The sequence below is a fragment of the Lepus europaeus genome, chromosome 15 (genome assembly GCF_033115175.1).
Source record: "Lepus europaeus isolate LE1 chromosome 15, mLepTim1.pri, whole genome shotgun sequence".
NCBI lineage: Eukaryota > Metazoa > Chordata > Mammalia > Lagomorpha > Leporidae > Lepus > Lepus europaeus.
Genome location: NC_084841.1, coordinates 83566405 through 83638493, shown reverse-complemented (window position 1 = coordinate 83638493; position 72089 = coordinate 83566405).

The window sequence follows — 72089 nt, the reverse complement described above, 5'->3', positions numbered from 1 at the left end:
TGGGTAAAATGGTCTTTTTTCCCATTCAATTATTAGTTATAGTGTTGCCTATATTCCTGCTACACTAATCTTTTTACTTTTTAAATTTCTTATTTGGTGAAGTATTAAGCTTTTTGTACTGTAATATAAATTTAAAACATGTTATCTCAAAAAATAAAAAAAATCACAGAAAGAAAAGGAGAAGGAAGGAGGGTGGAACGTAGATTATGAGATGGAGGGAGGGAGAGAATAACATTATATCCTTAGAATTGTATCTACAAATAACACTGAATCTGTTTAAAAGCCAATTCAAATTTTAAAAATTAAAAAAAAGAATCCCCAAGTTTGTATTTGTAAAACTTCTCTTTTTTTTATAGATTTACTTATTTATTTGAAAGGCAGAATAACAGAGATGAAGAGACAAAGAAATCTATCCACTGGTTCACTCCCCAAATGGCCTCAATGGCTGGGGCTGGACCAGACCAAAGCCGGAAGCCAGGAACTCCACCCTGGTTTTCCATATGGGTGGCAGTAGCCCAAGTACTTGGGCCATCTTATGCTACTTTTCTAAGAACATTGGTAGGGGGCTGGATCAGAAGCAGGGTGGCTAGGATTTGAACCGGCACATGTATGGGATGCTTGAATTGCAGTAGTGATGGCATGGTCAGGCTTGCTGAGAAGCACAGATTGCTACACCAGTGTACAGCCCTCTTCTATTGCCATCGTGGACACACTCACGTGTCCCATGTGCAAACATCAGTATGTCCTTCTAGCCTGCAAGAACACACCTTCAATGTGCAGTAACGCGATCACAGGATCTGCCTCTACCACATCCAGGTCCATAGGTTGATCCACACGTCCCTCCTTCAAACTTCCCTGGATCTGATTTTGTTCCCCTAGGGTCCATAAGCTAGAAATTTACTGAGGCAGGAATCTGAGAAGTCTGCATTTTAATAAATAATTTAATAATATAATTAATATATTTTAATTAATTTAATAAACAAAAATATTTGTTTATTTGAAAGACAGAGTAAGAGAGAGATGGCAAGGCAGAGAGAGAAATCATCTATCCACTGGTTCATCCCCCAAAATGGCTGCCACAGCCAGGGCTGGACAAGGCTGAAGCCCAGAGTGCAGGTTTCCCACATGAGTGGCATGAACTCAACTGTCTGAGTCATCATCTGCTGCTTCCCAGGTGCATCAACAGGAACTGGATTACAGGTTGGGCAGCCAGGACTTGAATCAGGCACTTGGATATGCCATGTGAGTGTCCCAAGTGGCATATATATATATATATATATATATATATATATATATCCTGCTCTGCCACAATACTCCCACTCCCCCAGTTCCCTATTGCTCCATACAACATTAATAACCAAGTTTCTGCTCACAGCTACAGGCAGTGGATGATTTCTTTCTTTGTAGTGTTAATTGAGGTCAAATGTTGTAGCCATCTAGTTTGGGCTAGTACTTTGCACTTCAGTTTAATACCAATATACTGAAGAATTAACAAAGGAAAGTGTATAACCAATTAGTCTTAAAATTATCAGATAAAGAAAATGTGGCATATGTTTACAAAGGAATATTATCTAGCTATGAAAAGAAAGGAATTCTGACATTTATAACAAAATGGAAGGAACTAGAGACAGTTATGTTGAGTGAAATGAGCTAAACACAGAAAGACAAGCACCTAATCTTATATTAGTGATTATTAGAGAGTAGAAAGCATGGAAGAGGAGGGAATAGGGGGAGGTTAGCTATACAGTACCAAAACACAGTCAAATAGAAGTGAAACATTCTAATATTCCACAGAACAGTGGGGGTGAGTATAGTTCATAGTACTGCATTATAAACTGTGTAAAGAACTAAAAAAGTGGAGCTAGTAGGCTTCAAATACAAAGAAAAGATAAGGGAAGGTAAAGGCTGGTTGCCTGGTTTGATTAGTTTATGCTGTGTATACGTGTTGCGGTATTGCGTAAGACCTTATAAAAATATACGAGAAAGAAAGAGAGAGAGAGAGAGAGAAGGAAGGAAGGAAGGAAGGAAGGAAGGAAGGAAGGAAGGAAGGAAGGAAGGAAAGGAGGGAGGGAGGGAAGGGGGAGCGAGGGAGGGAAATAATTTTAGAATTGTGTCTATGAACTATTCTCTTTGTATTACTATCAATATCACATTAACATGAGAATTATGTTGTATAAATTATCAGGCATTTGCTGTGACTCTGAGAATCTAATGTATAAATCAATTACTTAAAAATAATAAATATTAAAAATTGAAAAAAAATTTAAAAATAAAATATTTAGTGAGATGAGGGAAGGGTAGCTAGTAGCTGGACACGTATATATAAAACAATTGAGTTCATGATTCTATAAGAGACAAGTAGCTATAAAAATGTGCTGTATACCATTCTGCTTTCATATGTATTTATATTTCATAATTAAATATTTTTCAAAAATTACCACTACTACTTTTGGCAAGCATGTGGTGGAATTACTATATTCATATGCATTCATGGAAAAATATCAGTCTTAGCAATTGGTACAAAAAGACCTTTGTAGGGGCCAGTGTTGTGGTGTAGTAAGTTAAGCTTCTGCCTGTGACGTTACATCTCCTATGAGTATGGTTTTGAGTCCCAGCTGCTCTGCTTCTGATCCAGCTCCCTGCTGATGTGCCTAGGAAAGTAGAAGATGACTCAAGGACTTGGGCCCTGGCCACCCATGTGTGAGATCTAGATAGAGTTTTTGGTACCTGGCTTCCACTCAGCCCAGGCCTAGACATTGTAGTCATTTGGGAAATGAACTAGTGGTTGGAAAACCTTTTTCTCTTTCTTTACCTATCTCTGTAATTTTGCCTTTCAATTAAATAAATAAATCTGTTAAAAAGGAATTTCTTTGTAGGGAAAGACTTATTCTGCAGAAAAATAGCAATCATTTAAATAAAATGGTTTATGCCTAGTGATAGGGTCACTTACCTTTTTTTCTTTTTTTTTTAACTTTTATTTAATGAATATGAATTTCCAATGTACAGCTTATGGATTACAATGGCTTCCCCCTCCCATAACTTCCCTCCCACCCGCAACCCTCCCCTTTCCTGCTCTCCCCTTCCATTCACATCAAGATTCATTTTCAATTCTCTTTATATACAGAAGATCAATTTAGTATATATTAAGCAAAGATTTCAACAGTTTGCACCCACATAGAAACACAAAGTGAAACATACTGTTTGAGTACTAGTTATAGCATTAAATCACAATGGACAGCACATTAAGGACAGAGATCCCACATGAGGAGCAAGTGCACAGTGACTCCTGTTGTTGACCCAACAAATTGACACTCTAGTTTATGGTGCCAGTATCCACCCTAGCCTCTCGTCATGGGTTGCCAAGGCTATGGAAGGATTCCAAGTTCACCGACTCTGATCATATTTAGACAAGGTCATAAAAGACAGAGTGAGGATAGTAACCAATGATCCTAAGAGTGGCATTTACCAGGTTTGAACAATTATACAGCATTAAGTGGGGAAGAGGATCATCAGTACACACAGGTTGGGAGTAGAGCCATTGGTGGTAGAGTAGAGGTTATGATTACAAAGGAATGAGGCCCAAGTGCACTAGACAGGGCCTAGAACAAAGGACAGAGTCATTATTAGAGGAGCTAAGAAAGGTGCTGTTTAAGCTACAATTAAGTTTTCTGATTGAGAGGCAAATAGAACCTGATAGAAGGGGCTTGAAAATAATCTGTTGGGCTTTAGGCCTTGTAAGTTAAGAGGCCCAGACCTATCTATCTCTTCACATGGGGTACATCCTAAGGGAGGTGTGAACCTCCTGGGGGAAGGCACTCTGTTGACTTTCATTACTTAGCTGGCCTGGGAGGAGAGCTAGCCAGGTAAAGGCAGGTGGCATCTCTAACAAGAAATTTACAGTTCTGCCTGCAATGTTGCTGACCCTACTTGGCCGTCCCCTCAGCTGCAGTGGTCACTTTGGAAGCTGGGCTGAGTGAAGGGCTTTTCAGCTTAGAGCCAATAAGATCTGTGGCTCTGACCTGAGCATCCTTCGACTCCAAGGCAGGTCCATTTCCAGTGATCCAACTCTTGGCATAGCTGCCAGGGCTCTTCACAAGTTGACTTCTGCTGAAGCCCAGGCTTACCACATTGAAAGCCACTGCAGTAGACTGGCCTGGTGGGTCTCTTTGAGGGCAGATCACTGTACAGATCAGCCATTGGTTAACTGAGGTTCCTAAAAACAAAAAGCAATTCAAATAAATTGGCAATCTACAAAAAGAGTTAAAGATTTCAAAAGCTATTATTAAAATTGCTATATTGGTCTATTATGTTATGTTATATGTGTGTACATATTGTATGTCCACATGGGAAAATTTTATTAAGAATTTTATTTTAATTGGCTTATAGATAAGATTGTCCATAAATTTAAGCTGCTAAAATTAATCAAAGATACATTTTAATTCATGTGACCTGAATCTCTGCATCATATGTTTTATACTTGTTGGTAGAAGCTAAAAACATTTTATATGGTTGTGCTTAAGTTTACTGGTTAAACAAACTACACCATGTTAGATATTTAAGAGGTGTTTCCAAATACATGATTCTCAAAATTATAGAAGGCATTGGACCTTCTGGTAAATGTTTTCTTAAGTTGTTATCTAATGGTTGAAACGGTTTGCTAAGTATTCATGTAATATTGCTATTGTCAGCAAGCGATCTAGGACTTGCTCCCTCATTTCTCTATTCTAAGCCCAACTTGTTCTTTCATTTCTCTATTCTCCTCAAGAAACTAATTCTATTATGAACGAATCTGTAGGACGCACAATTTAATCTTTAGACCTTATAAAAGAGATGGCTAACATTTTTCTGTAATAGCATAGCCAAAATAAGAGCTTAAATTATAATCTCATAGCTAGATTTACTTCACCATCAGCGAAGTAAACAGTAAGCAGAAAAAAACCTCCCTTTCAGACCAAAGGGAAAGAAAGTTTTAAAGTGAGAATATAATTTTCCTCATGGGCATTGCCTACCTTAGAAAAACTACTACAGAACATGCCTGTGACTACAGACTTGTAGTTCAGGCCACTGAAGATTAGAGATGGGACTTGGGCACTCCCTTGACTTGCATCCTCTGGTCTGTGTTAACAAAAACCACGGTCACTTATTTTTTTCACTTTTGCTTGGAAGGCAGAGAGGGAGGAGGGGGAGGGGGAGGAGGATGAGGGGGGAGGGAGAGGAGGATGAGGGGGAGGGAGAGGAGGATGGGGGAGGGGGAGGAGGAGGGGAAGAAGGAGGGGGAGGAGAGGGAGGAAAGAAGAAGAGATTCTTCATCCACTTTTTCACTTCCTAAAAGTCCACAACAGGTAGGGTGGGCTCAGGTGGAAGCCAAGAGCCTAGATCTCAATCCAAGTATCCCATACGGGAGCAGAGACTCACGTATTTGAGCCATGATTTGCTGCCCCTCAGAATGCAGATTAGCAGGAAGTTGGATCCAAAGCAGAGCAGGTGGGACAAAGCCTGGAACTCTGATATTCGATGCAAGGTTCCCAAGCAGGCTCAGAACCGCTGCACCAGGGTCACTGCTTTCTGTCACCACAAACCTATAATAAAACTCTAAAAATGTTCCAAAACATGTACGGTATTTCCTGTTTTCTAAGATTTATGATGAATGGACTCAATTTTGAAATTAGGTTAGGGAGGTAGTAAAATATACTCAGGCAGGGCAGAAGAGGATGGTAGCTTCCAGAAAGATTAGAGAGTGTGTCGGGTGGTCTCAAAGATGGACGCCAGGGATTCCTTCTTCCTGTGTGTGTGCACTTGCCTCTGGAACATGGAGACAGGCAGTTCCTTTTCCTTCTTGAATTTACCCTGGCCTATCATTTGCTTGGCTAACTGGAGAGAACTGACCCTCTACCAAAGCTAGTTCTAGCCTCTGAGATGTGTGGTAACTTCTGCTGTCTTTGTGAGAGAAAGCCAGCCACATAGTAAGAAATCTAAATCACTGAGAGTACCATAGTATAAGAAAGCCCAAGCTAAGCGGGTGGAGAGGCCACAGAGGGCACAAACACCTGGACCAGCTCTCCGCCATTTGAGTAATACCCCAGGAAGTCCTACATACTATGAAGCAGAGATAAGATGTCCCAGAGATAAGATGTCTGAAGTCCTAACGCATAGAAATAGGATAAAATAAAATAATTGCATCCTAAGCTACTATTTTTAGGTATAAGTTTCTATTAAAAATAGGTAATTGAATGTCTGGAAACAAGAAATGATAATAATGGTACATGTGTTAGAATTTTATGACTCCTATTTGAGTGATGGTAGTGAAAACAACATAGCAAAGGCTTTTGAAGTAACACTACATGACAAATTGGTAAGCAAAATGATGTATACACTCTGATTAAAATCAGATAGGGACTTCTGTATAAAAATAATGGAAAGAGAAATAGGAACATTCTATCAGTGACCTAATAATTCTCAGTAAGGTGACATCGACTCAGTGTAATAAATACATAATAATATGAAAAATATTTTTATTCTGTGAATGTGACATTTGAAATACTATGATCACTTCCTTTTTATATATTCAGAGTTTGGCAAATGCTTTGAGATTGTATGTTACTACGATAAGATGTTAAAAAAAAAAAAAAAAACCTGAGTAGGAAAATCAGCAGAAAAAGGATTTGCATTTCCTTTCAGATTCGTGGCTGGAGTGTGTGACATCTATAACATTGAGTCTGGCCAAGGATGGAATTTAACTAAATATTGACTGGAAAGAAGAGAGAAGAGCAACAGTGTGTGTATGTGTTGGAGGAAGAGGTAGGAGGGAATCACAAATTTTAGTCCTAGATTTCAAGGAGAAGTATGTACCTCAAGTATATATATAAGACCATTTTTGAAATTCATTCATAATTTTCTAATAATACGCATTTCTATAAACTTTTTTAAGATCTCATATTTGCACAGATACCAAAAATTTTTTGCACCAAAACAAGCACCCTTCAATCACATTTTCCTCAAGCCTTTGAGGTGCCCTTATACAACATGGCTAATGTATTATTGAGTGTATGTTGATACAAGATATTCTCCTTTTGTGGTGGTATTATCACCAGTATTTTCTTCAAACTTAGTTGGTCAAACTGTAGAGCACTTTTTCCAGAGAAACGACCAAGCAATGGAACTATACCAGAATGAGGTTTAGCCATGAGATTTGCTATTGGTGACAAAATTTGCAGAGAGCCAAATAGTCAGGAAATCAAACTAACCACAGGGATTTGAGTTTATTTTTTGGTTTTATGATGAGATTAGATTTGGACATCTGTTGGAGGTATGGAAGTATGTAACTCCAGAAACAGTTTGACACTGCCAGGATCTCACAGATTTATAATTTTATTAGCTGACAAGTGATAATTGTACAAGGCAGTTTCATTATTGATAGATGTAGGAAGGGACTGTTCTTTGGAGACTAACATAGTGCATAACATTTAATTTTCATTTGATCATTCAAAAACTTCTTTACAAATGACATTTCACCACCATGACTTTTTAATCAAGAATTTATTAGATACGAGTGGTCATCAGGGAGATCTATGTTTATAGCTCGGAAAAAAATATAGTGAAAGTGAAATAAACTCAAGATATGTAAATTAAATAGGTTAAAAACATCCCCAAAGGTAACAAATGTACCACTGTATGAAACTCACATTCATTACACACCTCTTTTGTTTTGTTTATGAACACACGGCCAACATAACTTGGGATCACAGAGAGAACAGAGAATTTAAATGTAGGCTTTTCACTGCTGCTATCTTGGCTCTACCACTTACTTATACCAGCTGTACAAACTTTAGCAATTAGACTTCTCTGAGACTCTGTTTTCTCATTTTGTTGCATAGAAAATATTAACTTTTTCCTATACTTGTCTACAGGGTGGAAAAAAATCCCATGTGAGATTATTAGAATGGGAGGGGACTTCAAAAAGTTCACAGAAAAACAGAACTTAAAGATACGTTCATTTTAGCACCCCAATTTTTGAAATCTATGAATGCTTTTTCATAATATGCATTTTCCATAAACTTCTAGAATCCCCTTTGTAGTCACTAGGAGGAACTGTATACTCTAAACATATGAGAATTGAGATTGTTATTTCCCAGATAATCCCTGCTTATTCTCAGTGCTAATGAAAAAACATTATGGATTCACTCTTGGGTCATTTATGTCCTCAGTGGTCTCAAAAGTTTGCATGGTGCTTCAGGAACATTTGTATAGACATGAATACAAATCCTGTACAAAAGTCTTCTCATAGAGAATCAACATTTGCCCATGCCATATGTACCACATTGGGTTACTATATATTAAAGAGGTCATATCTGGGTTGTGTGAGCAAAATGACCTTCCTAATTCTTTAATAAAAACAACTCTTATTGATCCCGTTGTTGGGCAGGGAGAAAGGAAAAACCACATGGACTGCTACTTAAAATCTAGGCATTACCTATTATTTCTGCTTTTCTTTCTCCATCCCTTTATAACTCCCCCCTCTATGGAATTACATCCTTCATATATTTTATTTTATGTTATTTTATTTTTAAAGCTTTTATTTAATGAATATAAATTTCCAAAGTACAGCTTATGGATTACAATGGCTTCCCCTCCCCATAACTTCCCTCCCACCCGCAACCCTCCCCTTTCCTGCTCCCTCTCCCCTTCCATTCACATCAAGATTCATTTTCAATTCTCTTTATATACAGAAAATCAGTTGAGTATATATAAAGTAAAGATTTCAACAGTTTGCCCTCACATAGCAACACAAAGTGAAAAATACTGTTGGAGTACTAGTTATAACATTAAATCACAGTGAACAGCACATTAATGACAGAGATCCTACATGATATTTTTTTAAAAAAATTGATTAATTTTCTATGTAATTTCCAATTTAATATTTAATATTTTAAACAATAATAAAGGATTATAACTTGTGATACATTCAATGAGTTGAATTGAATTAGTCTTTGGTGTTACAATGTAATCACTATTGTAAGACCCTCAAAGTCTTCTTCCTATCTCCTGTGCTGTCTCTTTTCCTGAAAATAGCTCATAGGATATTTGCATCAAATTTTTTAAACACAAAATAATCAGGAAATAGCACCTTCACCATGAAAATGTTGATATCCTGTCTGCAACCATACCCAGTGAAATATCAAAAATTTTGGTGAAATTTCTATCTAAATTCCCTACAGCAATTTATCCATTTACATCTCAATCACTTATTAACTAATTCAGAAAACATTAACTCAGGAATATGAAAAATGCTTGTGATAAAAGGATTAAGAACAATCCCTGCCATGGAGAAGGTAGTGGTTTTGATAATTTACCTTTAACACGTACTTTTTCTATTTCAGTGAACAGTCCATGTATATGTAGGTCAGGGGTATTTTCAATGTGAGACTCTAAACTCATATAGACTCTGGATTCTAGATTTCACATCTTATCTGGTTCCATGTTGAGCTGTCATTACTATCTGCATGACTTTGAGGGAGTTGGATAATCCCCTATGGTCAATTTTCTCTTTTTAAATACAAGCCACTTTTTATGGCCTTCTTATTTATACATCACAAGCCATGACTCTATTAGAGTTGATATGTATAAGACATTTCTAAATGTGTTGGTTAATGTCTGGCTCCCTCTTAGGATGTAGAAAGCAAGAAAGCCCATTGCTTCCACCCTAACAACAAGACAGAAACATATATCTTTATCAGCGCGGTGCGCCGGCCGCAGTGCGCCTACTGCGGCGGCCATTTGGAGGGTGAACCAACGGCAAAAGGAAGACCTTTCTCTCTGTCTCTCTCACTGTCCACTCTGCCTGTCAAAAAAAAAAAAAAAAAAAAAAAAGAACTTTGCTGAAGCTCATCAAGTTGGTGAGATTGGTTAGCAACCAACTAGCTTGAAATATGAGGAGAGACATTGCTAACGTGTGGGCTCACCAGACAAGAGAACCCCTGGGATTCTCAAGTACAACAGAGCCTCCATCCTCTCACACAGTCCTCTCATCCATTCATAGGTTCTTCTCCACAGATCTCCACTAAATGAGCATGTGGAAGCTTCCAGACAGAGAAGGAGAATGAAGTCAGGCTACTCAGGTTGAAGACCTGATATAGATAGGGCCCTCACTGGGAAAATCCAGAGATCCTGTCCAGATACTTCTTTATGGAACCAGATCCTAGAGCTGTGAGAAAGACAATGACCCTTGTAACTCCAGGATGTGGGTATAAACCATTGCAGCGGAGGGTAGGAGAAAGAAATTATCATCTTCTACTCTCCCTGCACACACTACTGGAGGAGAATCCAGAGTAGATGTGAGGGGGTCAGATCATCAGAGGTATCTTACCTCTGAAGGAAAGGTAGAATTCCTGAGAGAACCTCATGCTAGGTTAGAGAGATGAATGGAACACTCCACACCCACACGCACAAACCCAGCATCCTACCAGTAGGGTAGTAAGCACAGAGTAGCAAGCAACATCAGTGTACCTCTTTGGCAGAGACCCTCTGAGGTATAGGCTTAGTGGGGAAGGCTAATATGATGGTGGAGTGCAAATGAGCAGATGCTCCAACAACCCAGCCTCACCCAGAAGCATGCTTATCCCAGAGAAATCTGAAGTCAGGAATACGCTGAAGGAAATCAAAGCAATGATGAAAGATAAACCCATCTAACCTGGTCAGATGGACTCACACACTAACATGGACAGTCCAGGACAAGAAAGTACGTGTTTTTTATTATAGGCATAAATGCTTTATATGAATAAAACAAAGTATGTTCTATAACAAAATTAAACTGGGAACCAGGAACAAACATAAGCCTGAAATTTGAGAATTAAACAATAATACTTCCACATACACCAGATGAACTAAAGAAGAATTTAGAATACATTGCAAATTGAATGGAAAGGGAAGTATAGCATATCAAAATTTGTTGGAAGGGAACTAACACAGTACTTAGAAATGTAAAGGATTTCTAAGTAAGGATTAAATACTTACTTTAGAAAAGAGCAAAAGTCCAAAATCAAAGCTTCCACATTAATAAACCAGAAAAAGGACAAAATAAGTGTAACAGAAGGAAGAAAATAATAATTCGGGGGGGGGGGGAGAACAAAACAACGGTATTACCAAAAAAAAAAAAAAAAGAGAGAGAGAGAGATCAGTGGAGAAAGAGGTACTTGAAGTCTTAAGGGTAGTAGAATCATTGGATTTTTAGTTAAAATCCCTCCATAAGGAAAATCCCAGTTAGGTTCACTATATGGTTTCACTAAAAAATTCTATCAATCATTTAAGGAAGAATAATACCAATTCAATGAGAAATTTTCCAGAAAATATGAAAGGAGAGAATGCTTTCTTACATATTTTATGTGTGGCATTACCCAAAGCAGAATCAGTAAAAGAAAACAAACTTACAAACCAATATGTCTCGCGAATACACAGGTAAATGTGCTCAACAAAATTCAATCCAGCAATACATCCAAATGTTAACATGTCATGAGCAATCAATGCGATTCCACCATACCCACAGACTGAAGAGGAGGGGAAAGGGGTCGTCTCAATCAATGCAGGAAAATCATTTGACAAAATACAATACCTGTTTATGGTAAAAAGTCTCAGCACATTAGGAGTAGAAGGAAACATTCTCAATGTATTAAAGGATAACCAACAAATAAAACAGCTAACATCACATTTAATATTGAAAGACCATTAAATATGAAAAAGAAGCATAAAGTTGGTCAGCTGATACTATCTGACTTTAAGAGATACTTTAAAACTAAAGTGGTCAAGATAGTGTTATATTGGAGAAAGAATAGAAACATAAATCAATTGTGAAGAAAAGAGATTCCAGAAATAGACTCACATGTATATTGATTTTTGGCACAGTTACAAAGACTATGGAGAATGGATGGTCTTTTCAACAAGTGATGCTGGAACTATTGGACACTAGGAACAAAAATACTTAACCTCAATTTACACGCTACACTCTAAACAAAATTAACTAAAAATAAGCTAAAGACCTAAATGCAAAATCTAAAACCAGAAAACTTCTCAAGGAAGAAAATGAGACTCTCCTTATAAACCTGGGTTAGGCAAATATTTCTTAAATATAATATAATAAGCATGAACCAATATGATGAAATGGACTTTACTAAAATTAAAAACTTTGCCCTTTAAAAGATAATGTTAAGAAAATGAAAAGACAAGGCACAGATGGGAGAATATATTTATAAAACACATATCTGATAAAAAATTTGTGTCCATAATGAGTAAAGAACTCTCTGAATAAGAGAACAGCTCCTTAAAAAGTGGGCAATTTTAACAGACACTTCACTGAAGAAGAAAGACAGTTGGCAAGCAAGAACATTAAAAGATGCTCGATAGCATTAGTCATTAGGGAAATGCAAAGTAAAATAAAAAAGCGCTTTGTGGTAGGGTGTATTCTAACATGACCCCCAGTGACTCCTCCCCTTGCATATTTCCTTCATGAGTGTGGGGGCTGAGACTGTGACTATGGTGTTCTAGACACTCATGATGATGCTATATTATAAGACAAAGGCGAAGGAGTTTTGCCCATAGATGTAAGATCCCTCTTTAATTGATTGTGAGCTGCTCCAAATGGAGATGACCTGGATGGGAATAATTGAAATTGGTGAGCTCTTAAAGGAGTGTTTATTGCTGGGATTGGGAGCAGAATAATGGAGATGCTATTATTGGCTTCACAGAAGTAAACTACTGAACTGTGAGAAGGCTTAGGAACCAGAGACTATCAGTTGAGAGTGACCTCAGGCCAATAGCAAGCAAGAAAAAGTGCCCCAATCCTAAAATCTGACGAGTGAATTCTCCCACACCCTGAATGTATTAATTAGCCTTTTGTTACTTTAATTAAAATACATGAGAGAAAGTTCTTAGGTCATAAGAAGATTCACTTCAGTTTATAATTTGGAAATTCACAGTCCAAGAGCATGTGGCCCCCATTGGTTCAAGGCATTTGGAGAGTCCAGAGGATGGTGGAGGACCCATCTACATAGTGAGATGGGAAACAGAGGAGCATGGTCTTCATCTACCCTCTGTGTGATCTCTCCCTGTGAAGCCAACACAACTGAAGCACAGGACACCACCCTAGCAACCTAGTCACTTCCCAAAGACTTCACCCCTTCATGCATCATAATTGGATCAGATCTCCACCCTTAATCCATGAACCGTTCATGTAAGACTTCAGGGTTTAAATGACCCTATGAGTCTGGGAAGCCAAATCCTGCTGAAATCACAACAGTAAATGGGCTTGGAAGAGGATCCTGAGCCTCAAATGAGACTGCAGCCCTTCTGACACCTCTGCTGCAGCCTGGTGAGACTGAGCGGAGGCTCTAGTTAAACCACACCAAGCCTTCTTACTCACAGGAAATTGGGAGACGTTTATGTTAACTCTAGGTTACACATTTGTAATGACTTGTTCTGTAGTGATAGAAACTAATACAAAATACCACTACATACTTATGAGAATAGTCAACCAAAACTGACAATAGCAAGTGCTGTTTGCAAAACTACGGGATGAATGGCACACACACATTGCTGATGAAAATGCAAAATTATACAACAACTTCACAGGGTAATTTGTCATATTCTTCTCAAAATATTTTAAAATTGATTTTAAAGGCAGAGAGAGAGAGAGAGAGAGAAATCCTCCATCAGTTGCTTCATTCTCTAATTGCCTGCAACATTCAGGATTAGGATAGGTCAAAGCCAGTAGCCAGGAAGCATACCTAGGTCCTCCACAGGGGTGGCAGGGATCCATCACTTGGTGAAGAACATTTGTAGGAAACTTGTCCCCTAACCTAGCAGATCCCTATAAATATGTGTATAAATTCACAATAGCATAAATTCTAAACGAGTATTTATTTAGGAGACATGAAAAAGTATGCTTACAGAAAAACTTGTACATGAAGATTTACTATTGTTTTATATATAAATTCAAGAACCTAGAAGGAACCCAAATATTCTACAGAGTATACAAAGTTAAATTGTGGTACAACCATTCAATGGAATACTATTCACTAATAAAAAGGGAATAAAGGATTTATACATGCAATGACATTAATGGATATCACATACATATATGTGAGTGTGTATAAATAGGTGAGTTTATGCTAAGAAACTCAAAAAATCTGAATTATATATTCACATGGTAGAAGAAATAAAATCATAGAGAAACAAAACAGATTAGTCATGGCTGGCGATTATGATGATCAGACATATCGACATATCATCTGCAACAGGGCATTAAGAACTTCTTAGGATAACAGAACAGTTCTATATATTGATAAGGTGGTAGTAACTACATTCATTTAACAAAACTATAAACTATACACAAAGTATTAGCTTTACTGAATATAATTTATACCTCATTGAAGAAAATCGGCTGGCAAACAAAATGTTGATGTGGGATTAAAATCTCTGTGAGTTAATACAGTAAGAACTTATCTCTTGTTCACGAAAGCTCAAAATAGATGTTTATCATCCTTGTTTAGCTGTCGACAATTGGTAACGTTTGTTAACTGGTCAGGACCACGACTGCCACCCAAGAGACAAGAAAGAAACAAAGCGGATACCTGATGTATTGAAACTAGGTGGAAGCATTGATCAATCAGTATGAGTCCCTGTGTAAGCTCCCAACACCCAGACCTGGATGGAGCCCTCCCCTCGGCCCCCTCCTGGTAATCAGGAGTCTCTGTTTCTCAGTAAAATGGAGGTTCACTTGCTTTGCTCACCTCTTTTTTTGTCTGCATCATAATTTGTCATTGTAGTGAGACCAAGAACGAATTCCTGTAGCTCTATCCTGTGGTTTGGATAAACATTGAGTATTCTCTAAGGCTTCTTATGTTGAAAATTTAATACCATTTGTGAGGTATACTAAGGTGGAAACTTAATGCAGCTATGTTTAGTGCTGGGGCATGTGGCAAGGGATTTGGGTTAGAGATTTGGCTCCACCCCGATGGAATCCTGCTGAATCCTGGTGGCTTTGTAAGAAGAAGTTGAGAAACCAAACACAGACGTGCCCATCTGCTCTTTCTCAACATGTGATCCATGTGATCTCAACATGTGATGGCCAGCAATAAGGCCATCACCAGAGGAAGCCTTGTCCTTCCAGAACCATGAGCAACATAAACCTCTTTATAAAGCATCCTGCCTCAGGTGTTTTGTTTTAGTAATGAAACAGATTAATACATCTTGGCTCTTGAAACTCATGTTAGGAATGTATACATTGTAACAAAGACAATCTCCTGAAGAAAATCTTCACAAGTTATCTTTATTTAATATGGATAATCTTTAAATAAGACTTTATGCCATTTGTTCACATTAGTGATAGATTCCACTCCATGAAGATTTCCTTTCCTAGTACAAGATGCACAGGGATAAATAAAATTATTGTGTTCTAAGATTCAGCTTTTGGAAGACACTAAAAATGAAGGAATTCTTCAAAATAGTATTTAGTGATTTGGATTGGAAACTGGTAATGAAATATAATTTGTCTTATGTTAATATTTTGATTGCTAGATAACAGGGCACATGACAGCACTCACATGAAATGTTGACTGTTATCTATTTTTCTAAATGTGAACTCTTCCATTAGGTTTGGCAAGTGTGTAGCATTACCAGGTTTTATAATCCACAAAGTGATTTTTGTCTTCAATTCATGAAATTTTTACCATTTTTTTTTCTAAATAATGGGTTCTTTGACTTGGCTCAGTCAATCCCACAACACTCTGGTGGTGAATGAGAGACCTTTCATAGGGAATCAGACTCAAACAAAATAATTTTCTCATCTCCTGAATTTCATGTAATTATTGTTTCAATGAACTTCTAGAAAAAAAAGTATTAAAAAGGGATATTGCGGTCCCTGTTGAAGGACAGGGAAAGTAAATGGCATGATTTTCCATGGACGCCTATGTATGTAACAAATCAGGGCATTATAGATTCTGGTCATCTCTATTTAAGTGCAGAAACGGTTCTGTACATCTAAATTTTATTACCCAAATGATTTTCTGATTTCTAAACTGATTTTGCTTTAAGATTGTAATCTTGTGAACTTCCATCAGTCATCAGTTGTGGTTATTAATGCAAGGGATGTGGCATGTTTGTGCTAAATTGGCACAGCATGAAGCGTGAATTTTATGATATATTTTAAACTCCATGTTCATGAATTGTTTTCTTCTGAGTGGGTGGATCGCAGCTATATAAAGACACGTTATGTTTCAAGGTCTGTCTCCATTTGAAGTATATATACTTATTTACAGAGTATAAATAAGAAACAAAATGAGGAAAATTAAATTTGAAGAACCCAATATTTCAAAGCTTTGAGCGTTATTTTTGAAATTAGTTTTGATGAGAGACTAATCAGTGGAACAAAGATTAAAGGAGAAGATCAGCCTGATTCTAATGAAAATGAACAGTGTCAAAGCAAAATGTGATGAAGCACAGCCAAATAAAACTACCACCAAGCCTGGGAGGAGGGTGCTCTTGAGTGAGCCTCCTGTGGTTTCCAGGGATATCAATGCTCCTTACATTTTGCAATACATGCATTTGTAAACTATATTAGTCACTAATCAATCTGGACCAAAAAAGTAATTTAATTTGCTTTTTCCAGCGGATTAATGGACTTCATAAAAGTTGGTCAAAATAACCCAACCCAGAAATCTAACATGTTATATACTAATATTCTTCCTTTTTTGTTTAAAGTATCCTACAACATATTATTGGGGCTGCATAGGTCCAGAAAAATACTTTTTATATGTAAGTATAAACATGGGAAGCTTTCAAAATTTACTGTCTCAGTTTTATTCTTCCCTCTTGTCTGTGTTATGGTTATATTGAATGAAAAAATATGACTAAAATGCTACAGCATTTATTTTTTAATAATAGTATAATTTACTACAAAGAATAGTTGAGTACTGTCTAGTTCATCATTTATTCACAAGCACTTATCATGTACCTGCTATTGCTAGGAATTATGAAACACTAGTGAGAAAAAATTACATGATATCTGTTGGGAACTACTAGAAATCTAAATTTCAATAATTTCATCAAAAGAGCTTGACATTGTGATTGGGGATACATGTGGTGAAGGAGAGTGTTATGAAAATATGTGAACACAGATACTGAGATCAACGTGCATTAGGATAGAAGTTAAGGTACCTGTGTTCCACATCAGACAGTCTAGGTTCCATGCTCAGCACAGACTCCTGACACCAGCTTCCTCAAAATGCAAACTCTGGGGGACAGCAGGTATGGCTCGAGTAATCATGTTCTTGCCACCATGTGGAAGACCTGGATTGAGTTCCTGGCTCCTGGCATTGGCCCTTGCTCAGCCCTGTCTTTTGGGTGTCTTTGGAAAGAAAACTGATAGATGAGATCTCTTTCTCTCTCATTCAATTGCTCTCTCCATCTATCTTCCTCTCTATCTCTGTCTTTCAAATAAAAAAAGTGATCATGGAGAAATTGATTGAAGAAGATCTGAGTGATGTGTTGGAGTCTGAAAGATGAACATCCTCAATAAGAATATTCCTGGAAGAGGAAACCAGATGGAAGTAGGATATGTAAAAGGGAGTGCAGATGAGGAGTTGTCAGTGGCATGGCATAAATGCTAAGAACAGTATGGACTGGAGGGACCTTGCAGGGCTTGGTGGGTAAGAATAGGTCTTCTACAATTTGCCAGAGATCAGTGAGAATGTCTTAACATGTCTAAAGTTTGTGTGGTGGAGAAGAGGAAGGGGTGATGGATTATAGAGCAGAAATGAGAACAAGAGCTGCATTTCAGAAAGATCTTCCTGTGTTGCCAGGGGAAAACGGGCTCACTTGGGAGACAAGTGAGGTGCTATTATGGGCATCGGGATAAGACAGTTTGGAGGAGAACCTTTTACTCTGACTTCATTAACTAAACAAATTGTTTTCCAAGACTTTGAGTCTTGATGCTACAGAAGAAGAATCTATTAGTATTTTTTGTAATATATTGTTGGTTTTTTAACGTTTATTTTTTGGTGATTTTCATCTAACTTGGAATGCAGAGTGACCTGGGGCTGCGGTTGGGGCTAGGGGCTGGTAGGGCTTTAAGAAGAAGGAAATCTTGCATCCACTTGTTTACTCCCAAAATGCCAGCAACAGCCAGGGCTAAGCCAGAGATAGAGAGCCATAGACAGTGAGAGAGAGACAGAGAGAAAGGTCATCCTTCCGTTGGTTCACTCCCCTAATGGCCGCCACGGCCATTGCTGCACCCATCCGAAGCCAAGAGCCGGGTACTTCCTCCCGGTCTCCCATGCGGGTTAAGGGACCCAAGCACTTGGGCCATCCTCTGCTGCCCTCCTGGGCCACAGCAGAGAGCTGGACTGGAGGAGGAGCAACCGGGACCAGTACCCGGTGCCCCAACGGGGACTAGAACCCTAGGTGATAGTGCCATAGGCAGAGGATTAGCCAAGTGAGCCACGGCACCGGCCCCAAAGCTGGGAGTCTTGAGCTCCCACATGGGTAGCAGGAGCTCAAGTACTTAGTAATCATTCACTGCTTCCCAGGATACATTAGCAGGAAGCTGGCTTGGAAGTGGAGTAGCTGAAGTTGAACCAGCACTCTCATGTGTGTCTGTGTGTGTGTGTGTGTAGGTGAGAAAATGTCTGCAGAGAAATTAAGCTCAAAAGAGCAGATATTAAATCCAGCTTATGACAAATCCAGCTTGTGCCAGGCCATGTATAAGCAAAGTCCTCAGAATACAGCATTTATTAGCTCGCCATTTCTGTGGGTCAGGAATCTGGGTACCCAATAGCTGGATCCTCCTTTCCAGGGTCTTTCACAAGCCTTGGTCATGGTTGGTGTTCATGTTCGAGGCAACCTCATCAGAAAGCCTTATTGGGAAATGGTTCACATCCAGGCTCACTTAACGTGGTTGCTGGCAGGATTCCATTACTTTCTTGCTATCAAATAGAGTTTCTCAGTTTCTTGCTGACTGTTGTCCCTAAGTCATCCTCAGTTCCCTGTCACATGTACCACGCCATGGAGCAGCTCTCAAGGCATTTCAGTTCATCAAAGCAAGTAGGTGAGCTAAAGCAGCTGATGTGGATGGCAGAAATCACAGCCTCTTATAACCAAATCTGGGAAATAGCATTCGATTACTTTGCCATGTTCAGTTTGTTCTAAGAAATTTACCAGCTCCAGTGCACACAGGCACAGGAGCTTATCCAGAAGAATGAATCTCAAGGAGATGTTGCCTCATGGGAAGCCAGGTTAGAAGCAACCTACCACAGAGAGGAAGCTTTAAAACGTACAGGAAGCATGAGCAGGGGACAAAATGGTCATGATTTTGAAGTCGCCAGTTAGAAGTATAACCAAAATGGATTCTGGAACATTCCAGAAAGAATATGAAAGATAGAAAAAGGGAGCAAATAGATTCATACTTGTAGGAAATAACGCTGCAAAGCAGACAACGGGTTCCTGGCAAAGTAGGATATGTTGCACACTGTGAGATAATTGCCTGTTTATTTTTCTGCATCTCTTACTAGACTACAAGCTGCAAGTGGACCCTGTGCTATGTAACACAGTGCAGGGACATTTTAGGTACTCTATAAATATTACAGAAAGAACAAAGGACTTTGACCTCTACACTATATTTTAAAGGTTTTATCCAATTAAAAGTGAGCTGTTATTCCCCAGAGAAGCTGAGCCTTTCAAGGCCAGTGACTTTTAATTTTTCAACATTTATTTGTAACACATGATAGCAGAGGAGAAATTGGTTGTATTTTAAAAGTCATTTGCATATCACTGTTACTAAGATCATAGTCCCCATTTTTTAATATGACACAGAGATGTTGGAATTTGGGCAAAGAGATGTGGAAGTAGGAGTGAAATAGCTATATGGACCAATCCTCTCTGCTTTTTAGAAGTTTGAAATTGAAGTGGAAAGTCTTGGTACATAGTGGAAACTATGAAAATTCAAGGAAATCTGTAACAAGTGTCAAATTATTATAATCTAAAACCTATGGTCACTTAAAGAAAATTTACTAGGAAAGGGATGTCCAGGAACATTTCATAGATGATGCAGGAATTCAAAGTATTAGACTCTGAAGAGAGGAAGAGACAGACGTGCTAAATAAGCAAGGAGGTGTGAGGATATTCAGGGAACAGCAGAGGGGATGCACAGCCCCAGTGTAATGAGTGCTTGCTTTCTTCTGACCAGCGCCATGACTCACATATGTCTTGTTGGCAATGTACGAAACTTAAAATAAGAAGCAAATTGAGTTGAAGAATAATTTTGCCTCCTTGCTTTTAGATTTACTTAGCCTACCTGAATCTCACTTTTTAAATTTACAAAACTGGGAATAGTAACAACCTGACCTCGGCTAACCTGAAGTCATGTCCTGAACAGATTTCTTGCTCCTAGTGTTGTGACATCACAGTTGACCTCCATGGTGTCACAAAGGTCACTTTTCTAAAATGCAAAGCTGCTGCTCACTTCTCAGAGGAAAAGCCTCTTCAAAACACATACAAAAAGTAAATGCTTCATAGCACAGGGGGTAGGGCATAGTCCTATTGTGTCTCACTTATAGGTTCCAGCCATAACATAGGACTAGCCCACCTGCAAATACTGGGTAACTTCAGTGCCTTTTTGTTAGTCTTTTAGCCCTCTGATCTACCTCCTTCTTCTAATTGATGATTTCTGTGAATTGCTTTTGATTCTTCATAAGTAGTAGAATACACGATTGCGTTTAAATTGATATTAATACACTAAGGGTGAAACTAATGGACGTTCAACTACATGGGTATTCTTGGTAATTTTTCCTGATCTCCAATTAGAAAGCCCCTTTGGTTTCCTCTATCCACTCTGTGGCTGTCTCCTGCACACTCATTGTAACAAAAGTCTTTAAAATCCATGACCAGTCTTTATTGGCACTAACGTGCTCATCCTTTGAGCTCTCACCTCCTTGTTGTTTCACAGTGTCCAAGAGGGTCAAAGCTTGCAGTGAATGGTGGTTGAATCCTTTTACACACAGAGCTGGTTTGTGTCTTCACTGGACAAGTCCCTGTTGCAGGGCTTAGAGCACATTTAGTTTACAAGGTCCCATAAGAGTGACTGTGGTTATACCATTTGTTTACTTTTTCCCTTCCCTTTTTTTAATGGATTCATTGCATCATATGCCTAAAAATATTAAGACCCTTTTTAATAATTTAGCACCTAATACTTACAAGTCATTCTGTTTACAAATGTATTTTAATAGCTGTGGCAAATTTTAAGTGACTGCTGTGTACCACCAACTCATGGTCTAAAATCTTCACTTGTATCAAAGCATTTACTCCACATAGCAAGTCTATTCAGTGCATAATATTGACATCTCCATTGGACAGATGTAGACGTTAAGGACAGAGAGATTAGGTAACATGACCAAGAACACAAGACTAGCACATTGCAGAGCTGTAGCTTGAACTCGTCAGTTTGAGCTGGACTCCAAAGCCTGTGCTCTCAGACACTTCTCTTTTATAAGTAAACATATCCAAACTAGCTTTGCTTTTCAGGGCAGTGCCCTAGGGATGCCTACATTTATTCAAATGATGCTATGTCTTCCTGTAATGGTAAATGAATGCGTCCTTCGGAATCAGCTGCAAAAGTGGTTTGCTGGTCCCCTAAGCATAATTTGTAGACTGAAGTGTATTCTTATACTCACTCTTCTGCTTTTCTAGTCTATCTTTGCTGCTTTTCTCAGTTGGACTCTGCTCCCTTACTTAACTTCTTTGTTTGGGTGGTGGGGGGCAAGGAAGATCTAAAAATGTGGCTGTTCTGTTACTTGGGATAAGTAGCCTCCCTCCCTCCTAATCCCTTTTACCCCAGAGGAGGTGATGAAGGGCCTCACTGGGAACAGGTCTGTGAATTGCATTGAATGTACCTGACTCTCCAAAATTCACACTTTGGAGCTTAAACCTCAAGGGGTTGGTATAAAGAGCCAAGTCCTTTTCGGAAGTGATTAAACCATGAGGGCTCCATACACATGAATGGATTTGTACTCTTTCAGAAGAGATAAGGGAATACCCTAGTGTTTTTTACCTTTTTGCTTCTTTTACCATGTGAAGATTCAACAGAAAGGCCCTCACCTAACACCAGATGTTGGCACCTTTATCTTGGGTTTCCCAGTTACTATACCATAAGAAGTTAATTTTTGGGGTCAGTGTCATGGCACAGTGAGCTAAACTGCCATCTGCAATACTGACATCCCATATCAGACTGCTGGTTTAAGTCCTGGCTGTTCCACTTCTGATCCAGCTCCATGCTATATGGGATTCATCACTCTCCCTTTCAAATAAATAACTAAATCTTTTTTTTTTAAAGTGGAAGGTCATTTTAAAATGGGAGAAATTAATTTCTGGGATAAATTTTTATCTTAGTGATTGAGACACTAGTTAAGATGCTTACATCCCATATCAGCATGCCTGGGTTCCATTCTTGGTTCTGCTGTTGACGCCAGCTTTCTGCTATTACACACCCTGGGAGGCAGCAGTGATGGTTCAGATAATTGGGTTCCTGCCACCCGTGTGGGAGGCTTGGATTGAGTTTCTGGCTGCAAGTTTTGGCACCAGCCCAGGCCCAGTCACTGAAGGCATTTGAGGAGTGAATCATTGGACAAGAACACTTTCTTCACTGTCTTTTCTCTCTGTCTCCCTCCCTACCCGCCTCAAATTAATTAATTATTAATTAATTTAAAAAGAAAGTTTCTGTTCTTTATAAATAACACAGTCTAAGCTCTTTCATTATGGCAGTAGGAACAGAGTGAGGTAGGATGGTTGAGCCAATTCCTTCAGAAAAGTGAGCAGGAGTCAAGGTTGCATACTGCTCCTTCTCTAAGTGTCGTAAATTCACTGCAAGTCATCAAGTCAAGCACTTCGTATTGGGGAAATTCTATTGATAGCTCTAGCGGATGGATAACTGTGGCATTACCTGCTCAGCTTCTTACTGTAGTAATAACACCGTGATTTCCTTTTTTTCAATCCTGGGTTGTGATGGTCTGACTTCCATAGGTCAGGGGTGCACATGTGCTCCTGTCTATAACAGCTATTTTTGGGACTTGTGCTGCAACTACTGGGAAAAAGACTACCTGAACACAAAGCCAACGCAGTGTCCAGAGATGGAAACAGACAGATTACTGACGTCATCATTTGTACTCAGAAATTCATACGTGCACAAGGCCAGCTCATTCCCATGGACTTTTCAAAACAAAATTTCAAATAAATAAATGTCCTGATGCATCAATAAGGCTCATCAGACTACTTCTTACACACCAAAATAGTTTGGAATAATAAATAATAGAATGTATACAGATGTGAATCAGACATGTTCACTAAAATTGATCATCAACTTGGCTGAACAACCCTGGGTTAACACAATTTTTCAACATATCGGCCAAACGTGCAGCATGCCTCAAGCATTAAAGGACCATTCTAGTTTTCAGAATCTTGTTATCAAGTGAGAAAATTTTCATTCATCCATGCATTCATTCACTATTATCGTGTCATAGCTGCTATAATGAGCCAGCCAATATATTTGTCAGGAAAATATAATAATGGAGATGATGAAACTGGTTTTCTGAATTCATTGAGGTCATAGACTTGTAGCAAGGTGGACATCAATTACAGAATCCCACAAAGACGTGTAAAATCACAACTGTTCAAAGATTGCTACGTAATAGTAATCTGAGGGCATTTAATAAAAAGGAGGCATTTGACCTTATCAGGGAGCTAGGCCACTGCTTTTAGGCGCCAGACAAGACTTCCATGGAGGCCACTGGGAAACCACACATTGCTCCTCTTTGGCTTCCCAGATGATCTTCATGGCTCTGTTGGCACAACCTCCCCCTCCTCTGCTCCTGGGAACAGTACACCAATAGCCCATGGAGGGGAAGCGCTGCTGGAGCAAAACCTTCTGGGTCCAAAGGAGCTAGGATGTGGGACAAGGGTTTCAACAAGACCTGAGCAGGCCCTAAGGACCCTGCCAGCCAGGGGAAGGATGGTCACTGCAGGGGTCATCACACTTAGGGACTCGGTCAGGAGCCAAGTCTGACCAAGTCTGGGGGCAGAAGGCAGTGACATTGAGACGAATTCTGAAGGGCAAAGCCTGTATGTGGTACAGAAATACAAAGGCTGTGGCTAGGATCAGAGGACAAAGCAAGAACCGGAATTTTAGTGCAAAAACACTGTCGTCTTCATTAGAAAGCAAGCCTGCACTTCATTACTGGTTATTTTCTTAATGTATGAAAAGTAAACAACACAACAAATTATAACAAATGCCATGGAATATGGATGGACTAAAATTGCTATGTGATGCAATGTTCACATCAATCTATTGTCTCAGAAAACCCAGCCACACAATTACATACTGGGAAAGAGAAAGGGAGAGAGACAAACAATAAACACAATGCCTCCTGTCTACCCCCCTCCCAAAAATCTTATATTTTTTTGAAAAAAAAAAAAAAGATATAGTCTTATAGCCTGCAGTTATCTACTCTCTGTGGGACTGTTCAGCTGAATGACAGTCACTGAATGTGTCCACAGCCTGTGTAGGGACAGGAGCAATTTACCTGCACTTAACTTATTTAATTAAATAGTAATCAGCTGGTAGTAATGCAGACCCCCCCCCCATGCAGATATATGAAAAAGTATGACAGCATGATTTGCCAAACTCTGTGTTAATCATATTCAATGTACTAGCTACATTGCTGGTTTCAAGGTGCTCACTTTAGGCCACTCTTGAGCTTGAAGGAAATTATAGCTCTAAGGCAAGCATAGATTCATCAAAGGGTACATGCTAAACCCACAGACGTGTTGGTCATTTTGTATAGAAAGGGCACTTTTTTTATGGAAACTGTAATACTATTTCTCTGTATTCTACTTTGACGATAGATACTACAATGATGCCATTTGGCTGTGAAATGATCTCCCCCGTAACCAATTTCATCAGTTGGTGTTATGAAGAATAAATATCTTTCATTAAATAAAGGTTGAGACTTCACAGCCTAAAAGACACTTCTGAAATAATACCTTCAGATAAGTCTGTTTTCACTGTAAGCTAGATAAGAGTTGTTACTGGATGATATTTTATCTGATTTTCTTTAGAAAACATGTATGTTCATCAGACATTATCAAAACATGCAATTTAATATATGTTGCTATTTAAATAATTTCAATTATAAATTTCAATTTCTCCCTTTTGCATAAATAGGCTCAAAATTGCTTTGGAGCATCTCAGCCTAGGGGTGATTTTTTTCTTTAGGGAATTTTTTTTTCTTAGTAATATTAACCCCCAATGTAAAAACCCATAAAACATAGAAAACAGAATCTGAGGAATTCTTTCAGTTTGATAAATTCAAAATGTTGGAACTTTCAAGTTTAAAAATTTTCCCCCAGGGCACTGCAAGAAAACTGTCAGGAGATAAGTTGGAAAAGAATGTTATAACATTTAGAAGTTATAAATAAATTAAACAACATAGGTCACTGCATAAATGAGTATTAACTATTTCTATCAGGCTTGAAATTTTCATGACCTACATTTCTTTGTATCATGAGGTCTTAATTCATTCCCAGGCCTTGCTATTAATTTTTTTATTTTTATTTGTCGTTTTTACTTTAGCTGTGTGAAATAGAAGTGGGGTGGGAAGGGCTATGAGGAGGAGAGTGGAGGACATCACCCAAGCCACCTCTCAACCCCTGCCCATTTCAAAATAGGGACCTCCTCTTCCCAGGATTGACATCACTCACCAATGAAGTCATGTTTGATTAAAGCAGGAATCAGACACTTTATAGATGGCCAAGGGGTCCAAACTCTTTGAGGTATTTCTCCATCCTAAGTGAGAGTAGGAGGCTGTTTCCAGCCATCAACTCACCACAAACTGCACTATTGCCATTTATTGTTATAAAGGCCATCTAAAGTATGCTTTTCATCAGCAAAATTGTTCCATGGGACTCTCCTTCAATTGTATTTTGTAAAAATTTCAAGTTAAGAACCAGATATCATCCATGTGTGCTATGCGTAACTAGGACATTCCAAGGTAAGGGTATCTTTACACTAGGAAAGCTACAAAAGTAATGATTATTTTATAAATATAAAATAACGCTTGATCTTAGCCAAAAGGCTGAGAAGCGATAATAAATATAAAATAAATAAAATAAAAAAACTCTTTCCTTGGAATGAGCCGGGGCTGAAACATCGAGGGTGCATATTAGCTGAACGAACAATGGAATTATTCTGGGGGGATTTTCAAGGACCTTAACTAACAAACTCTATGAAGAAGAGCTAAGCAGAAGCCATAGGATGCAGAGCGTAAATGCTCAGTGAGTACCAGACTTACTGAAACTTCCCAGAGCCTGTGGTTCCCTCTGTTCTCGACAACTCCCTAGTCCATATCATTTGCAAATTCAATTAGCCTGCTCTTTACTCTTATCACACAACCCATTTGACCTCCTTGGTCTTTCTGCTCCATTTCACCCTTCTCTCCCCACAGGCTCTCACAGGAAAAGAGGAATTCGTTATGTCATCGTATCCACCTTTGCTTCCTGTTTCTCAGCTGAGCTTTAAGGAGGAGTATTATGAAAACAAACGGTACATACACTTTAGGGCCTGGATATATAATCTCTGTGATCATTTTGTCTTACTTCTTCTACTTGATCTATGCATACCTTTGATACATTTATACACGATTAATAATCTTTACTGGCAACATTTCTGTCTGCATTTATACATATTATCCACAAATGCCGATGAGGAATGGGTGTTTCGTGCCATTGACATCCAGTGCATATTGAGCATCTCAGTGTGCACAGCAAAAATAAAATTTGTCTTGCATACTGAGCTACCTGTGTGGTTGTAGGCACAAATATTATCATTAAATAAAAAGTATTTATGTGTTGGTGTTGACCTTTTAATTAAATGGAAATGGCCGGAGTCAATCATCTATTGACAGGTATTTACAGAGTGAGTAATTACAGGGTACAGAGAGTATTTCAGTTATAAAATCAAAAGGCAAGCCATACAAACTTTAGAAATAAGTCACCAAGTGATCTGTAAGAAAGTGTAATTACTATGTTTTTAGCTGGCATTTTCCAGGAAGCATGAAATTCTTACAGTAAGTAATAGTGTGAAGTGACGTCTAATCGAAGGCGTTCATGTGATTTTTATTTTCTTAGTGATTGAGAGTCTGAAATCTCCAGTAATATTTACATCTCTGCTAATCGTGTGGAAGAATTCCACAACATCTCTGCAGAGAACTCTATGTACAAGAGTGAGGCTCTGTTGTCAGGAGGCTGGAGCAATTCGAGGATGTCTGGGAGATCCTCTCAGCTCATCCTGATTTTAGCCCCAAGGGCAGTACTTCATTCCATTCAGCACCTTAGAAATAGTACTTCCTGAAAATACAGTGTCCAGTACTCAGAAATGCAATGGTGAAGCCATGGCAAATCATTACAGTAGAATTTCTAGCAGCTTGATGATTTGGTGAATATATCTTTAAAAATATTGCACCTTCATATAAAAGTGATACGAGTTTTAACCCCAGAGATTCCTTCACATCTCAAAAGACAACACCCTTCATCTTCCTCCCCTGTAACTAAACTCACCAGAATACTTACAAATGTCTGTTCAGTCTTTCTATTCTTTATATGTTCAAACTTTTATGCCAAAAAGGATGTCAATTAGGACTGACTGCTAGGGGTGTGATGATTTAAAAAAAAATTCAAGTAATACATTTGCTCTGGTCCTGTACACAAGTTGCCTCTCAGTTCTTTATATAATAGTAGATGACTATTTTTGATGTCCCACCGTTAATTCAAGAGTCTCAGTGGGCTGTGTAGGACTGGTGTAGGACTAGAACACTGAAGGTTTATGGCTCTCAATTAGAAACCAATGCTGCAGATTAACTCACTGTGCCAGACTGGTAGTCAGTGTGGTTTTGGCTTAGATGTTACTGAAATTTGAGGGGAGGTATCAGTGGATCTGGGTACAAAATAAAGTTCAACCCAGCTGTGTGGGTTGAATAGTCCAGGAGATATGGAAGATATGAACAGGACAAGAGGAAATTAAGGGGAATCCTTAAACTCAGACACATTTCTAGGTGATTACTGAAACACCTATGTACACAGTTGTTCAAATAATGCCAACTTTTGTCTGACATTTGGAGAGGAAGAAGACTTTTTAGCTATCATGAGTAAGACAAATTCAAATAAGTTGGATTAAGACAAAAACATGGTCAATGAGAATTTTATGGGGAAAACATACTAGCATTGGATTTTTGATTACTGGTGATTCCAAGATTTAAACAATGACAGTTACAGGAGATAGAGCAAATAACTTTAGACATTTGCTATGTGCTCAGTGTCATTTAACTCATTAACCCCTATATAAACAAATAGGAAAACTAAAGCCTAGAGAGAGAGTTCTTAAGCATCAGGACTTCCACATGAGCGCCAAACTTCAGTCTGTTTCTCTTCCTAGTGTTACTAGCTTCAAGAGGACCCATGGTTTTAGCTCCCACTAAGTCTTTTTCTTTCCTTTCACTGTTTTTAATGTAAGGACCTAATTTCAGAAAATAAACCTTGGTATGAATCTGGCTCCATACACCGAAGAAAGGCTGAGAAAAAATATTCATTTGGCTATAAACATACACACACACAATATGTTGTTAAAAGTAAGTGACCTCCCTTTTTTTCCATCTTCTTTGCTTAAATACTCCTCATAAAAATGGTATTTCTTGGCAAGAGAAACCGTTTTTCCTTTATGTCACAGTCGCTGCTAAGTTCACATTTGTGTTTGCGAGTTTTGCCTCCAACTTTCCACTCCAGTTCTAGCTCCCACAGCAAGAAGAAAATCGTGGGATTTGCATATTGTGCTGATGAAATAGAATTGCTGTCTTACCAGAGAAGTACCAAGGGGTTAGAAATCATGAACACACACTCGTGGCGGAATCCTAATCCAATATATGTGTACTCTACTTTTATGTATTTTTCCACTTTCAATTAAGACGCCTTATTAAATAGCATTCAAACATGTGAAAGCAAAGACAGAGCCTGACAGAATTTCAACAGGTTCTGTGCATTCATACTGCATGTCACCTCTTAATTAGCAACCAAAATGCAATGAACAGATTGTACCGTTTACCGTTCTAGCCTAGCTCCTACACGTGCTATTTGTGCGCATACAGCATATTTAAAGGGACCCCCATCAGCGGGATTTTCATGCTTGCTCCAGCCCTGGAACAGCACCACCATCAACTAAATGCCACTTCGTGGAAGCCTTAGCCTGCAGCAGCAGCTGGCATTACCAAGCAGTTGAAAGGACATTTTAATCTCCTGTTTAATGCATTTTTCTCCACCTGGGATAAGAAGCCAAAATTGCTGTTAGCAAAAAATGCCTTAGTCATTAACTGAAAGTGCCTTTTTTAAAAGTGTTCCATTACTCCCCTACTGGGAAATTTCAGACTTTATTAGCATTTTTTGAATTTGTATTAGTAGTACCTGAGTGGTAAACGCTAACGGATGAACACTTAGCTCTTTTCCACAGATTTTCCTTTTCGGCTCTTCTTGTGTAGAAGCAAAAAATAATAATAATAATAATAATAATAAATAATAAATAAAGAGCGAGATAGAGATTACACTTCTCCAGCTCTAAAGTCCATAGTCAGAGGAATCCTCTTAATTTTCTGTTATTTTATCCCTGCAGAAGCACAAAAGAATAGGTTTAAGAACTCTCTTTTACTGAAGTCCAACTAAGAGGATTTAAATGTTCTCTCAATGCAAGTCTTGGGTATTTAAATCACATGCATGCTGAGCTGGTATTACCTTGCTCTGGTGGTCAGACTGCATTGAATTCAAACTGTAAGAAAATAGAAAATCTCTCATTGAAACACATGCTGTTAGTGAATGGGTTGGTCTGTCATTTCTCCAGAAGAGACCTAACCTTGGACAATGAGAACCGGCCAGTGATTGGAATTATGTGTAATTTAGATTGGATTTGTTCACATTTTTGTTTGGTTGGTTGTTCTGTGTCTGCTTAACACCCACCTAAAATTTGGAGGTCTTCTGAAGTAATTGCATAAGGAGGAAAGAGCTGTGGTTTGCTTGGATTTAGCCTACAACGATTGCACTCATTAGTCATGGGCTAACTACGTGAATATATTAATGTACTATAGTCTCTTGGTTCTAAATTGAAAGTGTGTCGAAATCATCTACCAAAATACTTGTCTAGTGAAAACTGAGGAGAAAAAGAAGTTCAAAACACCTTTTGATAGTAGTGAAGGCAGAATGTATTCCTTGCTTTATTACCACATGTAACCATTATCAATCTGACTGCCCAGAGACCCTCTTCCTGCTGGTTTTCTTCTGCTGTTTCAAGCAAACTTCCTTTGATGTGCACAAACTACGGTTTCTGTAAGATATAAACAAAAGCACAGCTTTTCCCTAATAAACAGTGGAGGAAGCAGAGATAAAGGATATCGGAGTTTACAGGAACAAAGTCTAAGAGCAGGTTGCAAGTTCCGGAGGAATTTTCTGTAGCAAAACATGTCAGTGGGACCACAGGGCTGTTAGAGAATATGCAGTGCATACAATACAGAGATTAGTGATGAGGCATTTTCTAAAATTGCTGATTATTATTTGAATGCTGAAAAATCATAATTAAAAAAGCATTGAAACCAGTCTTCCAATTCGCTAGACCCTTGTTACAACCTTGTCTCTGAGCCTAGCCAAAGATTTAAGCAGTTCTGAAGTGGTGGGCAACAGTAAGCAGACAGTTTTGTAGGCCTAGTCAAATGCATAGGTATGTGGATACAGGATAGATTGATAGACAAATGACTGATAGAATAGATAAATAATCACGTTCGATAGCGGCGTTAATCTTCCCAAATAGTCCTCTGAAGGAGGCACCAGCAAATTTGACTGCATCTGTTATGCAATATGGCTTCATTGTGCATTATTGAAAATTGCAATAGAGATTTTTAGAGTATCTATTGATGACTTTTCATTTGTTATTTAATTGAAAAGTATCCTTAGTTAGAAGACCACAAACACATTGGGACCTTTGAGGTGGAAGTTAGCAGAGCACTTTTGGTAGAATATAAATGCACTTTCAAATTCTATACTCAACTACATGGATGTTTTCCAAATTTTTAATTCATGAATTGCTTTCACAGAAGGATGTAAATTTGAGGATCCCTCTTATTATTTTTTGAAACTTCCTTTATTTATTTAGTGTATATATCAAATATGACAAAATTATTTTTAGGAAGACTTTCTAAATATTTATATGCATATTAAAATGATTGTAGGGGCGTGGTGGCACAGCGGCACAGAGGGTTAAAACCCTGGCCTGCTGCGCCAGCATCTCATATGAGTGCTGGTTCAAATCCTGGCTGCTCCTCTTCTGATCCAGCTTTTTGCTATGGCCTGGGAAAGCAGTGGAGGATGGCCCAAGTCCTTGGGCCCCTGCACCCACGTGGGAGACCGGGAAGAAGCTCCTGGCTCCTGGCTTCGGATCAGCTCAGCTCTAACCATTGCAACCATTTTGGGAGTGAACTAGCAGATGGCAGACCTCTCTCTCTCTCTCTCTCTGGCTTTACCACTCTCCATAACTCCTTCAATTAAATAAAATAAATCTTTTTTTTAAACTTTTATTTAATGAATATGAATTTCCAATGTACAGCTTATAGATTACAATGGCTTCCCCTCCCCATAACTTCCCTCCACCTGCAACCCTCCCCTTTCCCACTCCCTCTCCCCTTCCATTCACATCAAGATTCATTTTCAATTCTCTTTATATACAGAAGATCAGTTTAGTATATATTAAGTAAAGATTTCAACAGTTTGCCCTCACATAGCAACACAAAGTGAAAAAAAATACTGTTGGAGTACTAGTTATAGCATTAAATCACAATGTACAGCACATTAATGACAGAGACCCTACATGACATTTTTTTAAAAATTGATTAATTTTCTATGCAATTTCCAATTTAACACCAAGTTTTTTTTTTTATTTTCAATTATCTTTATATACAGAAGATCGATTCAGTATGTACTAAGTAAAGATTTCATCAGCTTGCACCCACACAGAAGCACAAGGTGTAAAAATACTGTAAATAAAATAAATCTTTAAAAACAAAAAAAGAAATCATTGTATTATAAAATCAATTTTCATTTTCTAATACATTGTATAACATGTAAAGATAATTTTCAACTTTTCCTACATAACAAGTGATTCATGATAATTAATGTACTTTAAGTTACTTATGTTATTTGTAAAAATCTTGCTTCTGAACAAATTTGTAGAATAGAATAGCACACTTGTATTGTGAGACTGAAAGTCTGACAAGCATGTAGAATGAAAACTAACTTTGTAAATCAGACAAAAATGCATAGTGAAATGAACACATTAGATTTTCTTTAAATATAATTTTTGTGTGTTTGTGTGTTCTTCTCTCTGCAAGTGATGATTTAGAGTTAAGCTTGTTTGTAAGTATGTGCCCACAAATGCCAAATGGCAGGTATGGGAAACCTATGTTCCAATAGTTAAAATACAGATCAGACTCACTCATCACCATATTGTTCCCTATTACCATTGACTTTTCCAGTGCTAAAAACAAATGCTGATGTACTACTTGGGATTCTGATGAGATGAGAGTGACTGAAGATCACCTGTGGACAACTTTATAGAATTATATTTCCTTACTCATTTTTGTCTCATTCTGTTTGTTATGTTTCTGTCTTATCAATATTATATTACAGGTTTAAAAGAAGAAAGAAATAGTATATGAGTAAGAATTGTTCAAGAACATAACAAAAATTTGTGGAAAATGGAATTAAAATGTAAATTTATTTAATATACAAAATATTTGAAATCCATGTACAGTTTTTTTCATAATACACATTTTCCATGTACTTTTCGAACATTCCTCATATAATTGCTAACCATCAGTTCTTAAGGGTTTTTGATTGATTGACAAACTGAATGGATCAGAACATCACTCACTGCTCAGTTGTTATCTGCTAGGAACTTCTTGGACTACTTCTTTTCAGAGGGGGAAAACATTTTAACAAGAGTATTTAGCAACTTAAAACTTGGAATGGAAACAGACATCATTATCATGATTAAAAATATGACCCCAGACTTGCATTATGTTAAAATTCATGAAAAGTTTTGTGATCTTCTGTTTCAGAAACTTGAATTCCCTAAGACGTGGTAATGACTGCTATGCTCTGTCACCTCCAGGGTCATATTCCAGGAAAAACACAAGACCAGGTGAACGATGGAGTTGGCTTTCATTTGTTTCTTCAGCATGCATATTGAGTTGCACTGTCTGTTAAACCAGGCAGGGTGCTAGAATCCAAGAAGAAGAAGGTGAAATCAGGATCCTCCTTTGTAAGCAACTCACTGGCTAATTGGGGTATCAGAAATTTAAAGAAACAAGAGTGATACTGTGTTTGCTCTGTGCTTGAAGGAAGTGCAAACTACTGGGTAAAGAGGATGGACATAAAAGATAGAAAGAAAGAAATTGCAAAGTATGTAGGGAACAGTTAAGGAAATGCTCAGAAAAGATTTAACCCTTGACCAATGTCTGCAAATATAGCAAATATGGGCAACACCAGATGGAAACAGGCATTTCAGCCCTGAGAACGGCATGTGCAAAGCAATCCAGATACACTCGAGGAGTTATTTGAGTAAATCTGCAGTTGAAGCTCGCTTCTTTTTCTTTTTCTTTAAAAAAAAAAAACAAGAATTTAAGTTCACTTGTAAGAGTGAGAGTAAACAAGTTGGAAGAGGCCAGGAAGCACATGATCCATCAGGCACAGAATTTGGATATTTATAGACAAGCTACTGGGAAATATGGAAGGGATTTGAGCCCTGGAAGAAAGTGCCCACATGTGTTTTGTAGTGGTCATTTCTGACTACTGAGACTTGCCCTACCCTTTTCACTGTCTTTGCCTCTGACCCTCCCATTATCAACACTTGAGAGAAGAGAAGAATTAGAGTATTGAGAGCATTCAATCTCTTTTTTTTTTTAGTTATTTGGACAGAAAACAAGAAGTGTGAATGAATTTGAATCCACTAGAGTTTAAAATATATATTTATATGGCTGTTTAATGACTAGCAGGAGTGTTATTGCTAACATTTTTTAAAATTACCAGTCAATACACTTTTAAATCATTTTATATGCTTTTAATCTAAACACATTTCATATCTATTAGCCAAGTCCCAAAGAGATTTAATATGTTCAACAATATAATGTTAAGTAATATTCACTATTTGTGGTTTCCTAAAAACATATTTACTTGAAATTATAGCTTAAAAATTTTCTGGTGAATCCATTACATTGAATATTTAATTTTTATTTATTATTTATTTAAGTAATAGGATTTAAGTTTCTAAAAACTTATTTTAATTATTTCAGAAGCAGAAAAACACAGGAAGAGAGCTCCCATCCACTAGTTCACTTTTCAAATGTCCACAATGACCTGGGCTGGGCCAGGCCGAAGACAGGGCCAGACACTCAATCCATGTCTTACATGTGGGTGACAGGAGCCCCGATTACTTGAGCCAACACCTAGAGCCTCCTAGGGTCTGACTGGTAGGAAGCTGGAGTCAGGAGCCAGAGCCCAGACTTGAACCCATGCATTCTGATATGGGATGTAGGGTATCCCAACTGGCACCTAGATTTAATTTAATAACTACATAGAAGAAACATAAAAAGCATATACTCATTATGTATGTATATATACATTCCATTTAAAATTTTTCAAAATTTTTAATTATTCATGAAAACGTTGGCATCTGGGGTCTGGATGCCCGTGGGATCATGGAGGACACAGCACCTAGACAGGCAGGCTGGCCTGTGCTGACTGGAACACTTGGTGTTTGAGATACACTGTTTTACAAAAAATCTTAAGCTGTGCAGTAAAGATCATAACCAAGTATTTGAAACTTTCCAGTTTTCTTTTCTGGAAGTGGCTACTTGCTGAGTTGTTACCATGTGTTAGGAACTGTGTTAGATGCACTCCATGCAGTGGGCCTACTCTTCACAGCTGTGGCCATGAAAATCACTATTTGAAGATCAGAAAACTGAAGGCTGGAAAGTTCTGTACTTTTCCAAGAGCATTCGCTCTGCTGCTGTGCCTTCAAGTAAGAACTGGATCTACAATATTTTCCCTTGTCTTGATTGAAATCACTGCTTTTTCTGATGTAGACAGACCTACTTCTGTCCTTTAAGTTTCTTCATTTCAGCAGAACATCTCATTTCCACAACCTGATTCTAATCTTCAGGATCCTGATCTCAGTGGTGTCTTCGGTACTAGGCAAGGTCTTACTCTCTGTGCTTCCCTTAAGTGGGATAATTTGACTCCAATTTAAATGTGCTTAATCACAGAAATCTCTTTCTCCTGAAGCTTATTAGTTAGAATCAAGACGTGAATCTTAACAGGCAATTCACAACACGGACTTTTTAAAAGAAAGCCCAATATTCAATTGTCTTCAATTAAAATAAGTATAGAAAGAGAAGAGAATATTTATGACACAGATTACATCATAAAGAGCCTGGGTCTGGGATGCAGCAGGACCTGGTTTGGTTCTGATTCTCCCCAATCACTGTGTGGCCTTGGGAGAGTTACTGAAACTTCCAAAGATACATTGCCTGTACCACAGGAGTAATAACCTTCACTCATGTGACTGTTGTAAGATTAAATGAGTTAATCTGTGAAAACTCCTAGCCAAAGTAAGAATGAAGAGCAGACAGACAGATAGGAGAGGTTGTGAAGCAGAAAGTAAACCACTCTTGGGCTCACAGTTTTTCTTTTTGGAGTAGCACTCATTTTCATCATTACAAATTCCAAGTAATCTGGCTGAAGACTTTTCTCAGCTCTTTATCTTCCGTTTACTCTTAAATTTAAAACTCTTTAATAAACATAGACATAAAAGACCATTGAGAAAAAAAAATTCTCTATAATCAAACATAATGCCCAAATAGAAGGAGCTTATTTAGTCTTTAAACATATGAGTTCATTTATGAGAGAGAGAGAGTAAGCAAGAACACTCATCTACCAATCTGTTCTCCAAATGCCTACAATGGCTGGGCTCAGCTAAGCCAAAGCTGGGAAATGGGAGCTCAAACATGGCCTCCCTCACGGGTGGTAGGGATTCAATTTCTTTTTGTTTTTGTTTTTAACCACTAGGTTAAATACCTGCCCCTTGTTTAGTCTTTGAAATAGTTTCCTACCAAGCACTATATGGTAAACTATAAGTCACTGTTGAAGACAGAATGTGATACTTATCTGAAATGCCTAAACAATATAATAGGAAAATCAGACAGGGGCCGGCACTGTGGCGTAGCTGGTTAACGCCCTGGCCTTCAGTGCTCGCATCCCATATGGGCGCTGGTTTGAGACCTGGCTGCTCCACTTCCCATCCAGCTCTCTGCTATGGCCTGGGAAAGCAGTAGAAGATGGTCCAAATCCTTGGGCCCCTGCACCCGTGTGGGAGACCTGGAGGAGGCTCCTAGCTTCAGATTGGCGCAGCTCTGGCCATTGCAGACGATTAGGGAGTGAACCATCAGATGGAAGACCTCTCTCTCACTCTCTCTCTCTCTGCCTCTCCTCTCGCTGTGTAACTCTGACTCTCAAATAATTTTTTTTAAAGAAAGAGTATCAGACAGACCCCCACACAATGTCACTGTAGAACTGAGGGACTAGCATCTGAACTCGTAGAAAGCAGAGCATTTGAGTGACCAAGGTGAAAAGGCATGGAATTGTTGTCTATCAGAATTGAAAAGTGACACAGACATGCTTATTGAATGTAGTACATCTGTGTTACATACTCACTTGGTGCCAGTTTCTGTACCTAAACTTCTACAAAAGTAATTCATTTAATTTTGGATTACATTAATCAAGAGACTGTCAGATTCCTGTTTGACACTCAAACAAACAATTTATCTACTGACACGCAGTTAGTAATTAGTGATGCCCTTGACCCAAATGAGTCTGAACCCAATCATAAGCCAAGCCAAGATCTTGACTAACTATGACATTATACTTCTTCAAAGGATTTGGCCACATTTACTATCATGGTTCTCTAAAATACACATATTAGTGAAAAGTCTCCTAAGTAAAATTTTCATCATAAATATTTATTTTGGGCATTAAGGTAACTTCTCTACTCCACTGAAAAATTAATTACTTTCCATCATATTAACCTTTCTGCACTGATAAGATTTTCATGTATTGCAAATAAGGAATTATTTGTTAATAACACTACAAAAAGAGATGTCCTTTGAAATCTTAGAGGTACAGAAAATAAGATGTATTTTCTAAAACCAAACAAGAATGGCTTTGTAAATAACAAATTCTGTAAGGAATCACCTAATGTAAAGTGTTTATAAAACACTTGATTTCAAAAATCGGGGTGATGTAAATAACTAGCACCTTTGCTAGTAGATTTCCATTTGACTTGATTCTCCTGTGTTTCCAACCTTTTGAAAAGTAGAAAATGGTCTAGTACTGAGTGACTGACTACTACTAGAATAATTAGAAACGATACAGTTAAAACCAAAGAATTATTCTTTAAAAATTTTAATTTTAGTTTATTTCAATATATTTCTAATTAAAAATAACTAAATGAAATTTTAGCTTGGAAGAAAATAACTATTTTTTAATAAAATAAATACATTTAAAATATGAGAGGCTGAGAAGGGTGGGGACAGGGTTCTAGCAGGAGACTGCATAATGGCTGGATAATGGTTCCAGTCAGATGGAAGTAATAGAGGCCGAAGTGTTCCACAGCACAATGGGGCAACTGTAGGTCACCGTAATGTATTATATACTGGATGATGTGCTGGAAGAGGGAGCTGGTAGGCTTCAAACATAAAGAAAGATCAAGAAATGGGAAGGCTAATTACCTAATTTAATCCATCAAATCTACAGTGTATACTGTAGATTGTACAGCATCCCCATAAAATGTGTAAGTTTTTAAAAATACAAAATTTAAAGATGAAATGGAAATTAAAATTCAAGATCAAAATGAACAAAAATGGCCAAGAGAAACTGTATAATTAATAGCTACATGTTAGCACTAGAAATAATGGCTGCTATAAATGCAGCAGACTTCAATAAGTTAAAGAAGCTCACAAGATTGTTTTCTTCTCACCCCGACTACAGAGAAAGTTGTTAAGTTCTATACGAAGCTGTTCTGTTCTTTTTCATTTTCTATGGACTTTTCCCACAGCAAAAGTGTTTTAATTCATCATTTTAAATATCACTTTCAAGGCGAAAGTACACTATGGTAGTCCTCCCCACCAGAGATTGCTTTGTTTTTGAAGAAATCCCTTCAAAGTTTCAGTCACAGAATTAAAAGGAATGCGAAATAGCCCAGCCAAATGCTAAATGAAGGGTTCCAAACAATGCCCGTGTGTGGCTCTTGCAGAACCCATTACGACTTTCCAAGATGACAGAGTATTTTCTCAGGGGGAGGAGGGGAGGACAAGTCCTGGCTGTCCCGCCTCCTGACAGAGGAAATAAATCACCCTCCACACTGGAGGATACCTTTCCAGACCGCACGCTGGGAACTTCATTACACAAGCTGTGCCACACATTACTATGCATAGCGCTGCTGATTGGACATAGACACATATCCCAGCCTATTTCTGTCACTGTCTTATGGGGGAGAGATCCATTTTCTCCATAGACAGATACAGGCTTGCAAAGGACATGAAGAAAATGATGCCATGTGCCCAAAAGATCTCCATCTTTCGTGAAATGTGCTCTTGACTAATGATTTGTCTAACTTGCCCTAACCCTACCTCCTGGTACATAAAACATGGTCGCATTATTATGGCTTGATATTCACACCATTTCATTTGATCTGAGTGTGTTTGTTATCAAACACAAGTCTTATTGCCCCTAGTCTCAGTCTCATTAACAAGAGGGCAAAGTATTTCCCTAAAGAACAATTTTCAGTATCATGTTCTTTTTAATTAGTAATATTTTTTGGTTCATTCATAAAAGACAAACTTTATTTACTCAGTTTTGCTTGCATGCCCTGACTGTAGTATAATCTAATTTGGACAGTTTTTAATAATGAAAAAAATTGCAAAGGAAGACATAATCTTCAGTCTGGAAGCACAGTGTCATTTTTGAAGTCAACAACATAAAATTAATGAACCAAAGGAGATAAAATTAATGAACATAACTATTAGCCAGCTTCCTGTAGTTCAAGAACACTAATATAATTTTAGACACAGTCTTCATAATTTAGCCTCTTCTTGGGAAATATTATGTGGTAAGATGCTTCAGCCTTTCCCACTTTGGTTGAATGACGTTGTCCACCAAAAAGGAGATGCTATGTTCTTAGTCCCTTGAGTACTACCTACATCTTGTAAATGTAGAGGGAACCAGATATTTCCTTGAATTTTAAGCTGCATACATTTTGCAAGTAAAATAAAACTTCAGTAGTCTCAATGATCAAAATCTACTGATATAGATAAGGAAAATAAAAATAGCAAGTGTTTGGTATATCAATTGCTAGTTCTTAAACATTACTCTTGGGCAAAAGATGTGAATAATTGAGACCCTGCATTCCTTTGCAATTAGACTGGCATAGCGTGCCATTTTAGATTGTGTTTACAATTTCTAGAAAGATGTTGCCTTTACACAGATTTTCCATTTGGATTAACATCACTTTATTGCTCTTAAAGAAATGCTTCCAAAACTCTTGCAAACTCCAAAGATTATCTTCAGAGTGACAGCTGTCACATGATGCATTTATTCACTCAAGCTACTTCTTAATTTTTTGAGTTAGAAATTGGTCTGTGATTTGGTGAACACCAATATGACTCTTTGTGAACTGGCATTCAGAATCTGAGTTTAATAGTTTTGGTGATGACTTAATCTGCCTTTATGTAGGTATGCATTATTTTAAGTTTCCATAAATAAGAAAAACAATAAACATAATTTAATTTTGCTTTCTTATTTCAGTCCATTGTGTCGTATTTATGGTCTCAAAATTTTAGGGGAAAATTTTCTAACAAATTTCTTAGTGGTAATAAAAGTTAAAGAGATTGGAGACTTCAAAGCATCCCACCCAGGAAGGGGTCTCCTGACACTTTCTCTGATCTATACCTCAAAAAGTCATTTGCAGGTTTTTTATACTTTTATAAGTAGGTTTGTGTCTTGGATTGTGAGGTAAATGAGTGTTCTTAATTACAATTATCATCAAGCCAATATTTATAATACACACATGTGAAAACATTGTATGATGTCTAGGATTTACACATGAATTTGGACTTTGTCCTTCCTAAATATAATCTAAAATTATAGCTGAAAACCATATTGTGGCTGAAAATTGTGGCTCAAAACATTATTTTATCCTGATTAAATATATATAATTTTTAAAAAAAGACTTTCTTCGATGGTAATACTTACATGGAAAAAGTATTGTATATGTACATTAAGTTCTATATTTTTCTACTCCTTTATTCAAATAAGATTAAAATTAGAATTTTTAACAGAGTTTTACACCTTACATTTAATTGTATTTATCTTAAAGGGAAAGAGAGATTTTTTTAATCCATGGGTTCACTCCCTGAATGTCCACATCAGTTGAAGCTGGGTCTTTGCCAAAACCAGGAGCCAGGCACTCCACTTGTGTCTCCCACTTTGGGGGCAGGGACCCAAGAACTTGAGCCATCACCTGCTGCTTCCCAGGGTACCTATTAGGAGGAAGTTGGGTTGGAAGTAGAACTGGGTCTAAAATCCAGGGATTCTGATATGGGATGAAGATACCTAGGCGGTGATTTAACTGCTGCAGCAAACACTTGTCCTGAAAAGATTTTTGAAGATTTGAAATTAATTAAGAAATAGAATCATTTGATTAAATATTCTTAATCCCTGTACTAACACCAATGTTGTTGATTTCTAAATGAAACAGTGGCAGCAGCAAAGCTAACAATGAAGCTAAGGTTATGGGGACATAAGGGACACAATGACACTTTATAGCCTTCTGGAACTTGCCAGATCAGCAAGCGGTCTGGTCTTTCCTCCAACATCCTCTGTTAGAGACCAGGGTATATTGGGTGGAAGTGTGATTCATAGTGTCTTTTGGTGAATGATGACTGACTCGTTCAGGTGCCAGCATTAAGGAAGAGAAACTCAGAGACAACCCTCAGGTGCTCTGTGACCATCCCTCTTCATATATAAGGAAGCTATTGATAATAAAGTTTAGGGAGACCAGGAAAGCCTGAGTTCAAATGACTTTTGATTTGACTCCTTTACCCATTTATATTTATTAACATATGTCTTGAAATAGAAGATGGATCTGCACTGATCTCTTTGTATTCAGGTCTTCCACAATCCTGTTAATATTGAGGTGTACGTGGCTCACTTACTTAATCCTCCACCTGTGGCGCTGGCATCCCATATGGGTGCCAGGTTCTAGTCCCAGTTGTTCCTCTTCCAGTCCAGCTCTCTGCTGTGGCCCGGGAAGGCAGTGGAGGATGGCCCAAGTGCTTGGGCCCCTGCACCTGCATGGGAGACCAGGAGGAAGCACCTGGCTCCTGGCTTCAGATCAGCACAGTGCCAGCCATAGCGGCCATCTGGGGGTTGAACCAACGGAAGGAAGACCTTTCTCTCTGTCTCTCTCTCTCTCACTGTCTATAACTCTACCTGTCAAATTATATATATATATATATATATATATATATATGTGTGTGTGTGTGTGTGTGTGTATGAGGTGTAGAAATGTTCTTCTTTTTTTAAATATTTTATTTATTGTATTTGAGAGGTAGAGTTACAGACAGTGAGAGAGGTAGAGACTGAGAGAAAGGTCTTCCATATGCCAGTTCACCGCCCCCAGATGGCCGCTATGGCTGGCGCTGCACCGATCTGAAGCCAGGAACCAGGTGCTTCATCCTGGTCTCCCATGCAGGTGCAGGGCCCAAGCACTTGGGCCATCCTCCACTACCCTCCCGGGCCACAACAGAGAGCTGGATTGGAAGGCAGAGGATTAACCTACTGCGCCATGGTGCCGGCCCCAAAATGTCCTTCTAATTCAAGTAATATTTACACTTTCAGGAGCTTGCACAGACAGGTCTATCAGAGACTAACTCGTCTTTTGAGGAATAGGAAAATACTTTTCTTAGCCTGCTGTCCCTGTGCCATTGATGGACTTTCCCTCTGCATGCTGCCCTGGGTGCCAGTCCCGCTCCTCACAGGTACACAGCCTCTGGAAGTAGTGGTAGAGGAGCTACAACAGTGGCGTGCTATCTAGTGGAGTTTTGAAGTAGCACCAGCTCTTTGACACTTCCACGAATGTCGTCAGGTCCCATGTGATAGAGTTGTGGCAAGTTATAAAAGGGATCTTCAAAAAATTCATGCAGAATGTGTATTAGGGAAAAAATATGCAGTGATTTAATGATTATTTGCACCAAAATAAATTGTTATCTTTTAATTCCATTTTCCACAAACTTGTTGAGATTCCCTTTTACAACTACATTAGTCTGCTGGATCTACTATAGCAACAACCCATATGCTAGGTTTGCTTCAGCACCAGATAATTGTTTGTTTGCCTTAAGTTTGGAGGATGAAATTTCAAGGTAGAAGTGCCAGCAGGGCTGGGTTCTGGCAAGATCTACCTACCCAGAACAGACAGCCATCATGGAGAGCAAGCTCTCTGGTGTCTTCTTATAGAGGCGCAGGTCCTATCATGAAGATCCCAACTGAAGAACTCATCTAACCCCAATTACTTTCTTAAAGTCCAATATCCAAAAACCATCACAAAGGAGGCGACGGGAGTTTCAACACCTGAATCTAAGAGGGGGACAACCTATAGCCATACTAATTTTCTGGTTGGTGCTAAATGACCTTATGAAATCAACTCCTTCCAAAGGAAAATTATTCATTCAGTCTTGGTCAGGACTGGTGCAAATCGTCTAAAAAGCCCAAGCACTTTCATGTGAATGTGTAACTACTTGTTTCCCAGAACAGTGCAGTAATAGAGTGGTGTAGAGGAGGCTAGGGTGGTGGGGGAGCAATCTGGTTGTAACACATGGCTTGAAGACTGCTCTGGAAATTTCCTCTGGTGAAAACGAAGATAGTAGGGACAACTGGGTCATTTTGGCTGAAATGAAAGATAAGAATTAGTGCCACTCTTTTGTATCAACTCTCTTCTGAAGTATATGGAAGGTACAAATCTCCCACTACCTGCTCAATGCCTGCTATTGACAGAGCCCTCTGAAAGAGACAGGAGACAACTTGTCCAGTCTGAGAACTGCCAGTTACTTTCGCCAAATCCCCATATCATTTGTAATATTAATTAGTTAGAATGGCTTCTTTACTGGAAAAATATAAACAGTGAAAATAAAACCAGAGAAAGTGATGATGAGAAATGTTTAATTTTCGAAGGTTTTGTACCTAAAAATGGTACAAATTTATTCCAAAAACTAGTAGTTATTAAGGAAGTTTTAGATATTGCACCTAATTGTGAGTTCTCTCTTGAGAAAATCATAAGGATTTTTTTAAAATAATACATTTATTATTTCACTCAATGTTGTTTAAGGCCCTAACAACACCATCTTTTATGTTATTGCGCTCTGCATCCTAGGAAACACTGATCTAAGTGACCAAAAATATTTGGAACGTAAAATCCACCCATTTTAAGTTTGCAGTGGAATCATGGAGAGAAAACCAGCATAAACACAACTAATGTTTAAGATATAATGAGAAGAAGTCAGCAAAGAGATAAGAGAAGTGTGGATGTGGAAGAGAAATTACTGGAGGAAGGGCAATGAAAAATCACTTCTGATTAGACACTCCAAAATGATTTAACAAAAGATGTGTAGTGTGATTCCAGCACTTAAATCATTAACAGATGTTGGGGCAGGCATTTGGTCCAGCAATTAAGATGCCATTAAGATGCTCACATCCCATGTGTGAGTCCCTGGTTTCAATGACTTGCTCCAGCTCCCAACTCTAGCTTCTGAGTAATTTAGACCCTGAAGGGTAGCCATGATGGCTCCAGAATTTGGTCCTGCCACCCATGTGGGAAACCTGAACTGGCTCCTGATTTTGTCCCACCCAGCGCTGGCTATTGTTGTTGTCTAGTACTTCAGAAAGAATTTGGGAAGCCAATAAATGGAATCTTACTTTGTCTACCTGTCTCTCTCTGTGTCTCTTTCTTTCAAATAAATAATGATAAAAAAGAATTAACCAGTATCATCAAATGGCAATGGCTAAAATGAATACGAGCAGAAAGTATAATATAAACAGTGTTCAAAAGCAGGAGGGCACCTAGCATGTTTAGAACACTGTGTACACAAGTAGAACATCAGGTAACGTGTACGGGGTCAAATAAGAAGACACTAGAGATGTTAAGACCAAACGGAGGCTGTACTGTATCAAAGCAGTCTGAGGCCAGGTAATCTAACACATTGCATGGAAGATCCATGTGACAACAGAATACAGGATAACTGGTGATGGGAGAGACTGACGGAGGGAAGACTATTGCCTGACCAGAAATGGACCTGCAGAGACCAGACTGAGCATTGACAGTGGAAGCAACAACACTAACCACAAGAAAACAATAGCCTTTGTGTGTCAGTCATGGTGTCATGTTCCTTGCACATGCCAGAACAGTAAATCTACAATGAATCTCTGAGATCTGTAGTATTTTTATCTTTATGTTCTAAGTAAGAAACTGACCTGAGATTACATAGCAGAATTGAGGTTTACACAGAGATCACTTAATTTTAAAGGCTGAGTTTTTAACTCTAGTCCTCTTTTACATGGGGATGTACAGAAATAGCTCATTTAGACTCATTACAGTGTCAGAGTGAGATGACTGGTAACTCAGTGGGTCTGAGAATTAAGGAAGAAATCAAGGACAAAACTGAAGATGTGAGAATGGGCAAATAAAGTGATATTGAAAAAATGGACTAATTAGGGAAAGGGGCAATGCTAATGGAAAGCCCAGGAAGTGATGTAAAAACTATAATGGGATGCCTTGCAATTCTGGAAGAAACCAAGGGATCACATTTCATGCACCTGACTGCCATGCTATGGTCAAGGGTTGTGCTAAAGTTTTCTCTGTTCTATGCATTGAGTATCCACAAAGGGAGAATAGAGTTTCACTACTTTTTTTTTCTACCACACTTTTTAGTACCTTCCTTCCACAAGAGATGTTCTATTTTACCTTTTGGGAAGATGAATTGTATTTTTTTTCTTTCTGTATTATAAGCTCATTGCTATTTGTAACATTCTTTCTACACTGCAATAGCAATTACACATTCTAGTCCCCTGCTTCCCTTAATTAATGTCTAGTTTGTTAAAGAAAGAAGTGCCTTCAGCTTTACTCTGGGGTAAGGGAACAAACTGGCGACCAACTACTGATGATGGATCAGCCTGGGGAACTAATCATTAGGTGTATCTCAGCAGTGTGTGAGATTAATTTGCCCTTATGTTATTTAAATGAAAATCATGTTTGCTCCTCTGTCTGTCTTGTAGTTTAAGCCCTAATATTCCTCAGATGCAGTCCAGAAATTATCCAGTCAAAAACAGGGATGACAGCCACAATCACAAAAGTCAAGTTCAGCCTTGGGCTACTGGGGTACTAATACAAGCTAACATTCTCAGTGTTCCTGGCAATGTTCAAAGTGCTTTGCATATTTTAATGCCCTTAATCCCTCCATATTTTGCAGTAAATATTGCTATTGTTTGCTATTCTACATCATGGAAAATTTGAAGCATTTAAATATTGTCAAACTAGGAAGTAACAGAGTAGAGTTTCAAATCAACCACTAGCAAAACAAAACCCATATTCTCATACTGCCTTAATATCTAGTTCTATATAAAACCAGCACCTAAGGGGCAAATGTTGTGACACAGCTGGTTAAGCCACCTCTTGGAACACCAGCATCCCATGTTGGAGTGCCTGGTTCAAGTCCCAGCTACTCCTATTGATGCAATACCAGAAGGCAGCAAATGATGGCCCAAGTGATTGAGTCCCTGCCACCTGTTAGGGGACCCAGCTAGAGTTCCAGGCTTTGGCCTGGCCCAGCTCTGCCTACTTTGGGCATTTAGGGAATGAACCAGTGAATGGAGATCTTTCTCTTTCCCTCAAATAAAAAACTTTAAATGAATATAGAAAATTGAGTTCTGATAGTCCAATTGTTTTCCTCTGAGGCTTAACTTTCTCTGTTAGTTCAAGAAGAATTACAAACCTGGAGTTACCATGCTTTCAAGTGCCTGCCTCCTGAAAGGTAAGAATCTACTTGTTCAACACCAAGATGGCTTCCCCTCCAAAGGCTATGTGGAGAATGGTAGTCGGAGGAAGTCAGTGATGGACTTTGTTCTCGTCTGATTCTAGAGGAAGTGTTGTCCATGTCCTTTTGGTCCCAGGGAAATAAATTTCTTCTTTCTCCTATGATTTTCTCAGACTTTCATCTATCTCATATTGTAACTTTGAATATCTAAACATCAAAGAATCTCCCCTAAGATCAAAGGAAACAAAGCTGATGCAAACAAACACACATTCCCAATGAGCCTCAAAACAGCCTATCCTGATGAAAGTTAGACTGTGATTCCAAAGCCATTAGCCCTTAACCCCTGCTCATCCCCACTGTAGTACAATAGTCATACCACACGTGCATTCTGGTGGATTGTAAAGACAGACAACTCCCACAAAGGGCTGGGTAAGATTTAGTTGTGAGTGGCATCATCTCTTCTTAATTAGGGGGGCAAAATGTCTCTTTTGTGGAATAGCTACTATTGAACAAAAATTCTGTTCTACCTAAGATAGAAACATAGGAAGTATTCTTAAAATGTCATAAAATAATTTCTATAATCTCTGCACTTTGGCTTGACTAACAACTTTTACTGGTCTACAGCTTATCCCTTATGTCAATGACATGCAGTCTGATTTGAGCGGTATTTTAATTTCAGCTACAAGCCACTATATGCTTTGGATGGAATTTTAAATGGCCTGAAATATATGTTTGTATTTATATCAGTTTCATGTCCTGACAGCAATATGTATGTTAAATTGCTATGTTTGCCAGATTTTACCCTTGACTTGATGTGTTTCAGTAACAGACAAAGGTTTGGGAAGGTGGAGAAGCCTGTGGCAATTGCTAAAGATGTGCACCAATCGAATTAATGGACATACCATGATTTCACAGTCACTTGTCCTTTTGATAAGTATATGTAAACTCTAAGTTTTCCAGGTATGTCATTCTACTAATGATACTTCCAAAATGCATTTTTGTTTTCAAAAATAGAAGAAATTCCGATAAATTCAGAAAAAAACTTAAGAATTCAACAGCCATTTGTTAAATAAATATTCTCTTACATCTTCTGTTTGCTTTTCTTTTTTATTAAAATGTTAAATTTCATAAATATGTATGACAGTGAAGTCTATATTACTAATACCTGGAAAAAGTCAAGAGTTATGCAATACCTTGGTGTGGGGGCTACTATAAAAATTATCAAGCACTGAGTGGTTTCAACAGAAAACATTCTGGAGGCTAGAAGTCTGTGACCAGGATGCCAGCTTGGTCAGCTGTTGGTGAAGGTTGTGTACTTGGTTTACAGATGGCCACCTTCTTATTGTATCCTCCCATGGTGGAGAACTGAGAGAAGCAGCAAGCTCTCTCCTTTCTCTTCTTGGTACAAATTCTATGCATGAAGAGTAGTCAAGCCTCATGACCCAGTTATCTTCAACCTCTCCTCCTTCTAATATTAATCACATTATAGTTAGGATTTCAGCCTATGAATTTTGGAGGTTCACAAACCGTGTCTGTAACAACTAGCAAAAAAGAACTAATCATAGACCATTGTTATTCGCTGAACTAGATCCCTCCAGAATCCACATGTTGGTGCCCTAACTTTCAGTATTTCAGGATGTGACTATATTTGGATATGGAGTCTCTAAAAAGAGATGTACAGAGAGCTGCCATCTGCTGGTTCTTTTCTTAAAAGCCTGTAATTGGCTAGTCTGGGTCAAGCCGAAGTTGGGGTCCAGGAACTTAATCCAGGTCCCCTTATAGATGGCAAGATTCCAGCTACTTAAGTTACTACCTCTGATGCCCAGAGTTGGCAACTAGTAAGTAGCTGGACCCCAGAGCAGAGCTGGGACTTTCATCCAAGCATTTCAATGTGCAATACAGGCATCTGAACTGCCAGTCCAAGCACCTCCTCCCAACTTGCTGTTTTATGACACTGAAACAATTTATCATCTGGTTAGTCATTCGACTACTTGAGGACAATGATATGTGGTTCCTCACCAAAGTCCAGTAAAAATGTCATTGTACTGCAACAGTTTTAAACATACATCCTTGTCAGTAGCTCACTGTTTAATCTGAAACAAGTAACTTGTGAGGATAGGGCAAAGATAAACCATAGTCCATGGAAATGCTTGCTTTTACTTCTGTTTTGATAATAAATATCTTCTTTGTTCCAAATTTTGTTTTCTGAGGTTATTCATATGAGAAGAGAAGTTATTGGGGGAAAAAATCTGTCCTGACACTGTTTGCAGGGCAGACAGAAGTGTGGGCAGTAGCCATGCCAGCATAGCTCATATTGGTTATATCAACCAACCTGAAAAGTAGCAGGGAGGTGGCTTACAATGGCACACATCCCACTGATTGGGTCATGAACGTATCATGATCTCCTTCCCATTGAAATGCTCTTGCATCAGCATCCTGCACCAGCGAAAGTTGTGTATCAGCCCTGGACTATTAATGATTTGCTTTTTCTGTGGGTCCTTGTCAAAAGAATTGTATATTATTTGGTGCTTTTTACCTGGAGGCGGGTTTAATGTGTGTGTTTATTACATTGCTATTATTGATCCCCAGCATAATTAATTTTGTGGACATTTGCTACCATGGCTTCTGTTACTTCAGACAGAGTTGCTGAGGTTGGGGTGACTCACACTGCATTCCAGGGGGAGGTGGCTCAACCTTTTGTGGGAGATAATAATTAGAAGCTGTTTTTAAAACAACTTAAGCACACAGACAAGCCAAATTTCTAACTTCTAAAAGGTAGAAAACTCCCTTTATTTTTCTAGAGGCAGAATTATGGGCTAATATTATTTAAGTTGTTATATTTAATTTTTTTTTGCAACAGACTCTGCACCATGAAATATCCATTTAGTTTGTCAGAGATATATTGTTATTTATATCATCCATCATCTGAAAAGTTTATGCCTTTGAATTTGCTTTCTTTTATCATACTAAAATAGCAGCCAGAGGGGCTCGAACAACAGTTCCAGCATTACATACGGGCACCAGTTTGAGTCTGGGTTTCTACACTTCCTATCCAGCTCCCTGCTAATGGGCCTGGAAAGGCAATAGAGGATGGCCCAAGTGCTTGGGCCCTGACACCTATGTGGGAAACCCAGAAGTTCCTGACTTCTGACACTGGCTTGGCCCATCCCTGCTCATTGTGGTCACCATCTGGGGAGTGAAATAGCAGATGGAGGCTCTCTGTCTCTCTGTATCTCCTTCTCTCTCAGTTACTCTTCCTTCCTTCTTTCCTTCCTTCCTTTCTTCCTACCCTCCATCCTTCCCCTCTCTCTCTCTCTCTCTTAAATTTATTTATTTATTTGAAAGGCAGAATTATAGAGAGGCAGAGGCAGAGAGAGAGAGAAGTCTTCCATCTGCCAGTTCACTCCCCAAATGGCCCATACAACCGGAATTCCACTGATCCAAAGCCAGGAGCCAGGAGCTTCCTCCAGGTCTCCCATGTGGGTGCAGGGACCCAAGGACTTGGGCCATCTTCCACTGCTTTCCCAGGCCATAGCAGAGAGCTGAATTGGAAGTGGAGCAGCTGGGTCTCCAACCAGCGCCCATATGGGATGCCAGCACTGTAAGTGCATGATTTACCTGCTACACCATAGTGCTGGCCCCAGAAACTCTGTCTTTCAAAAAGATAAATAAAATCTTTAAAAATAGCAGCTAGGTTACAAAAAAATCACCTTTTTTTCTTCCTGCTTACATTAGTGTAGAGCTAAAATATTTGAGTTGTAAGCTATCTATGAAAATGGGCCAGTAGATTCACCTTTTAGTGAATACTAAGGTGCTATGACAACCAGTCCAAACTGATCAGTGCACTACATGGGCCCACTTTGACTGTGAAACATTTCCAATATAATTTTCTGCATTTATCAGCACATTACTACCTTTCCAAAAAAAAGGAACTCTGAAGATAATTATAGTAATAGGTACTGTTACTTGTTCCAAATGGACAATAAACCACATCATGTCATCTATCACAAACTGATTTACAGATACTTATGATGTCTTTATGAAAGATGTTGCACATACTGACAAGGAAAACAAATGGCCATGTTCACAGAAAGAAAAAATTAAACTAGATAACTAGAACCCATTCATATAAAGCAAAACTTTGTTCTTCAAATCATAGGTAGTGCACAAGCTTGACTACCCTCCAACATATCAGGGAGAAACTCTTCCCCAGGGCCCAAGGGTGTTCTGCTTTGGATCTGCTTATATTTTGCTTCTTAGTTTGGGTCCATGTTTTCATATGGATCTTCATTCATTTATTTATTTATTTGTTTGACAGGCAGAATGGACAGTGAGAGAGAGAGAGAGAAAGATATTCCTTTGTCGTTGGTTCACCCTCCAATGGCTGCAGCGGCCAGCGCGCTGCAGCCAGCGCACCGTGCTGATCCGAAGGCAGGAGCCAGGTGCTTCTCCTGGTTTCCCATGGAGTGCAGGGCCCAAGCACTTGGGCCATCCTCCACTGCACTCCTGGGCCACAGCAGAGAGCTGGCCTGGAAGAGGGGCAACCGGGACAGAACCCGTTGCCCCGACTGGGACTAGAACCCAGTGTGCCGGCACCGCAGGCGGAGGATTAGCCTATTGAGCTGCGGTGCCGGCCGATCTTCCTTTATTTTTAAAAACATTTATTTGTGACCGAGAAAGAGATGCTAAAAGAAGTCCTATCTGCTGATCACTCCCAAAATACCCACAATGATCAGGGCTGAGCCAGGCTGAAAGGGGAGTTGGGGCCTCACTCCGTCTGGATCCCCCATTTGCATGGCAGGATCCCAGTTACTTGAGCCATGAAGGCATCAAGGCTGCCTCTGAGGGTCTTGCTTAATAAGAAACTGGAGTCAGAAGCTGGAACTGGGAATCAAACCCAGATACTTTGGTGTGGGATTCAGTTGTCTTAATCAGCAGGCTAACCATCCATTTCCTTCAAGTGGATTTTGAAGCATTAAGTGGCAGCTCTAATGAAAGACAAATGATCAAGATGACACCTTGTAGAAATCTGGAAAGTGCGCTCCCAGCATGTTTGACCACATCTGAAACTTCCATCATCTGCTTTCCTAGGCCACATTAGCCCTGTGGGGTATGTGCATGTTTGTGTGTGTGTGTGAGTGTATGTGCTGACGTACCCATGTGTGTATGCAAGTCTACGCACTGCAGCATATAGCAAGGACAAGTGAGAGGAATAACTTTACTCCTAGTGTATACAACATCTGGCTTTGGGTTTGTGGAGCTCAAGTCGTATTACCGAGATCTTCAAAAATGGAATTTTCCACACATAAGAACCTTTTCGCTGCATCAAAAATAGGCGCATTAGAGGAAGCGTGCAGCTTTGGCTTTTGATGTAAGGAAAATCAAGTGTTGAAAAGTCCCCTTCACTTTTTTCTCATTGATACTCTTTACAGTCTCCTTTTGTGGCTGAGGATTTGTTCGATATTTTACAATTAGTGATTTGGCGTGCTGGTTTTGGTGTAGCAGGAGTCATTTGTTAGCCAAAAATAAAGCTGAAATACAGTTTAGAGACTTAAAGTTTTCAGGAAAATAGATCCTTCACCTGAGTTTCTTGGTCTTTCCATTCTCCAGGTCATTTTGGTTTTTCCCTTGCATGGCTTAGATAGGTATATGAAGCCAACATCATTCCTAGGCAAGTTCAATGAAAGCATTCTGACTTTTAATCAGAGGAGTGCTCTGATCTGGGAAAAGTCAATTCTTTCCAGAAGAGAATAGAGATTGAAGGCCAGATTCCTTGGTTAGAACAGACTCAGATCAAAAGACTGCCAAAAAGGATTGTGATCCAATACAGTTAATAAGATACGGCTATCACAACTCCTTGTTTTATTAGTGTAGTTCTAGATGGCTGATCAGTCTGTGGGACAGAGAAAATTGGGATTGATGACAGCTTGGTGGGAATATGTGGACAGTAAGACTGTTGTTATTCAGGAAGTGTTGAGTGGCTCCACAGCTACTTAGACAGGAGTCAGGGGCTTGGGAAACTTGCTTTCGGCTCCTGTGCATCACCTTTAACCAACAAAACCTCTCTTTTACCCTTATAGATGACGTATCATGTCTGACCTCTCTCTTCATGCTTGTTGTTTCCAAAACTCAAGTAGCTGGAAAGAGGGAGATCCACATGTGTTCTGGCCCTTGAGTGGTATAAGATGAATAGCCATGGGGGTGCTTTTCTCTGGTCAACACCATGCTTCCTTTTTTAGCTCAAGAGGGGAAGTTGAGAGCTCATCCCAAATGTAGGGGGGGGGGAGACCACTGTGTGCCAAATGGTGAACAGGCAGCGGTTCCCCTTGCTCTTATTACCATGAAACCAGAAGAAACAGTTGTGGCTGTTATACAGGAAATGTCTGCAGTGCCAGTCCTAGGAAATTAATTGGCTTGGTAAGAGGGAATATTTACTAGTGTCACCACTGAGACAGGGAGAGTCTACATGTGACTTTCTTCCCTACTCTCATTCTCTCAGGCTTTCCACCACTTTAATGCCCAAGGAGTTTGTGCTGTGGGTCCCTGTGGGTTGCTTCCAATGTAATAACAAAAGCCTCTCTTTTTTCCATTCCATTGACATACTGAGGAACACTACACCAAACTAAGGGCTAACTATTTCTGTCTTTCTAATAGCTCCCCTGGTGAAATTTGACCATGTTCCCTGTGGGGATGGAGAGAGGCCATCGACCAGATACTGGTTCATGAAATAGCATCCCAGGTTGGAACCAGGAGACCTGAAGCTGAATCTTGCCTTCGAGCTCCCAGAGATTGTTCAGAACACTCTGACTTTCTCCTTAAAGAACTGTACCACCAGGTAGAGAGGAGCTATGTCCCAGGAAAATCCCAGACCAGTTAATTTCCCACTGACTGTGAGTTTACCACTTCATGCATTTTTCCATCACTGCCAGTGCAGCCTTGGATGACAACTGCACTTAATCTATTATTTTCTTTCAAGCACTTTGAAAACAGATACAAGAGCATAAAAAGCACAGCTCTGTAGGCACATAATAAATATCCATTAATGGGAAACATGAGTGGGCAAGGGACATTGGCCCCAAGGCATAATTCTATCTATGATCTGAAATAATGATACCCACCTATGACTTACATCATCCTAATTTAGCTTTTATTGACTTTCTAGGCCTAGAAAATAGTCAATAACCATTGGGCTGGACACCTAAATCTTGATGTCATTCATTTTTCTTTTCTCACATAATAGAATAAAAAATTCATGAGTAAACTTTATTTAGCACAGATTATATCTCAGACAATGTTTTAAGTGTTTTCTATGTGGAAATTTCTTGAAATCGTGCAATGATTCTGTGGAGCTCTTTCTTATAATTCCATTTTATATAAGGAAAATCAGGTCTAGGGAATTGCCCTACATTCACAATTGTATTTTTGGACCAAGACGGTGGTGTATAATTTCCCTCACCTTGACTAAATCTAACCTTTTTTTTTTTTTTTTTTTTTTTTTTTTTTAATTTGACAGGCAGAGTTAGACAGCGAGAGAGAAAGAGAGAAAGGTCTTCCTTCCGTTGGTTCACCCCCCAAATGGCCGCTATGGATGGCACGTCACACGGATCCGAAGCCAGGTGCTTCCTCCTGGTCTCCTATGTGGGTGCAGGGCCCAAGCACCTGGGCCATCCTCCACTGCCTTCCCTGGCCACAGCAGAGAGCTGGACTGGAAGAGGAGCAACAGGGAATAGAACCCGGCGCCCATAGGGGATGCCAGTGCCGAAGGTGGAGGATTAACCAAGGTGCCCGCCCCCAATCTTACCTTCTAGACTATAAGCCCCGCCTGTTTTCATAGAAAATTTGCCTTTATAAACCCTTACTCTTGCCCTTTGAGGTGTAAATCTCTCAGCCTCTTGCCAGTTTTATAACCCAAAAATGACTTTCCTGTTTATGGGATCCACCCCTCTGACACACAATTGTCAAGAAGGATGGTGTTTTTCCATGAGAAAGGGTAGGAGCCTTACTTCCTAAGTGACAATTAGCAATCACATTGACCACCAGCCACCCTCTCAACATGCTCCAGGACTTTTCCCACTAGCTCATTCCAGCATTTGCAAACTCGCAAGCCTGTTGTTTCAGCTGAGTTCAAGCAATAGCCTTGCAATAAACCTATTGCAATAACCTTGTCCTCTGTTGCAATAATGTTGAATAAAGTCTTCTTTCCTGTTTAATTCTGGTGCAATTTTTGTTTGATATTTTCCCAGACTTTTATCTTCAGCTCCCCACAACATTTTTACACAATCTGTCTTTCCTCTTTGATTCTGATATTTGCCTCCCTAACAGTCACATCTTTTTAGAAATTGTATCTAGGTTTCTCTCCTTTTTCCTTGCTGTCCATTCCAAGAGGGCCATTCCAGCAGCCTTTTATTTATTCCTATAATCCCAGAACTGTTCCTCTCATTTTCTTTTCAAAATCACTTTGATCAGCCTCATAAAATACAGTTTTGCCCAATATACTATTCTGCAGTCTTTGTGTCCATTTTTTTTCCTCCTACCCTGGCCACTTACATTTTCCTTATGCTCCAAAATATAGTCTTCATATTCTCAGCCACTTCAGTTTGTTTTTGTACTGATGCTATCAAAGAGAACTAGATAAAATGAACAGAAAAGTCATTATTAAAAATCAAAAGGTTCCTAAAAGTTTAGATTGCATAAAAACCAAAGCTACAAGCTGCATTTATTTTACTATTCCAGAATTAAGTTTAAGAAAAAAAAAATCTTCAGAAATCTCCCTGGCAAAATATGATAAAGAGGAGTCACCAATGCCTGACATGTGGAAAACAGAGGGCAAATTCCTGTTGGTACCATGGCTGAGGCAGGAGCCTTTCCCACAACTACAGGAACCAGATGTGCTATTTACCCTCCGCACCATGATGGACACATCCTGTGAGCATCTTGCATTCCTGAGAGAATTCCTGGTATTCACGACATTGCTAATAATCATAGTAGAGTTAAGAAACTGATGAGTCCCTGCCTCTCCCACAAGGGAACAAAGCAGTACTAATTATCTAGCACTAGGAAGTCCGTGCCAGTGTGGATTTATGTTCCCTTCCAAACTAGAATATAGCATCACAATTGATTTTCTTCTTCCAATTCTAATTTTCCAGACCTATTAAAATGACTCTAAACCAAACTGCTTTGAAAGAAATAATATTGGCTTTCTCCCATTATTCCTTTCTTTTCTCCCTGGTCTCCCTTCTACTAAATCAAATTAATCTGCTTTAAAAATAGAAAAGATAAGTGATTATATAATCTTCTAAGGGAGGAAGGAAGCTGTGGGACACAAGGCACAGATGAAACGCTCACACTTCCAGCCTATTTCGAAAAACACATGTCAATCCAAGTCTTCCGTGGCCCAGGACCGTGGGGATGCAGAAAAGGAAGTGGGGGAGCTTTGCCCCTCATCTGGTGCCCCCAATGAGATAAAGCGACTCCTGAGGGGAGAGAAATGCCTGCAGGAGCCCAGGGACCATGTCATGAAGCCACTCTGAGCTCATGACACTCAGAGTTACTGCCTGGAGGTGACTTAATCCTGACACAGGAGAAGAATAGGAAATATGTATCATCCTGGTTGTTTCTAACATTATCATTATGGCTTCAAAAACCTTAGTTAAGTTACGCTTTTAATTTATATATATAAACTAATTTATATCGAACAACATAAATTATATCTTAAGTTATGTTCACAAATTGATTTATATATTAAAAAAAATTAAACAAATCAATGAGAAAAAATTTAATTATCTCAGCTTAACAGTAGAGTTGTATTAGAATAGAAGCGGGGTCTCCCCAGCCCCTAAACTCCATTTCCTACACCCATGCTTCAGCCTTACCTGCTTCCTTTGTCCAGAGAAGTAGATGAGGGGAAAGATGAAATTCTATGTAGACAGATTTTTTTTTTTTTTAAGAAGTCACCAGCATTTGCAGTTTTCAACTATTAGGAGACAAAATCAAAGTGAGATTTTAAAATGCATATACATATACATGTACATGTTTTAAATCTAATTTGGGGTCACAGCTGTAGTTGCAAAAGCCTTGGATTGTGTGTCATGCTGGAATAATGTCGTGTTAGGGAATGTAAAGCATTCAGGATTACTTTATGCCTCATTGCACCCTAAGTGTGATGCTATTTCAATACAACACCTACCACTTTCGGGCCTTTATGCTTAAGTATGTCTTGCTGGATGAAATCAAGCTAGAAATTGGATGAAATTGGGTCCTCCCAGTTGATTCTACTGCTAGAAACTCCCAAACCCAACTGTTTTGTAAGTCCAATTCTATGAATTCAGAATTTAAATTATCATGATTTCTTGCACTGAAAAATAAATACAAAAGCTGAACTTGCTGCAGAGATGAAAAGCAGTTTTTTGGCCACAAAAATGAAGTGAACTTTTTTTCATGCAGGCATTAAATGTGGCTCAGAAACAGAGCAGGCAATGCTACAGAAAATACAACCTGAAGGAATCATTCCTCTGCCAATTAAGTTTTTCATTGCAGTAAATTTACCTATTTTTCAAAACATTCAGACCACAATGTCCTTCATTTAGCAGTTAGAGATGCATTTGAGAAAATGGCCATATTTATGGAGTCCAGTCACCTCACCCAGCTTCAGAGAATTTACATTTTACTAAGTTGCATAGTAGATGGTGGGTTGGGATACGGGTTCTTGATGCTGTGGAGAGCACCAAAATTTAACCTAATCAGATTGAACCTAGGTTTCAAACAGCGATTATTACTGCTGTTTTGGGGACTTTTAAATTAATTCTCCAAACTTCTTTCCATTGTGGAGAAGGAAGATCTTCAAAACAGTAAAATGTTGGCTTTTTTTTTTTTTTTAGGCTGTAGCAGGTAAACAGTTCTAATAAAACAAATTGCCAAAACAGAAGTTGTTCTTTTGTATACATAGTTGAATGATCTAAGTGAAGACTGTATTTTAAAGAGGAAATAATAGCTCACTAAAGAAAAATATCGTATTATCCATCAGTATGTTCTGTAATAAATTATACAAATCTGTGCTCAATCCACGTCATCAAAAATAAATGCATTTGCCAACAGCTACCTTGAGGGACAAATAGGCTAAGAATATCGTTACAAGTGGACAGTGGACGCATTTATATTTGTTTCCAATGAAAGAGACGCTATATAAATAGCATTGCAATGTAAACATTCTAGTAAATGAAAGATGTGCTGGGTGAGGAATAACCAAAATAGTTCATACAGTAGAATTCACTGCTACAGGTCCCAATCCCTTAGGGAGAATTTAATGCTTCAGGCCATGTGATCCAGGTAGGATTGAACTAGTGGAAAAGGAATGTCATCAATATCAAATAAAAAGAATTAAGTAATCAATAACCATCACCACCATCATTTTGCTTCATGGACAAATTAAAATGTTAAGGAAAGTTAATGGCACAAGTATTTCACAGGGTTGGATGTAAATGCTGGCAAAATTTGGCTCCCCTCCACCCACACACCCTTCTGATGGTTGTGATCACGGAAGAGTTGATGACCCCTTCCTGCATGCCGCTCTGATTCCTGTTCACAGACGAGATCCAGCTGCCTGGCTCTTCTCCTTCCTGTTCCTCTCTGCCGTTAGCCTTTAATGTGCTTCCTAATGTGATGCTCCTTTGTCAGTAATCTGGTGGCTAGATGTATTTTATACCTCCCACACACATAGTGTCACACACACATATAAGAACCACAGCATAGATAACTTAGAAAAGCAGGCCATATAGACCATAAAGTACATGTTAATAAATTTCAAAAGGTCTTTTTTTTTTAAATCAACTATGGTTTCCAACTCTTAGAAAGTAACTTAAAAATAAAATTGGAGTTTTAAAATAACACTTCTTTGGAAATAAATAATTTTATAGTTCTATGTTTATGTGATTATTTGGGATATAAAGTATATCATAAAGGAAAAATGTTTATAATTAAATAATAAGAAATGCACATGCCAAAATTGATGAAACACAACCCAAAAAAGGAACACAAACTTAAAATTATAGCTTTTAATATATATACATAGAAATTAGATTTAAAATGTATTTAATAAGTAAATGGAGAATTTTAAAACTAAGGACATAAATATAGTCTGAATAAATAGGAAAGAATTTCATTTTCTCAAATAGAACAGCTCAATATTATAAAAAAGTCAACTCTCCCTAATTAATATGTAAATTCAATGCAACCCACTCTTATTTGCAGCAGGATGTTTTGATAAATATATTTAAAATTTATATAGAAAATAAAAGCCCACAAATGCTTTAAGATAAGCATTAAAAAAGAATAATGAGAGGCGACTTTTCCAACAGGATAGGAAGATAAACTCCTGGGCCATAGTAATAAAAGTCAGACATTAGCACAAGAGCAGACAAATGGACCAATGGATCAAAAAGGGGCACTCAGAGGTAAATGGATGTGTATCGGAGCACTTAACACACAAGTTAGCACAACACAGAAAGGATGAGTTGTTCTAAAATGGTATAGGGAAAGAGGCTCATCTTATGGAGCAAAAAAGTTAAACTCTAATCAGATTTAAAATCTATTATGTCCATTTTTAAAATGTAGAGTGTCATTTTCATGAAGATGTATAAGGAGAAGCATTTTAAACAAAAATTTAAAAGCACAAATCATAAACCAAAATGTTGTAAATAAACAAATACACGATACATTGAGGACCGATATTTGTAATGCATAAAAACAGTAACTATTAATAACACTTTTAAGAATTCCTAGAAGCTAATATTAAAAAAGGTAAGAAGAATCAATGTATGTCTTTGAAAAGTTCATGGAAAATGTAATTAAAAGGTAAATTTATTGTGGTGGCTGTTTGACTTAGTAGTTAAGACAGTCTGAGAGGTCTGCATCCCATCTGAGTGCCTGGGTTTGAATCTCAGCTCTGCTACTCATTTGCACTTTGTTATATGCACCCTGGAGGCAGCAGGCGATGGCTCAGGTAGTTTGACCCTGCTACCCACTTGGAAGACCTGGACTGACTTCTCAGCTCCAATTTCTGACTTTGGCATGGCCCAGTCCCAGCTGTTGTATGTATTTGGGGAGTGAACCATGGAATGGGAGCTCTCCCTTTCTTTCAAATAAAATCCATCAATCAATATTTTAAAAGATGTTTATTTTTTAGTAAACATTTTTGGAAATCCATGTATCATTTACTATGAATTTTCTTGAACTTTTGAAAAGTCACCACATATCAAAATAATAAGTTAAATACCTTAAATACATACTATTTTTATTTTTCAATTATACTTCACTTGAACTGGAAAAAAAATGGTAGGAAATGATGATGTCATTATAGACATCCATGACCTGAAGAAATAGCATATGGGTGAGATAGTTCTTTATAAAAACAATGTCTTGTCAGCAAAAAACTCTATTCTCACAGCTATGCCCCAACTCTAATGGACATATTTAGTGCAAATTTGGGGCTCCTACGTGACACTGCACATTGTTGAGTGGGAGGAATAGCTTGTGCAGAAAGCTTAGTAGGCAGGAGAATGGTGCATCACCCAGTGTGAAGTGGGTCAGTGGAGCCATTTTATCTACCGCATACTTCATACACGGCGCTCTCTCCAATTAACTTATGACTTCTCATGTAGCTAAAGGTAAGACATCGCACACTGATTCTGGACAAGAGGGAGACCCTATAGACAAGCACATTTAGGTGAGAACAAAAGGGAAATTGTGTTCTAGCAGTGAGAAAAGTCCCAAATGGACATTATTACAGAATGTGTTCCTTGTCTGGCACTTGTGATTCAGAAAGAGATGTCTCATGTCAGCAATCCAGAATGATCTTTGTCTCAGAAGGGAGTGTAAAGAGAGTGGTCTATAATATCCTTCATACCTTTCACAGTTTTGTAAGACTAAAGACTTTAAAAGGTAAAGAAAAATTAAATGTAAAGTATTTCCTTTTATTTCTTTTCCGTAAATGTGGGTTAAGCAAAGACTATTGGTTAAATTAGCTATTGAGTTAAATAAACAAACAAAAAAGCAAAATCAAAAAAGCACAAACAAGAACAAGAACAGAAAACAGGGGCCAGTGTTGCAAGGCAGCAGGTTAGGCTGTGACCTGCAGTGCCAGCAGCCTGTATGGGCGCCAGGTTGAGCACCAGCTGCTCCACTTCAGATCCAGCTCCCTACTAATGTGCCTGGGGAAACAGGAGAAGATGGTCCAAGTCCTAGGGCCCCGCTACTCACTTGAGAAACCTGGATGGAATTCTAGGCACCTGGCTTTGGCCTGGCCCAGCCCAGCCCAGCAGCTGTGGCCATTTGGGAAGTAAACGGAAGAAAGGAAGCTCTCTCTGTCCTTGCCTCTCTGTAACTGCCTTCCAAATTAAATAGATAACCACCACCACCCCCCAACAAAAAAAAGAAAAGAGAAAATGAGAACAGCCTGAGAATAATTCAATAATTCTCTTTCTTGCTGAACTAGTCGTTATGTGCTCCTCACTCCTCAGTCCCCACTGACAATTTACTCTTACATCAATGCATTTTCATACGCAGGACTGGAGGATCTTCACAGCCATGATCATGTACCCCAGGCATCCATTTTCCTCCATTGCACTGGGAAAAACAACCTCAGAGTGTGAAATACTCAGAGGTGGAAGCTCCCAATAGCAATCTGATGATTCAATTCTCCATATACAAGATAACTATCACCCTTGTAACACGAATCCTCTTGGAAGCTCTATCACTGCCAGCATCAATAGGAATTGAACTGTGATGTTTATTATTATGGAGTTCCTAAAAGACTGTTTCAAAATGCTACTATTTTCCCCTTCTCTTAATCGAGCTCAAAGTGAACAATAAAGTCTGAGAGAGCTCTCAGAAGAAGCTATAATAAGCCTGGTATATCAAAAAAGTTAAAGCTTGATTTTCTAACTAAAGTGAGTCACAGTGAACTTCATGTTTTTATCCCAAGGGCTACCTAGAATGCAGGTCAGTCAAGTCTCAGTACTGATGCAATCATTTAGGGGAAACATCGACTCTAAACTAGAGATCCTCTTCTTCAGTTACCATCTTTCATAAGTAAATGCTTAGTTCCTTTTCTCTCCTGATGGACCATTCCTATCTAGCAGCACTGCTCACTTTTCTAAACTAAAGGTCAGGAACCTCTCTAAGACGATGATAAGAAGAAAATAATGACATGCCAAAAACAGATTTATGATGTCAGATGCCTGCATGAGCAAACATTGCTGAAATCAATGTTGTACTAAGGGGAGACCAGCACAACACTTGGTTGATGGTCAGAAATCAGCAAATGAAAGACCTCAGGCCAAATCCAACTGACCACCTGATATGATAAATATTATGGGAATACAATCATGCCCATTCATTTACGTATTGTCTGTGCCTGCATTGGTACCACCAATTTGTTGAGTAGTTACACCTGAGACAAAGCCTGCACTGCTTACTATCTGAAACTTGCACAAAAACTTTGTGGAGACCTGCTCTATTTCCTCTGAAGACCCATGAAGCAGATTTGAGACCCTTCTCTGATCTTCAAGTAAATCTGAACCAATGGAGTAAAGCAAAAGTTACCACTAAACTTGGAAAAGACAGGAAACTCATCAAGAGGGAAAGTGTCCATAAGAGTTCTATTCATTTTATTGTAGATTATTTTTTTAAAAAACATTTTTACTGAAGATACTTGCTTGTGAGAGAGGTTACCTTTTGCTTTTGAAAATTATATTTCCTAGGGTTCCAAGATGGCGGAGTAGGGAGGGAGCTTACTGCTCTAGTCTAGGAGAATATAGCTTAAAGAAACTGGAGAGAGTACACTCTCAAAAAGAGTTAGGGAGAAAACGGCAGAGCAAACTGTACGCAAATTAGAGAGATACAGAGGACTTAGGTGGAGGGCATGGACGCCCACAGCTCAGGACTCCAAAAGCTGAAAGCTTCCATACCGATGCGGCAGAGTGAAGAGAGACCAGCCTGCAGCAGCCCAAGCCACTGGCGATAAGCTGCAGGAGGAGCCTACAGGGAACTCGGCTTGGAGCCCCGTGGGCGACAGTGTACCTGCTGAACTAGAGGAGAAAAAAAAAAGGAGAGACACGTTTCTCTCTCCCTAGTCACTTTACACCAGCATCCTGTAAGAAGCTGATAGAGTGGGCGCCATTTTGAACATATGTAACAGCTGCGACAACTTGTGTCGGCACCTGGCAATCAGTGGAGTGGAAACTCCTGACTCCGGTAGGGAGCACTAACAGGGGCCTAAGTGCTCATGACTGTGGGAGGTCTGTGTGCAGGAACTGTAAAAAAAAAAAAAAAGAAAGAAAAACGGAGGCTGTGTGGGAGGACTCACAGTGTGGCTGGGACTTTGGGCAGTCACTGTGTGGGACCCCACATGCTTGCGGCTTTCTGGTTGGCTGTTGAAGGACATTGCAGGGGAATCTGAGCTTACACAGATCCTTTGTGTGATACTTGGGACAGAGTGGATGAAAATTACACCCCCTGGGGCCAATACTCAGGCACTGCTCTCCTTTGAGGAGGGGAGCTCAGCTGAGCAGAATAAATCTACCTTCTGATTAAAAAACAAAATCCACTGTTGGTGGACTGGTAAAGCCACTATGGAGGACAGTATGGAGATACCTCAAAAACCTAAACATAGGCCTACCATATGACCCAGTCATTCCACTCCTAGGAATTGACCCAAGGGAAATGAAATCAGTAAATAAGAGTTATCTGCACCCCCATGTTTATTGCAGCTCAATTCACAATAGCTAAGACATGAAACCAAACTTAAGCCCGTCAATCGAAGACTGGATAAAGAAATTATGGGATATGTATACTATGGAATAGTACACAGCAGTAAAAAAAATTTTAAAAACATGAAATCTGCTCATTTGCAACAAAATGGATGAATCTGGAAAATATCATACTTAGTGAAAAAAGCCAGTCACAAAGGGACAAATACAACATGTTCTCTCTGATCTGCAAGAACGAATAGAGCATATAAAACAAAATCTGGGCCGGCACCGTGGCTCAACAGGCTAATCCTCCGCCTTGTGGTGCCAGCACACCGGGTTCTAGTCCCGGTCGGGGTGCTGGATTCTGTCCCGGTTGCCCCTCTTCCAGGCCAGCTCTCTGCTGTGGCCCGGGAGTGCAGAGGAGGATGGCCCAAGTGCTTGGGCCCTGCACCCCATGGGACACCAGGAGAAGCACCTGGCTCCTGCCATCGGATCAGCGCAGTGTGCTGGCCGCAGCGCGCCAGCCACGGCGGCCATTGGAGGGTGAACCAATGGCAAAGGAAGACCTTTCTCTCTGTCTCTCTCTCTCACTGTCCACTCTGCCTGTCTAAAAAAAAAAAACAAAAAACAAAATCTGCAGAAGTGAAATTGACACTTCAAGAAAGGAAGACAAGGGCTGCCCCTGTCTTGACTGTTGAACAGTTTTGTTCTTTTTGTTTTTTCATTTTTTCCTTCTTACTATCTGTTGAAATCCTTCCTTCACATAGAGTTAATCATATGTGTATAAAGTCAATTGAGGATTCTCACGCTATGCCCTCTCATGTTCCTCAGACTTGTTCTCTATCACAGCATTCGTTATTACCAATATGCTGCATGATCAATATCTTTGTTTCAGAGTGCTTTTCTAATTCCAGGCACAGATATTCATCAATCTTTTCAATCTATTTTTCTTGATGGTCTTAAATGAATCTCAAGTCCAACATGTAAATCAAGGACTTGTGAAGTCTTTCTCTAAAGTGTTTGTTCCCACAGTTCCATAATTCAAGTCAGAAATCTAGGAGTCATTCCTTTCACTACCCTCGCCTTCACTTCCAACATTTCTACCTAACACAAATCCAAAGAATTTAAAATAGTGGATCTCAAAGGGTGATCTCCTGGCCAACACAATCGACATACAATAGAAACTGAGTGGAAAGCAAATTAGCAGGATTCTCTCCAGACTTTCTAAATCCAAAACTGATTCTAACGCCTGTAAGTTTGCAAAGCACAAAAGAATGAAAACTCCTGGACTGACCCTCTATGACATTCTGGAGTTGGTGAGATTTCTTAATCTTTTCTGCCATCTGTGCAGTAAAGATGCTACCATTCCCCACCAGGACACTGTGGTAAACTCCAGTTGACCACTCCAAACACAATGCTCCAATGAAACGGTTTCATTTCCTTTGAGGTAATTATCTCAGCTGCTTCCATTCTAACGAATTCTTGTTGCTATCAATAAAAACCCAGACCATCCTCTGTCACCCAGCATTCAGAAATGATGTCCTCTGCTCTTGAAGAAGGACTGGTATCTTTTTTTTTTTTTATGATGAAGGAAAGGGAAGTATTTTTATTTTTTTTTATTTTTTATTTTTTTTTTTTTTGGACAGGCAGAGTGGATAGTGAGAGAGAGAGACAGAGAGAAAGGTCTTCCTTTTTGCCGTTGGTTCACCCTCCAATGGCCACTGCGGCCGGCGCATCTCGCTGATCCGAAGCCAGGAGCCAGGTGCTTCTCCTGGTCTCCTATGTGGGTGCAGGGCCCAAGGACTTGGGCCATCCTCCACTGCCTTCCTGGACCATAGCAGAGAGCTGGCCTGGAAGAGGGGCAACCGGGATAGAATCCGGCACCCCAACTGGGACTAGAACCCAGTGTGCCGGCACTGCAAGGCAGAGGATTAGCCTGTTAAGCCACGGCGCCAGCTGAGAAGTATTTTTATTTTTAAGAAAGCTTTTATTTAGGGGCCGGCGCTGTGGTGTAACGGGTAAAGCCACCACCTTCAGTGCCGGCATCCCATATGGGCACCAGTTTGAGACCCGGCAGATCCACTTCCGATACAGCTCTCTGCTATGGACTGGGAAAGCAGTAGAAGATGGCCCAAATCCTTGGGCCCCACGTGGGAGACCCAGAAGAAGCTCCTGGCTCCTGGCTTCAGTCGGCACAGCTCTGGCCCTTGAGGCCAATTGGAGAGTAGATGGAAGACCTCTTTTTTTCTCTCTCTCTCTCTGCCTCTCCTCTCTGTGTGTAACTCTTTCAAGTAAATAAATAAATCTTAAAAAAGAAAGCTATTATTTAATGAGTACAGATTTCAGAGATACTGATTCAGGAATATAGTAGTTCTTCCTTCCATACCTGCCCTCCCACTCCCACTCTTGTCCCACCTCCTACTCCCTCCTACTCCCTCTCCTATCCCATTCTTTTTTTTTTTTTTTTGACAGGCAGAGTGGACAGTGAGAGAGAGAGAGACAGAGAGAAAGGTCTTCCTTTTCCGTTGGTTCACCCCCTCAATGGCTGCTGCGGACCATCAGCGCACCGCGCTGATCCGAAGCCAGGAGCCAGGTGCTTCTCCTGATCTCTCATGTGGGTGCAGGGCCCAAGGACTTGGGCCATCCTCCACTGCCTTCCTGGGCCATAGCAGAGAGCTGGCCTGGAAGAGGGGCAACTGGGACAGAATCCAGCACCCCGACTGGGACTAGAACCCAGTGTGCCAGTGCCGCAGGTGGAGGATTAGCCTATTGAGCCGCGGTGTCATCCCCATTCCATTCTTCGTTAAGATTCATTTTTAATTAACCATCTTTTATATGTGAAATTCCTTCCCTTACAAACCCTGGCACAAGTTCCCCAGGAGGATGATCTGGCCTATGGGCAAGGGAATTCAGTGCCCTTTTAGCTGCTATTGGTTAGTTCAGCAAGGAGCACAGACAAATTCATTTGGTTGTTCATTCACTTGCTCAACAAATATCTACTTAACACCTCTAAATGGCACAGTTGATGTGAGCGGACATGGTAAAGACACTATAACTTCTACTTGTGTTTATTGTAAAATACACTCCAAGATCTAAACAGCTAGAAATAAAAATAATGAGGAACACAACTCACAAAGCTGAGGACCACCATATAAGATCTAAGTACTTTTCCAGTTACACTACTGATGTCATAGTTTTACTGGCAAAGTCAATAGTTTCCTTAATTGATCGTTGTTTTTGAAGCTCATGATCTTCTTTTCTTTTTGACAGGCAGAGTTAGACAGTGAGAGAGAGGGAGACAGAGAAAAAGGTCTTCCTTCCGTTGGTTCACTCCCCAAATGGCCGCTACGGCTGGTGAGCTGCACTGATCTGATGCCGGGAACCAGGTGCTTCCTCCTGGTCTCCCATGTGGGTGCAGGGCCCAAGGACCTGGGCCATCCTCCACTGCCTTCCCGGGCCACAGCAGAGAGCTGAACTGGAAGAGGGGCAACCGGGACAGAATTCGATGCCCCAACGGGGGACTAGAACCCAGGGTGCAGGCGCCACAGGTGGAGGATTAGCCAAGTGAGCCGCAGCACCGGCCATGAAGCTCATGATATTCTGTCATCAAAAGAATCTATTAGAGATGGTTTTCAATCCCACTTTTGGCATGGACATCTCAATCACATACTGTTTTAATTTATATTTTAAGTTTTATTTAGCTGTGCTGTTGTTCTCTTTCACTTATTGAAATATGAATATGTTCAGCAGGTGGGTGGCTATATTTGTCAAGCCACCCCCTGGTCTTCCTAAAAATAAATAAATAAATAGCTATTTTGTGATGGGAAAACAAATTGTATAAATTAACTGAATCTAATATTTGCCTCCTACAAAAATGTCCTTTTTTGGATTTTTCTGCCTACTTTTTGGCTATATTCTTTGCAGCCTGGAAGAGGAACAGAGAGGTGCGAATAATATTCACATCTCATAATTGGTGTAATTAACAGGTCCCAGGTTATTCTGCAGCACAAGGTCTCCTGTTTCGTTATAAAGGCTGAAGGAACCAGAGTAGATACTTAACGATCTGTCTACACAGGGGCAGAGCTCTGGCTTCAGTTCAGCACAAGCCACGGGCAAAACAACTCTAGAGCCCCATCTTCTTCTACAAAGAAGCTCGCCTAATAGCCATTTTCTAGCTTGCTTGCAGCTATTTCAGCTGTAGCATTATTTCCAATTCAGGAAATGTTTTCCAAGGCAAGGGAAAAAATAGAGATATTTTTAACAACTCTGCAAAAAGAAACCTTGCTTTTAAACTTTGTTCTGCTTCCGATGTCAAAGCAGATTGCCAGCTAATTAGAGCCCTGAGGTCCCAGTCAGAGCCCGAAGCTTCCCTGAAGCCTTCGCCTTGACCTTATTTACAATCCGCCCAACCTATGAATATATTCCAACCATCAGCGAGATTAATTTCTTGTTTAATTTCTCCTGTCCTAGGCAAATTGTCTTTCTTTAAAATCATAGTATTCAGTAAACTGCGAGGATAAGACTTGGGGCTCTGTGGGCTGCATGCCAGGTTTGGAAGCCTACGTCTCGCATAACTTTAGGGAAGTTACTTAACCTTCCTGGGCGACTGAAGCCAGATTAAAGTGTAGGATGCTCAGTTACATTTGGAGTTTCAAATAAGCAATTTTAAATGTAAAATTTATTAAATTATGTATTTTCATTGGATTTGAAAATCAATGAGACAGAGAGAGACAGATGGAGAGAGATCTTCCTTTTGTGGGTACACTCTCCAAATATCCCAAACAGCTAGGACTGGGCCAGGCTAAAGCTAGGAGCACAGAATTTACTCCGGTTCTCCCAGTTGAGTGGCAGGAGCACAATTACATGAGCCATCACTACCACCTCTCAGGGTGCACATTAGCAGGAAGGTGGATGGGAAACGGGGTAGCCAGGGCTCCAGCCAGGCTGGATACAGAATGTATACAGAACTGGATACAGCCAGTTCTGATACAGAATGAGGGTCTCCTGAGATGTGGCTTCACCATTGTGCCAAACACCCACCTCCGTGACAAAGATGTTTGAGGAAAAGCAAATCTGTGCATCCTCCATCTGACAACTTTACTTTGGGTTTCAATATTCTTGTGTGTACAATGCACTTAGTAATAGGGGAGTTGTGAAGATTCAATTAAATTGTAGCATTCTAGTTATCGTTCCTAGCACAAGAAGAGTGCTCACTAATTCTTAGCTGCTATTATCTTGTTTTCTGAGAAATAAAGGTCACGCAAGCACGAGTTGCCCAACTGCTGGGAAAGGAAGGAACGCTATTGCTGGATATGCACTCATGCCACCAACCCATTCTTTGCTAGATGCGATCATATGCCAGGAATTAACCTGAAAGAAGCTCCTAGTCCCGAGCTTCAGCCTGGTCCAGCCCCCACCATTGTGGCCATCTGGGAAGTGAAAAGCAGATGGAAGCTCTCTCCACATCTTGCTTTCACTCCCTCTCTCTCTTTGTAATTCTTTCGAATAAAAAAAAAAAACTTTAAAAAAAGGGTCTCATGTAATCCTTAAATCCATTTGCTATCGTTGCTCTCAACCCCATTTTACAGAGAAAGAAACTGAGATCTGAGAATCTGAGTAGCTTGTTATAGGACACATGGGTATTAGCTGGTACAGCTGAGATTTGTTTTGTGAGACTCTTGTTGGCTCTTTATTCTGATCAGTGCTCTAAAATGAAATAAAATGTGGTATTACTCAAAAGATTCAAGAGTCTTTGAATTTAAGGAAAAAATGTCTGGCTTACTGAGTATCAATATAAGAAAGATTCGTTAAAATAATGCAACACTTTCAAAAGCTGCAGAAGAGCATCAGCATAATTTGCGGCGTAAGTGTCTCACAAGGATCCTCAGGTGGTCTCTCCAGTTACCCTGTCCTTCCACAGGAGGGAATGAGATCCAGGGACTAGATGTCTCCCCCATCAGCAAACAGCCATATGTGTAGATGTCAGCACTGTATCCCAGCTATCGTGGGCCTCTAGAGCTGTGATGATAAAATACCACCAACAAGGAGCTTAAAGAGAAATGATTTTCTTACAGTTCTGGGAACTGGAAGTCTTGGACAAAGGTGACAGCAGGGCTGGTTTCTCCTGAGGCTTCTGTCCTCAGCTTGCAAACAGTCGCCTTCTAGTCTAGCTGTGTTCTCATGTGGCCTCTCCTATAGTCAATGTCAAGCACAGGATCCCTTGTCTCCGAGTTTTCCTAGGACACTTATCCTACTGGATCAGGGTACCACCTCCAGGACTTCTTTAACCTCAGTTACTTCTTTAAAACCCTGTCTCCAAATATAGTCCCATTCAGTTCCAGGTCGTCAACATATGAATTGGGGAGGATACTGATTTAGTCCCTAGTACCTGGCTGTCTCATTTCTGGTCCCATCCATGTCATGATTCATGCTGCCTTTCTGGGAGTCCTTTAAGTAAGGGTTCTCTAAATTGGTCTTTTTGATTGTGAAATAAATACTTTTATAATGTGACCATGGATACACTTATAAAGATCAATAACAAATTGTTGATGTGTAAGGCTTCAAAATTCAATAGTTTACACATTCAACAGCCAGCCACATACTTGAGATCAGATCCAACTGCATATATTGACACAGTATTTTAGACTGACAAAAGCAGTGAATCTGAGAGGAAATTGATCATAACCAACCCCAAGTGTCAATAAGTGTCAGCAATTTAAAATCTTTTCCATGCATATCTGAGGAAGAGACAATGATGGAGCTTGCACTACCCTACCCCAATATCTTCAAGTTTACAACTTCCTGAAGTGTAGAAAGTGTAGGCTGTGTTCCATAGGTCAAACCAACCTCCTCATGTACCTTCAAATGCCAGGTTAGAGACAAATAGCTGGTGATGCTGAGTGATTCAATGGGTGATTCATAGGACTACTGCTTACTCCTGGAGTCGGGATGTTCTATTATACAGTCTGACTTGTTTGCATTTGACAATAGAGTGAACCAAGTTAGGGAAGCAATTGTGGTAGCAGCTGGAGGAGAAATCTGTAGAAAAAATGTAAAAAAAAAAAATCTTGCAACACTTTGTGAACGTAGGTAGAGAGCATTTAACATGGACACTGCCATAAATGATTTGAGCTTCAATATTGGTTTTTAAAAACACAGTCTGTACAGCAGACTTTTTATAGTCAGTGTCAAGCACAGTAGCTTTTAGTTACAGCTTGCATAACAGTTCAAGAAAACTCAAAATGAACTGTTTAGAAGAAAAAAAAATAGCACATATTTGCTAATACTCTCACTGTTGCTCTGGCCAAAGGCTACTCTGCACTGTGTCTATATAACACTCATTCAACAAATATTTATTACGTGTTGATTATTTGCCAAGGTTCTGAGTATATATCAATGATTAAAGCACTGTCCCAGCATGTAATATGATTGTAGCATCTACTGTGGAGAGACGCACCCACAATATGGTTAGGAAACAGATTTGGAGATGTTGATTTTGCCTAAGGTTATATGGCGATTATATTAATGAAAGTAAGATTTGAAATAAGATGTGCCTGACTCTAACCATGCAGTCTAGGTAGATTTCTTGTTGACTAATACGACCACAAAGCAGTAAGAGATTTGGATAAGCTTTTTTAAATATTTACTTTATTTTATTTGAAAGACAGAGATATGGGGGTGGGTGGAGAGGTAGAGAGAGAAAGAGAGAAATCTTCCATCCACTGGTTTACCCCTCAAATGGCTTCAATGGCCAGGTCTGAAGCAGACATAAGCTGAGAGCCCAGAATTCCCTCAAGTTCTCCCATGTGGGTGGAGGGACCCAAGCACATGGGCCATCTTCTGCTGCTTTCCCAAGCACATTAACAGGGATCTGGATAGGAACCAGAGCGAAAAGGATGTAGCCAGGTCTCTGCTATGGGATCCTGGTATGGAAGGAGGTTCCTTAATTCAGTACACCACAACTCTAGCCCCCGAGTTAGGTATTTAACTGAGAAGATCTATCTCGTGTTCATAATTGTCTTTAATCCAGTTGTGAAACCAAGGATATATTGTTATCTTTCTTTCATTAAAGTAATATAATGCTCTCATCGTGATAGATAGCCTCCATGGAAGAGAAAACACATTCATATAATATTTTTTCTCTCAGGAATTTTTACAGCAGCTGATTTATTCATGAACTAAAATGAGTAAAACCACCCCCTCACCAGTAAGGTCGTACGGTTAATGTGAATCAATTTTTTGTTGCGTAGAACTCGATAGTGTTCCTTGGGATCATATTTTCTTTCATATACAAGTGCCAATCACCCAGAAAAACATTATGTCACAATGAAAGAAAAAGATCACTTCTTACCAGTGTCTCAATTTTATTATGGGAAGTGCCCATAGTTCTTTTGCTTCCCTTAAATCATGTAGATCTCTCCCTTATCCTTTTAATCATCCAGCTATCCTACTGGGAAGCTGCTAGCAGAATCATCCATTCCTGTTTAGGACAAGGAGCCCCAGGAAAGCGTGCTCTTAGAAAGCCCCAACATCATCATTGTCATGGCTGAGTTTCACCCCTCCGGAAAGTACAGTGACTTCCTACCCGCAGTATCTCAATATGTGACTTATCTTATTCAGAAATAGGGGCATTACTTAAGGCCATTAGGCCATTACATGAGGCCATACCGGTGTAGCTTGGGCTTTTAATCTGATAGAACTGGGGCTCTTCCGAGAGGATGGTTGTGTGAGGGCACAGAGAATTCCATGGGGAAGGCAGAGGATGCAGGTATGAAGCTGCAAACCATGCGGCACCAAAGATTTCCAGAAAACCACTGGCATGGGCTAGTCTGCTGTTCAGGCTACTATATGCATGAACAACAGTTAACTCCGATAATTCAGGAGGCCAGGAAGTCCAAGATCAAGGTACTCACAGGCTCAGTGTCTAGTGAACTGTGACTTTTGGGTTCATAGACGGTGCCTTCTGACTGCATCCACACGTAGTGGAAGGAGCTAGCTGCATCTCCGGTATCTATTTTTCTTTTTCTTTCTTTTTTTTTTT